At 38.8% G+C, this 72,089-nt stretch overlaps 1 protein-coding gene, 3 non-coding genes and 1 pseudogene across 4 annotated transcripts; 4 read left to right on the top strand and 1 right to left on the bottom strand.

The window, feature by feature from the left end:
* The first annotated feature begins 22,333 nt into the window (after positions 1–22,333).
* LOC148565488 (small nucleolar RNA R71) lies at positions 22,334–22,441 on the top strand. Its single transcript, XR_015884675.1, has one exon. It is a non-coding gene; the product is annotated as a small nucleolar RNA R71 (small nucleolar RNA).
* An 8,470-nt stretch (positions 22,442–30,911) lies between these two features.
* On the top strand, positions 30,912–57,174 carry LOC148565485 (uncharacterized; annotated as a pseudogene).
* On the top strand, positions 39,674–39,781 carry LOC148565487 (small nucleolar RNA R71). The gene has a single exon (XR_015884538.1). It is a non-coding gene; the product is annotated as a small nucleolar RNA R71 (small nucleolar RNA).
* LOC148565486 (small nucleolar RNA R71) lies at positions 47,592–47,699 on the bottom strand. The gene has a single exon (XR_015884324.1). It is a non-coding gene; the product is annotated as a small nucleolar RNA R71 (small nucleolar RNA).
* Positions 57,175–69,002: 11,828 nt separating the features above from the next.
* On the top strand, positions 69,003–69,329 carry LOC148565484 (uncharacterized). The gene has a single exon (XM_088487170.1). It carries the CDS (start codon positions 69,003–69,005, stop codon positions 69,327–69,329), a length of 327 nt encoding a protein of 108 aa, XP_088343296.1.
* The last annotated feature ends 2,760 nt before the right edge of the window (positions 69,330–72,089 follow it).

Genomic DNA, 72,089 nt, shown 5'->3' with positions numbered 1-72,089 from the left:
CCCAAAGTTTGGGTGGTTCCTCCAACCAAGATTGTAAGTCTTGGAGTATGGATCATGTGCTTGCCTGGGTGAGTTTCCAATGTAGTTGGCTTGTTCCTAATTACCCTCTGCCTCTGCATTTACTCCTTCTTGAGTTGCTAATGAGGTGGTGATTGCTGCTACTTGGTTCCTCTCCATCTTCTTGGTAAGGTCAGCCAGCTGCTTGGTAATCAGCTTGTTCTAGGCCAGCAGTGCATCCACGTTGTTCACCTCCATCACTCCTCTAGTGTTGCCTCTTTCAGAAGCATAGAAATAGTCATTCTCAGCTACAGTCTCAATGACATCTATGGATTCTTCAATGGTCTTCTTCTTGTTCAAAGATCCCCCGGATGAGTGGTCTACTGCCTTCTTTGATTCATAAGAAAGACCTTCATAGAAAATGTGTAACTGCACCCATTCATTGAACATATCTGACGGGCACCTTCTTGTCAAGTCTTTAAATCTCTCCCATGCTTCGTAGAGAGTCTCACCATCCTGTTGCCTGAAAGTTTGAACTTCAGCTCTCAACCTGTTGATTCTTTGAGGAGGATAGAATCTCGCCAAGAACTTGTTCACCACATCTTCCCAGATTGTTAAGCTCTCCTTCGGGAAAGATTCCAGCCATTTAGATGCCTTGTCCTTGAGTGAGAAGGGGAATAGAAGCAGTCTGTAGGTGTCAGGATGAACACCATTAGACTTCACAGTATCACATATCCTCAGAAAGGTGGTTAGATGTTGATTGGGATCTTCTTAAACACTTCCTCCGAATGAACAGTTGTTCTGAACAAGGGTGATGAGTTGTGGCTTTAGTTCAAAGTTGTTGGCATGTATGGTTGGCTTTTGGATGCTACTTCTACAGTTTCCTGGGTTTGGATTGATGTAGGATCCCAGAACTCTTCTCTCTTGCCCAGCATGATGCACTGGGCCTTCTCTGCCATGGTTGTGAGCCTCTTCTTCATGATGGTTTTCCATATTCTTATCCATGTCTGGTTCAAAATACTCCTCCTCTTCCTCAGCACTAACGACTCTCTTTCCTCTTGCTTCCCTCCTCAATCTAAGGAAGGTCCTCTCAGGTTCAAAATCAAAGGAAGTTGAAGCCCTGCTTCTTCTACCTGTCATACAACCCACAAGTCACAAGCAAGAAAGATAGATGCAGACAGTACTCTCTACAGAAATACTGTTTGTATGAGTGATGCAATATATCAAATAGTTAGTGGGTCAGTGAACTAGATAGTAAAAAAAATGTGCAGATAACACCACAAACGGGTAAAGGGTAAAGGGAAGGAAATAACTAAAACTGAAAGTAAATTACTCAAATGAAATTAACTCAAACAAAATAAAAAAAATGCTCAATCTAGTTATCCACCAATTTAATCATTGTTGATGCAAAATCAATCCCCGGCAACGGTGCCATAAACTTGATGCACGGAAACTTGTCTCTCAACAATTTCCCTCGGTAAGTATACCGAATTGTCGTCAAGTAAAAACTCACAATAGAGTGAGGTCGAATCCCATAGGGATTGATTGGTCAATCAACTTTAATTAGAGGAACGTTCTAGTTGAGCTAAGCAGAATTTGATGTGAGAGTTGCAGGAAATTAAATGGCGGAAAGTAATTAGCAGAAATTGTAAATGCTGGGAATAAAGAGCTGAATATAAATGACGGAAAGTAAATTACAGAATCTTAAATGGGGAATGGGGAATTTAGCATGAAAGTAAATTGCAGAAATTAAAGAGAATGGGTAAGATCAGAAATGGGGGCTTCATTGGGCTTCGAAGATGTTGCATTCTCCGGATCAAGTTCATTTTCAACTCTTCCTCAATCAATGCATTCATTGATCTCCTTGGCAATCTTAAGTGATTGAACTCCAATTCCTTGGTAATTCAATCTCTCAAATCTTGATCAATAGCCAATTCCTTGGTGCAATTGCTCATGAGAAGAGATGAAGTATGGTCACTGATTATACCACATGTATTTCCAAATTAAAGTGTTGGTAGGATTATATGTCACTATATTTATCCAAACCCCAATTTGGTCCAACATGAGAAAGTATTTCTAGCATGATCTCTTCATTCCTCTTCCAAGGTTCTGAAGAGATCCAAGTATGAATAGCTTCTTTTCCAAGACAACTACCCAATTGGATGAAGATTGAAAGCTTTCTAGTAAAATCAAGAGAAAAGAAAGAAGAAGAATGATGAAAACTATTATTGATCCATCAAATTACAACAGAGCTCCCTAACCCAATGAAAGGGGTTTAGTTGTTCATGGCTCTGGGAATGGAAAACAAAGATGGAGAATGCATTCTGAAAGTAAAACTAAAAGTTGCAGAGAAAGTAAAATTATACAGAGAGTAGTTCTCTCAATCCAAAAGCTTTTTTTTTCTCTAGTTTTAAATTACTCCTATATATACTACTCTTCTGTTCTTCTAGTTGGCTCTTCAAGTCTTGGATATGGGCCTTTGGATCTTGAGTTGAAGCAGTTTGGAGTCTTCAGTGGGCTCAGCTTTACTTGCAGAGAAAGTGTGAAGTAGGCATGAATTTTAGCTAGGACGTTAGTGGTGTTAACGTTTAAGTGAAAATGTGGGTTCGAGAACATTAGTGACGATCACCTTTTTCACTAACGTTTCTAGCCCAAGATGGTTCACGTTAACTTCAACGTTAGTGGCACTAACGTGACCACTAACGTTGCCTTTTGATCCTTCGTGAATGTTATTGGGGTTTACCTTTTTCACTAACGTTGCTCTTAACCCCCTTTTCTCACGTTAGAGTCCACGTTAGTATAACTATCATGGCTCTTAACGTGGGCATGCCTTAGCCTTGAGAGCATTAGTGACACTTACCTTTGTCACTAACACTCCAAACACCCTTCTTCCTACGTTAGAGTTCACGTTACTTAGGTTAACGTGACTTCTAACGTGGTAGTGATAGCCATCTCCAACGTTAGTGACAAAGGTGAGTGTCACTAATGTTGGCTCATCATTCCTTTTCTCCACGTTAGCTTCCACGTTAATGCAATTAACGTGGCAACTAACGTGGCTAATAGTGGCTTAGTCCAACGTTAGTGACAAATGTAAGTGTCACTAACGTTGGCACTTCTTTCCTTCCACGTTAGAGCTCACGTTAATGTACTTAACGTGACTCTTAACGTGGCTAGGTGTGCCCCCTTTTTCCAACGTTAGTGGCATTCACTTTTACCACTAACGTTGGAGCTTTACTTCTCTTCCACATTAGCTTCCATGTTAATGTAGTTAACGTGGCAACTAACGTGGGCTATGATGGCTCACGAAGGCGTTATTGGCGATCACTTTTCTCATTAACGTTGCAAGCTATCCTCCATTCCACGTTAATGGTCACGTTAGTTAGACTAACGTGGCATCTTCCTTGCTTCCTTTGTCCTGAAATCAAGCAAATAGAGTGTATCAAAGCTAGGTTCTAACCCATGAGATCATGCATCATTCATTTTATCATTCAATTCATGCATAATTCTCATAAAATCATATAAAATTCACAATGTTTGCTTGAATCAAGATGTAAATGATTATTTACCCAAAACTTGCTTATTTTCTAAGAAAGTCATGAAACTACCCTAAAACAATAAAGAAAAGGTCAGTGAAACTGGCCAAAATGCCCTGGCATCATTTTCTTCCCAATGCACATATGACGCGTACGCGTCGGCGACGTTGTCGCGTCACGTGCCATTTTTTTATTTTTTTATTTTTTTTTTGCAAAATGCAGAATACAGTATGCAGATGCTGATGTAAATGTTATAAATAATTCCAGGTTCCATAAAATAAAATAAAACTCAAAAACAAACAAAACTAAATAAGATTGAAAATGGAACGATCATACCACGGTGGGTTGTCTCCCACCTAGCACTTTTAGTTAAAGTCCTTAAGTTGGACATTTGGTGAGCTCCCTGTTATGGTGGCTTGTGCTTGTATTCATCCAAAAATCTCCACCGATGTTTGGAATTCCAATGGCCTCCGGATCCCAAACTAGGCGCAGAAAGCCTTCAAGCAGGTTAAAGCAAGTGACAAGGCCCCAAGAGTATTGATTTCTAGACTGAATTCTGGGGTCCCAAACCTTGCTTTTGCACCCGTCTTCTTGTTGATCAGTAGTGTTCCAACCGGGTGGTTCAGCCTTAGAATTCTCACTGAAGCATCCAAACAACTTTCCAGACCAATTCAATTGAGCTCTACACCAACCTTTGCGTTTAAACTTAAAGCTTCCAACCATAATGAACCTTGCAGGACAATTCTTACCACTGACCATCTTCCTCTTCCTCTTAATGCCACAAAGAGCTCTAAGTTGACCATCCGTCTCCAGTAGCCCATATTCAAGTGGGAAGGTAAAGGTCAAGGATAAGAATTTTACCTACTTGAACATTGTGTTGGACGGTAATGGCCTTGGGAGAGGTGTTTCTAATGAACTTGCAAGCTTCACTCCCTTGTGCTCTTCTCTGACAACTTCCACCTCCTTGTAAGCTTCTTCAATTTCAACCTCTTCCTCTTGGTAGCTTTCTTCCAATTCAATCTCCTCTTCACTGCTTTCCAAGGGCATGAAAGGTTGTGCTTCTTCTTCTTGAATCTCCATCTCTTGATCGACCTCTTCCAAGTCCTTAACCATGACATGCCTTGGAGGTTGTACACCCTCCTCAACATCAAATGCAACCATCTTGGAAGGAGGCTCTATGTCTTGACTTTCCCATGGAGGTTCAGCATCTCCCAAATCTTCAACTATTTCTTCCTCTGCAACTATTATGGCTTCCTCCACTTGTTCCAATACAAAGCCATGTTCCTCATTGTCCACCGAAGTTTCTAGTGTCTCCTTCATGCTACGCTCTTCTTTTGATTCTCCACATGTAGCCATGGGAGTACTTTGAGTACTCATATGTTGGGAAGCTATTATATTTACTACCTCGGTTAAGGTAGTAGTGAGTTCCAGTACGTCCCTTTGCATCTTCACTTGTCCTTGAAGAAGAACACGAAGTTTGTCATCCATTGGAGGTTGGGGTGGATATGAGGGTTTATTATTTTGGAGAAAGGGTTCATAATAGGAAGGTGGTTCTTCTTGATAAGGATATGGAGATGGTGAATATTGAGGTGGTGGTTCTGGGTGTGGTTCATATGGTGGTTGGTGTGGTGGATACAGGTTAGGGTCATATGGTGGTGTTTGGTGGTAAGGGGTTTGTGAGTATGGTGGTCCAGAGTTGTGTTGAGGAGATGGTTCATAAGCATATGGCGGGACTTGTTGGTAACTACAAAGGGGTCCACCATAGTCATCATTTTGGTATGCATCACAGAATGGTTGTTGGTTATAGTGCATTGGAGGGGGTTGTTGCCAAGAGGGTTGATCAAATCCTTGTGGCTCCTCCCATCTTTGATTCCTCCAACCTTGATGCCTATTTTCATTATAGTTTCCATTCCTTACAACAACATTGGAACCAAACTTAAAGCGATGGGGGTGAGAACTCATAATAGCAAATAAAAATTAAAAACGAAAATAAAAACAAATTTAAATTAAAAGGTTATTTAAATTTTTAAATTTGAAAATTAAACTTTGAATTTTGAATTTTAAATTTTGAAATTTGAAATTTGAAATTTGAAATTTGAAATTTGAAATTTGAAATTTGAATTTTAAATTTTGAATTTTGATTTTTGAATTTTAAATTTTGAATTTTGAATTTTGAAAAAGTCAACAATATAAGATAAAGATTTGAAAAATATTTAAAATTTGAAAAGGTTTGATTTTTAAAATTTTAAATTTAAATTTTAAAATTTGAATTTTGAATTTTGGAATTTAATTGAAATTTGAAATTTGAATTTGAAATAAGATAAGATAAGATTTTGAAAAAGATATGATTTTTGAAAAAAGATTTGAATTTTGAAATTTAAAACTAAGATAAGATAAGATAAAAAAATTTTAAAATAAAAATCTGAAATTTTTTTTATAACTAAATAAAAATCAATAACCTCTTAATTTACAAAAAAGAAAAAATAAAAATAAAAATAAAAACAAATAAATAAGCAAAAAGCAAATATTCACAATAACCAATGATAAGGCACACGTTTGCAATTCCCCGGCAACGGCACCATTTTGACGATCCGGATTTCCTATCGGTAAAGAAATTCACAAATGTATAATCGCGTTGTAAGTATAGCTTCTAAACCAACAGAAAATCCTTTTCGTACAAACGTTTTGTTTGTCACTTAAGCAAACCCAATAAAATTGATAACCGAGTATTTAAACTTCGGGTCGTCTTCTCAAGGAATTGCAGGGAGGTATGACTTATTATTAGCTATGGAAAAGGTAGAATTTTGGGTTTTGAAAGGTTTGAACAAGAAAAATAAATTGCAGGAATTAATAAATTAATATCTAAATAAACTCTTGGCAAGGTATGAAAATTGGAAGTCCTATCCTAGTTATCCTTATCAATGGTGATGAGAATTGAGTTTTAATCCCACTTAGTTAACCTTTATTAAAGCAAAGGAAAGTCAAGTGAACTAATTAGTTAGATCCTCAAGTCCTAGCCAACTCCTAAGAAAGGACTAGAGTTAGTGGAATTCAATTCAATTAGCTAAAATAACAATTATCAATCATGATGAGTTTGATAACTCAAGAGTTACCAATTGATGCCAGGGCATCATGGCTAGTTTTACTAGCCATTTTTTGTATGCTTTAGGTTGGTTTCATGCATTTTCTTAGGAAATAAGCAAGTATTTGGTTGAAAATGCATTCACACCATGATTCAAGCAAACATTGTGAATTTTGAATGATTTCATGAGAATTATGCATGAATTGAATGATAAAATGGATGATGCATGATCCCATGATTAAGAGCAAGACTTTGATGCACTTTGTTTGATTGATTTCAGGTAACAAGAAGCAGAGAAGAGCCACGTTAGTGGCTACGTTAGTGCCACTAACGTGGCCATTAACGTGGAAGAAAAGAGAAGCCCCAACGTTAGTGAGAAAGTTAGTGGCATTAACTTTGAAGAAGGAGAGCATGGAACGTTAGTGGTAAAAGTAAACACCACTAACGTTAGCGACGGGCAAGAAGACCCACGTTAGTTACATTAACGTGGGAACTAACGTGGAAGGAAAAGGAAATGCCAACGTTAGTGGAAAAAGTGAATGCCACTAACGTTTGCGAAGGCTAGAACACCCACGTTAGCTTCCACGTTAGTTACATTAACGTGGGAACTAACGTGGAAGGAAAGGGAAACGCCAATGTTAGTGGAAAAGGTGAACGCCACTAACGTTTGCGAAGCAAAGAAGGACCCACGTTAATGGCCACGTTAGTTACACTAACGTGGACATTAACGTAGGCAAAAATCTCACCCGGCAGCCTGACCATGCCTTCTTCAAACAAGAATAACTTGAGCCACAATGCTCCAAATGAGGTGATTCTAGTGGCATTGGAAAGTGGAATTCCAGATTTTTCCAAGCATATATGGCACTACATGGTGGACACTAAATTTGAGGGAGAAAACCTGCCTCGAAAGTGAGAAGATGAACATGGTATCAACCTGTAGTAAGGCCAGCTGACCTCTTCACCTTTCAAGAAATGTAACTCGAGCTGTAGAGCTCCAAATGATGCGCTTCCAAAGGCGTTGGAAAGTAGACATCCAGAGCTTTCCAACAATATATAATATTATGGAGTGGACAGTAAGTTTGAACTTCAGAACCTGGCAATATTCATCCCCTGGTCGCTAACGTTATTGTGACTCACGTTTTCCAGTAACGCTAGCGACTATGCCAGCGACCTTGTCCACTTCAAAGGAGCATAACTTGAGTTACAGAGGTCCAATTGAGGTGATTCTAGTTGCGTTAGAAAGCTGACGTTCAGAGCTTTTCAATGAAATATAATACTCTATAGTGGGCATGAAATTGGAGCACAAACCAGAGGCATCTTTTAAGCCCCAAAACACCAACTGGGTAGCAAGTGTGACGTTAGCGACACTAACTTTAGCACTAACGCCACACTTGTAGCGTTAGTATGGCTAACGGCAGCAATAATGCCAAGTCACCCTGGACCTCAATTTGATTCACCTCTCTCTCAAGTCCACTTCAAAGCTCAAGCAAGCAAGCCCACAAGTGTCAACCAATCAAGGCCACAAGAAGCATCTAGAATAAAATTTTTCATTTCATTGTAATTTGCTTTTAATTTTATTTTGTAATTTAGGAGAGCCTATATAAAGGCCTTAGTTTTTACATTCAAGGGGAACTGACATTCTGGAATTGGGGGGATTGAAGAGGGGTCTTCGGACTCCCTCCCCTCACACACTTTTCCTTCTCTTTCTTTTCTGTGTACTTTTCATTTATGAATTTTGAAGTTTCAATTTTAGTTTTAATCTTCATCTTTACTTTTCTGAACTTTCTTTCTTTTCTATTTTGGTAGAGCAATGATCAACTAACTCTTTGCATTAGGTTAGAGAGCTCTATTGTGATTCAATGGATCAATTGTAGTTCTTATTCTTATTCTTCTTCTTCTTTCTTTTCTCTTGATTTTACTAGAGAGGTTTCGATCTTCATCCAATTGGATAATTGTCTCGGAAGAGAAATTGCTCATACTCAGATTTCCTCTGAACCTTGGAAGAGGAATGAGGAAATCATGCTAGAAATGCTCTCTCACATTGGATTAGGTTGGGGGTTGGATGGATATTGTGACATTTAATCCTACCAATACTTTGATCTATGAATGTGTGTGGTATAATCAGTGACCAAACTTCATCTCTTCTCATGAGCAATTAAATCAAGGAATTGGGAAATTGTTCAAGCTTAGAGAGATTGGGTTGCCAAGGAATTGGGATCCAATCACTTAAGATTGCCAAGGAGATCAATGAATGCATTGATTGAGGAAGAGATGAGAATGAACTTGATCCAGAGGATTGCAATATCTCTTAATCCCAATGTTCATTTTATTTTTAGTTCTATCATTTACTTTTCTTGCCATTTTACTTGTCTGCACTTTATTGCTTTTCTTTACTTTTATGCCATTTACATTTCCTTAATTACTTATCACTCTAATATGATTCGTCTAACTAGGATAATTAATTAACCATTGATTGCTTAATCCGTTAATCTCTGTGGGATTCAACCTCACTCTTTTGTGAGTTATTAATTGACGACAATTCGGTATACTTGCCGAAGGGAGATTTGTTGAGAGACAAGTTTCCGTGCATCACCAATTAATCAACCAAAGCCAAAAGGGGAAAATCTAAATTAAATTAAAAGCATTCATATAAATAAAGCAAAGCAAAGTCAAATCTGAAATACCTCAAATTATATTAAATAAAACGTTCACATCTAAATACGAAGAATTCATAAGCCAAATTGGTAACATGAATCAGATACGAATAAAAGCATTAGAGTAAATAGAAATATAAAAGGAATATTGAACCTGAGAAAAAGTTGAAATAATTAGTTGAAATAATAAGAAATCCTAATTCCTTTAAGAGGAATCCTAATCCTAAATCCTAAGAGAGAGGAGAGAACCTCTCTCTCTAAAAACTACATCTAGAATTATGAAAAGTGAATAATGGAAGACACGTTAATGAATGGATGCATTCCCCCACTTTATAGCCTCTAATCTGTATTTTCTGGGCCTAAAACTGGGTCAAAATAGCCCAAAAATTACCCCCAGCAATTTCTGTTACATTCAGGTCGCAGCAAAGTAACGCGGAGGCGTCGTCCACGCGTTTGCGTGGATTGCATTTTTGCCAGGTCACGCATCCGCGTGATCCACGCGTTCGCATCGCCTGGCGTCGAGGCAGCTAAGGCAAATTATATATCGTTGCGAAGCCCCAGATGTTAGCTTTCCAACGTAACTAAAACCATCTCATTTGGATTTTTGTAGCTCAATTTATGACCATTTGAGTGCGAAGAGGTCAGGCTGGACAGCTTTGCAGTTCCTTCAGTTTCTTGTATTCCATCCATTTTTGCATGCTTCCTTTCCATCCTCTAAGCCATTCCTGCCCTATAATCTCTGAAAACACTTAACACACATATCAAGGCATCGAATAGTAATAGAAGAGGATTAATAATAAGTAAATATAAGGTCAAAGAAGCATGTTTTCAGTCACAACACAAAATCAGGAAGGAAAACGTAAAACATGCGATTCCTATGAATAAGTGGGTGAAGAATTGATAAAAACCACTCAATTGAGCACAAGATAAACCATAAAATAGTGGTTTATCAACACCAAACTTAGAATTTTTAGATTAAAACAAAGAAAACAAACAGGAAAACTTTGAATATCAAGATGAACACTGAGAGCAACTTTTGAAAAATTTTTAAGAAAACAGAAACACAAAGGACACCAAACTTAAAAATTTTTACACTCTGAGCACTAATAATTCAAAAAAAATGAAAGAAAAATAAACTTATACAATTTACACCAAACTTAAAATATGAAACTAAACTCAAACAGAAGACTAAATTACGAAGTTATTGGTTTTGAAAATTTTCAAAAATAACTTATAAAAATAAAATAAGGATTTTAAAATTTTAATCAAAAACAATAATAGAAGACTCTAAACCAAAAAGAAAAATTTTTCCTAATCTAAGCAACAAAATAAACAGTCAGTTGTCCAAACTCGAACAATCCCCGGCAACGGCGCCAAAAACTTGGTGCACGAAATTACAATCACACTTTTGCAATTCCGCACAACTAACCAGCAAGTGCACTGGGTCGTCCAAGTAATACCTTACGTGAGTAAGGGTCGATCCCACGGAGATTGTCGGCTTGAAGCAAGCTATGGTTATTGGTATGCAAAATCGTGATCGTTCATTCCTTGGTAACGGCGTCAAAAACTTTATACGCACATTCATAATCTTAATTCTTTGTCACAACTTCGCACAACTAACCAGCAAGTGCACTGGGTCGTCCAAGTAATAAACCTTACGTGAGTAAGGGTCGATCCCACGGAGATTGTCGGCTTGAAGCAAGCTATGGTCACCTTGTAAATATCAATCAGGCAGATTCAGTTGGTTATGGAGATTTGATAATTAAAATATAATTAAAATATAATTAAAATATAAAATAGGATAGAAATACTTATGTAATTCATTGGTGAGAATTTCAGATAAGCGTATGGAGATGCTTTTGTTCCTTCTGAACCTCTGCTTTCCTACTGTCTTCATCCAATCATTCCTACTCCTTTCCATGGCAAGATTTATGTAGGGCATCACCATTGTCAATGGCTACATCCTGTCCTCTCAGTGAAAATGGTCCAAAATGAGCTGTCACCGCACGGCTAATCATTTGTCGGTTCTCGATCATACTGGAATAGGATTCAGTAATCCTTTTGCATCTGTCACTACGCCCAGCACTCGCGAGTTTGAAGCTCGTCATAGCCATCCCTTCCCAAATCCTACTCGGAATACCACAGACAAGGTTTAGACTTTCCGGATCTCAAGAATGGCCGCCAATAATTCTAGCCTATACCACGAAGACTCTGATCATAGATCAAGAGGCTAAGAGATATGCATTCAAGCTTGTTTGCATGTAGAACGGAAGTGTTTGTCAGGCACGCGTTCATAAGTGAGAATGATGATGAGCGTCACATAATCATGACATTCATCATGTTCTTGTGTGCGAATGAATATCTTAGAGAAGAAATAGGCTTAAATTGAATAGAAAAATAATAGTACTTTCCGTTAATTCATGAGGAACAGCAGAGCTCCACACCTTAATCTATGGTGTGTAGAAACTCTACCATTGAAAATACATAAGAACAAGGTCTAGGCATGGCCAAATGGCCAGCCCCAAAGGTCTAGGGACTAAACGTCCAAAGATGATAAAAACAATAGTAAAAAGTTCTATTTATACTGAACTAGTTACTAGGGTTTACAGAGATAAGTAAATGATGTAGAAATCCACTTCCGGGCCCACTTGGTGTGTGCTTGGGCTGAGCATTGAAGCTTTCCCATGTAGAGGTCTTCCTTGGAGTTAAACGCCAATTTGTAACCTATTTCTGGCGTTTAACTCTGCTTTGCAACCTGTTTCTGGCGTTTAACTCCAGAATAGGGCAGAAAGCTGGCGTTGAACGCCAGCTTTTATTATCTAAACTCAAACAAAGTATGGACTATTATATATTTCTGAAAAGCCCTGGATGTCTACTTTCCAACGCAATTGAGAGCGCGCCATTTGGACTCCAGTAGCTCCAGAAAATCCACTTTGAGTGCAGGGAGGTCAGAATCCAATAGCATCTGCAGTTCTTCTTCAGCCTCTGAATCTGATTTTTTGCTCAAGTCCCTCAATTTCAGCCAGAAAGTATCTGAAATCACAGAAAAACACACAAACTCATAGTAAAGTCCAGAAATGTGATTTTTATTTAAAAACTAATAAAAATATATTAAAAACTAACTAAATCATACTTAAAACTATGTAAAAACAATGCCAAAAAGCGTATAAATTATCCACTCATCACAACACCAAACTTAAATTGTTGATTGTCCCCAAGCAACTGAAAATCAAATAGGATAAAAAGAAGAGAATATACTATAAATTCCAAAATATCAATGAAACTTAGCTCCAATTAGATGAGCGGGACTAGTAGCTTTTTGCCTCTGAATAGTTTTGGCATCTCACTTTATCCATTGAAGTTCAGAATGATTGGCATCTATAGGAACTTAGAATTCAGATAGTGTTATTGATTCTCCTAGTTCAGTATGTTGATTCTTGAACACAGCTACTTTATGAGTCTTGGCCGTGGCCCTAAGCACTTTGTTTTCCAGTATTACCACCGGATACATAAATGCCACAGACACATAACTGGGTGAACCTTTTCAGATTGTGACTCAGCTTTGTTAGAGTCCCCAATTAGAGGTGTCCAGGGTTCTTAAACACACTCTTCTTTTTGCTTTGGACCTCGACTTTAACTGCTGACGTTAGGATTTTTACCAATAAAGAGATTCATAGAAATAGTCGCATTGTAGATATAGTCTCTAAACCGACAAAAAATCCCTTCGTACAAACGTTTTGGGTGTCACAAGTAACAAACTCCTTTAAAAATTGTTAACCGAGTATTCAAACCTCGGGTCCTCTTCTCAACGAACTGCGAGAAAGTGTGTTCTTATTATTGGCTATAAATAAATAAATACTGTAAAGCAAACTTTTGACAAGGTAAGAGAAGTCGGAGGTCCAACGTAGTTATCTCTCTCAACTATGATGAAAGTTGAATCTAAACTCCACTTGGTCAACCTTTACTAGGGCAAAGGAAAGTCAGGGGACTAATTAAATTGACCTTTGAATCCTATTTATTTCCTAAGAAAAGGTTGGGATTGCTTAAGTTCAGCTCAATTAGCAAGATAATGATTATCAATTATGTTGAGTTTAATAACTGTTGAGTTACTGAATTCTTAACTAGAACCAAAAGGGAAAAAAAGTAAAATTGATAGAATAATAAAAATATCCTTAGATAGGAAGCAATGGCAACTTAAATCAAGAGAACAATCATAAACTGAAAATACCTCAAATATCATTAATTCAAATAACTGTCTGTAACATGGAAGAATTCTTAGATCAAATTATAATAATCAATTCAAATGTTGGAATAAATAAATAAAAGTAAAACTAAAATAAAAGAACATTAAACCTGGGATCCAGAGTTACTCTTAAAACAAGAAGAAATCCTAAATCCTAAAAGAGAGAGAGAAGATCTCCCTCTCAACTAAATCTAAATCATTGAAAGGTAAAATATGCGAGCTCCCTTTGAATGGATGTATTCCCACATTTTATAACTTCTGGTCTATGCTGTCTGTACTTGGATCTGGGCCAAAAAGGGCTTCAGAATTCGCTGGGGGCGTATTCTGTAATTTCTGGTACGTGGCCTCTGTCACGCGTCCGCGTGGGTCACGCGGTCGCGTCATCTGGAGCTTTTCCTTTCCACGCGGTCGCGTCAGTCATGCGACCGCGTCATGTGCATTTTGCTTAAGGCGCGCAGTCGCGTCAGTCATGCGGCCGCGTCGCTGCTAATTCGTGCTTGGCACGCGATTGCGTCATCCATGCGATCGCGTGAATACCAGTTTCCTTCAAAGCTCCGTTTGCTTTCTCCTTCCATTTTTGTATGTTTCCTTTTCCATCCTTTAAGTCATTATGCCTTAGAAAATCTGAAACTACTCAACACACTAATCACGGCATCGAATGGAAATAAAGGTAATTAAAATAATTAATTTTTAAAGCTTAGGAAACATGTTTTTCACAATATGACATAATAAGGAAGGGAAGGTAAAACCATGTAATTAATGTGAATAAGTAGGTGAAGAGTTGAATAAATCACTCTAATTAAGCACAAAAGAACTCATGAAATATGGGTTTATCAACCGCTCAGTCTCAAGTTTTCACTTGACACCTTCACGCCACAAGCACATGGTTAGGGACAACTTGGTTTAGCTGCTTAGGCCAGGATGTTATTCTTTTAGGCCCTCCTATCCACTGATGCTCAAAGCCTTGGATCCTTTTTACCCTTGTCTTTTGGTTTTAAGGGCTATTGGCTTTTTGCTCTTGCCTTTTGGTTTAAAGAGCTCTTGGCTTTTTCTGCTTGCTTTTTCTTTTTCTTTCTTTTATTATTTTTTTTTTCGCATTTATTTTTTTCTGCAAGCTTTGTTCTTCACTGCTTTTTCTTGCTTCAAGAATCATTTTTATGACTTTTCAGATTATCAAATAACATTTCTCCTTTTTATCATTCTTTCAAGAGCCAATATATTTAACATTCATAAACAACAATATCAAAAGACATATGCACTGTTCAAGCATTCATTTAGAAAACAAAAAGTATTGTCACCACATCAAAATAATTAAACTAATTTCAAGGATGAATTCGAAATTCATGTACTTCTTGTTCTTTTGTGATTAAAAACACTTTTCATTTAAGATAGGTGATGGATTCATAGGACATTCATAGCTTTAAGACATAGACACTTAAACACCAATGATCATATAGTGAAGACACAAACATAAATAAAACATAAAGCATAGTAAACGAAACACAGAAAAATAAGAACAAGGAGATTAAGGAACAAGTCCACCTTAGTGAGGGTGGCGTCTTCCTTTTCTTGAAGAACCAATGGTGCTCTTGAGCTCCTTTATGTCTCTTCCTTGCCTTTGTTGCTCCTCCCTCATAGCTCTTTGATCTTCTCTAATCTCATGGAGAATGATGGAGTGCTCTTGGTGCTCCATCCTTAGTTGTCCCATGTTGGAGCTTAATTCTCCTAGGGAGGTGTTGATTTGCTTCCAATAATTTTGTGGAGGAAAGTACATCCCCTGAGGAAAGTACATCACCTTGTAGAGTTTTTGAGGTATAATTTCATGAACTTCCACTTCCTCCCCATTCATGATACTATGGATCATGATGGGCCGGTCTATAGTAACTTCAGACCGGTTGCAAGTAAGAATAATTGAGCGTTGAACAAAACTCCAACCATCATCTAGCTACAGGGTTAAGGTCCGGTCTTCTTAATTGAACTGGCTTGCCTCTTGAGTCAACTTTCTATTGAGCTCCTTCTACACATATGTCCATGAGGACTTGGTCCAACCTTTGATCAAAGTTGACCCTTCTAGTATAGGGGCGTGCGTTTTCTTGCATCATTGGTAAGTTGAACGCCAACCTTACATTTTCCGGACTGAAATCTAAGTATTTCCGCCAAACCATGGTAAGCCAATTCTTTGGATTCAGGTTCACACTTTGATCATGGTTCCTAGTGATCCATGCGTTTTCATAGAACCCTTGAACCATTAAGATCCCGATTTGTTGAATAGGGTTGGTGAGAACTTCCCAACCTCTTCTTCGGATCTCATGTCGGATCTCCGGATACTCATTCTTTTTGAGCTTAAAAGGAACCTCAGGGATCACTTTCTTCTTGGCCATAACTTCATAGAAGTGGTCTTGATGGACTTTTGAGATGAATCTCTCCATCTCCCATGACTCAGAGGTGGAAGCAATTGCCTTCCCTTTCCTCTTTCTTGAGGTTTCTCTGGCCTTAGGTGCCATTAATAGTTATGGAAAAACAAAAAGCAATGCTTTTACCGGACCAAACTTAAAATGTTTGCTCGTCCCCGAGCAAAAAAAGAAAGAAAAAAGGAGAAGAAGAAGAAAAATGGAAGAGAGGGAGAGAGGTGATGTGTGGAAAACGATCCAACACAAAACTCACCGGCAAGTGTACCGGGTCGCATCAAGTAATAATAACTCACATGAGTGAGTTCGATCCCACAGGGATTGAGGGATTGAGCAATTTTAGTTTAGTGGTTGATTTAGTCAAGCGAATCAAGTATTGGTTGAGTTGTTTGTATTTGATAGAAACTAAATTGCTTGAAATGTAAAGGGAGAGGGGGAAATTGCAGTAAATGAAAGAACAGGAAAGTAAAAGTGCTGAATCTTAAAGAACAAGTAGAGTAAATTGCAGAAACTTAGATTGTAAGAAATGTAAATAACTGAAGCTTAAAGTGCAAGAAATGTAAATTGCTTGAATCATAAAAGGAATTGGGAATTGGGATTGCAGAATGGTGGACGAAATTGTGATTACACTTTGATTATGTAAAATTCATTGCTCTTTCTTTTCCTGGCAGTGGCGCCAAAAACATGATGCCAATACCATGGTTCACAACTTCGCACAACTAAACAGCAAGTGCACTAGGTCGTCCAAGTAATACCTTACGTGAGTAAGGGTCGAATCCCACGGAGATTGTTGGTATGAAGCAAGCTATAGTCACCTTGTAAATCTCAGTCAGGAAGATATAAAATAGTAATGGGGTTTTCGAAAATAATACTAAAATAAGGATAGAAATACTTATGTAATTCATTGGTTAGAATTTCAGATAAGCGTGTAGAGATGCTTTCGTTCCTCTGAACCTCTGCTTTCCTGCTATCTTCATCCAATCAATCTTACTCCTTTCTATGGCTAGCTTTATGTAAGGATGTCACCGGTGCCAATGGCTACTTTCAATCTCTCTCGGGAAAATGATCCAAATGCTCTGTCACAGCACGGCTAATCGTCTGGAGGCATCACCTTTGTCGTTGGTTGCATCCTATTCCTCCCTGTGAAAATGGTCCGATGCGCTGTCACTGCATGGCTAATCATCTGGAGGTTCTCGATCATACTGGAATAGGATTTACTATCCTTTTGCGTCTGTCACTACGCCCAGCACTCACGAGTTTGAAGCTCGTCACAGTCATTCAATCCCAGAATCCTACTCGAAATACCATGAACAAGGTTTAGACTTTCCGAATTCTCATGAATGCCGCCATCAATCTAGCTTATACCACGAAGATCCCAATATCTCGGACTCGGTCCCCTGTATTAGTAATCTAAGAGATACTCGTTCAATCGAAGGTAGAACGGGAGTGGTTGTCAGGTACGCGTTCATAGGGAATGATGATGATTGTCACATTCATCACATTCAGGTTGAAGTGCGAATGAATATCTTAGAAGTGGAATAAGTTGAATTGAATAGAAAACAGTAGTACTTTGCATTAATCTTTGAGGAACAGCAGAGCTCCACACCTTAATCTATGGAGTGTAGAAGCTCTACCGTTGAAAATACATAAGTGAAGGTCCAGGCATGGCCGAATGGCCAGCCCCCAAAACGAGATCACAGGATCAAAATACAATCCAGGATGATCAAAAGATATCTAATACAATAGTAAAAGGTCCTATTTATAATAAACTAGCTACTAGGGTTTACAGAAGTAAGTAATTGATGCATAAATCCACTTCCGGGGCCCACTTGGTGTGTGCTTGGGCTGAGCTTGAGTGTTGCCCATGTAGAGGTCCTTCTTGGAGTTGAACGCCACCTTTTGTGCCATTTTGGGCGTTGAACTCCACTTTGCAACTTGTTTCTGGCGCTGGACGCCAGAATTGGACAGAGAGCTGGCGTTGAACGCCAGTTTGTGTCGTCTAAACGTGGGCAAAGTATGGACTATTATACATTGCTGGAAAGCCCTGGATGTCTACTTTCCAACGAAATTGGAAGCGCGCCTTTTCGAGCTCTGTAGCTCCAGAAAATCCACTTTGAGTGCAGGGAGGTCAGAATCCAACAGCATCAGCAGTCCTTCTTCAACCTCTGAATCTGATTTTTGCTCAAGTCCCTCAATTTCAGCCAGAAAATACCTGAAATCACAGAAAAACACACAAACTCATAGTAAAGTCCAGAAATGTGAATTTATCGTAAAAACTAATGAAAACATCCCTAAAAGTAACTAGATCCTACTAAAAACATACTAAAAACAATGCCAAAAAGCGTATAAATTATCCGCTCATCACAACACTAAACTTAAATTGTTGCTTGTCCCCAAGCAACTGAAAATCAAGTAGTATAAAAAGAAGAGAATATACTATAAATTCCAAACTATCAATGAAACATAGCTCCAATCAAATGAGCGGGACTTATAGCTTTTTGCCTCTTGAATAGTTTTGGCATCTCACTTTATCCATTGAGGTTCAGAATGATTGGCATCTATAGGAACTCAGAGTTCAGATAGTGTTATTGATTCTCCTAGTTCAGTATGATGATTCTTGAACACAGCTATTTCATGAGTCTTGGCCGTGGCCCTAAGCACTTTGTTTTCCAGTATTACCACCGGATACATAAATGCCACAGACACATAATTGGGTGAACCTTTTCAGATTGTGACTCAGCTTTGCTAAAGTCCCCAATTAGAGGTGTCCAGGGTTCTTAAGCACACTCTTTTTTTGCTTTGGACCTTGACTTTAACCGCTCAGTCTCAAGTTTTCACTTGACACCTTCACGCCACAAGCACATGGTTAGGGACAGCTTGGTTTAGCCGCTTAGGCCAGGATTTTATTCCTTTAGACCCTCCTATCCACTGATGCTCAAAGCCTTGGGATCCTTTTTATTTGCCCTTGCCTTTTGGTTTTAAGGGTTATTGGCTTTTTGCTCTTGCCTCTTGGTTTTAAGAGCTTTTGGCTTTTTCTGCTTGCTTTTTCTTTTTCTTTCTATTTTTTTTTCGCCTATATTTTTTTTTTCTGCAAGCTTTGTTCTTTGCTGCTTTTTCTTGCTTCAAGAATCATTTTTATGATTTTTCAGATTATCAAATAACATGTCTCCTTGTCATCATTCTTTCAAGAGCCAACATATTTAACATTCTTAAACAACAACTTCAAAAGACATATGCACTGTTCAAGCATTCATTCAGAAAACAAGAAGCATTGTCACCACATCAATATAATTAAACTAAGTTCAAGGATAAATTCGAAACTCATGTACTTCTTATTCTTTTGAATTAAAACATTTTTCATTTAAGAGAGGTGATGGATTCATAGGACATTCATAACTTTAAGACATAGTTACTAACTACTAATGATCATGTAATGAAGACACAAACATGGATAAGCACTTAACATAGAGAACGAAAAACAGAGAAAGTAAGAACAAGGAATGAGTCCACCTTAGTGATGGGTGCATTTCTTTCTTGAGGAACCAATGATGTCCTTGAGCTCTTCTATGTCTCTTCCTTGTCTTTGTTGCTCCTCCCTCATTGCTTTTTGATCTTCTTTAATTTCATGAAGGATGATGGAGTGTTCTTGATGTTCCACCCTTAATTGTCCCATGTTGGAACTTAATTCTCCTAGGGAGGTGTTGATTTGCTCCCAAAAATTCTGTGGAGGCAAGTGCATCCCTTGATGTATCTCAGGGATTTCTTGATGATGAGCTTCTTCATGTGCCTGTTGAGATTCATGAATGTGCTCTCTTGTTTGCTCCATCCTTTTCTTAGTGATGGGCTTGTGAGATGAATCTTTCCATCTCCCATGGCTCAGAGGTGGAAGCATTTGTCTTCCCTTTCCTCTTTCTTGAGGTTTCTCTGGCCTTAGGTGCCATTAATGGTAATGGAAAAACAAAAAGCTTATGCTTTTACCACACCAAACTTAGAAAATTGCTCGCCCTCGAGCAAGAGAAGAAAGAATAGATGAAGAAGAAGAAGATATGGAGGAGATAGAGGGATGTGTGTATGGATGTGAGTGGTGAATGGGAAACAGAAGGGATGACCATGAATGGAGAGAGAGAGGGTGAGGTGGGTGGGGATCCTGTGAGATTCACAGATCCTGAGATAATCCTGTGGGGTCCACAGATCCTGAGATGATCCTGTGGGGTCCATAGATCCTGAGGTGTTCAAGGAATTACAACCTTTCACCAAATTAGGCATGTAAAATGCCCTTGCACATAACTCTGGGCGTTCAGCGCCAGGTTGGTGCCCATTTTGGGCGTTTAACGCCCATTTGTTGCCCATTTCTGGCGTTGAACGCCAGAACCATGCTTGTTCTGGGCGTTCAGCGCCAGCTCTTCTCCAGGGTGCAATTCTGGCGTTCAGCGCCCAGATGCTGCCCATTTTGGGTGTTCAGCGCCCAGATACTGCCCATTTTGGGCGTTCAGCGCCAGAACCATGCTCTGTTCTGGCGTTGAACGCCAGACAGGTGCTTCCTCCAGGGTGTGATTTTTCTTCCGCTGTTTTTTATTCTGTTTCTAAATTTTATATTTATTTTGTGACTCCACATGATCATGAACCTAATAAAACATGAAAAACAATAAAAATAGAAATTAAATAAAAATTGGGTTGCCTCCCAACAAGCGCTTCTTTAATGTCAATAGCTTGACAGTGGGCTCTCATGGAGCCTCACAGATGTGCAGAGCTTTGTTGAGACTCTCCAATACCAAACTTAGAGTTTGGATATGGGAGTTCAACACCAAACTTAGAGTTTGGTTGTGGCCTCCCAACACCAAACTTAGAGTTTGACTGTGGCGGCTTTGGTTGACTCTGCTTTGAGAGAAGCTTTTTCTGCTTCCTCTCCATGGATGCAGAGAGAGATCCTTGAGTTGTAAACACAAGTTTGTCCTTATTTAATTGAAGGATCAATTCTCCTCTATCCACATCAATCACAGCTCTTGCTGTGGCTAGGAAAGGTCTTCCTAGGATGATGGATTCATCCTCTTCCTTTCCAGTATCCAGGACTATAAAATCAGCAGGGATGTAAAGGCCTTCAACCTTTACTAACACGTCCTCTACTTGTCCATAAGCTTGTTTTCTTGAATTGTCTGCCATCTCTAATGAGATTTTAGCAGCTTGCACCCCATAGATTCCCAGTTTCTCTATTACAGAGAGGGGCATGAGGTTTATTCCTGAACCAAGGTCACACAGAGCCTTAAAGATCATGGTGCCTATGGTACAAGGTATTATGAACTTTCCAGGATCCTGTCTCTTCTGAGGCAATGTCAGTTGATCCAGATCACTTAGTTCATTGGTGAACAAGGGAGGTTCATCTTCTCAAGTGTCAATACCAAATAATTTGGCATTTAGCTTTATTATTGCACCAAGGAACTTGGCAGCTTGCTCTTCAGTGACATCCTCATTCTCTTCAGAAGAGGAATACTCATCAGAGCTCATGAATGGCATAAGGAGGTTCAATGGAATCTCTATGGTCTCTAGATGAGCCTCAGAGTCCTTTGGTTCCTCAGAGGAAAACTCCTTATTGATCACTGGACGTCCCAAGAGGTCTTCCCCCTTGGGATTCATGTCCTCCTCTCCCTCTTTGGGTCGGCCATTTTGGTTATGTCAATGGCCTTGCACTCTCCTTTTGGATTCTCTTCTGTATTGCTTGGGAGAGTACTAGGAGGGATTTCTGTGATCCTTTTACTCAGCTGGCCCACTTGTGCTTCTAAATTTCTAATGGAAGACCTTGTTTCATTCATGAAACTCACAGTGGCCTTAGATAGATCAGAGACTAAGTTTGCTAAGCTAGATGGATTCTGCTCAGAATTCTCTGTCTGTTGCTGAGTGGATGATGGAAAAGGCTTGCTATTGCTAAACCTGTTTCTTCCACCATTATTGACTTGTTGAGGCTTTTGATCCTTCCATGAGAAATTTGGATGATTTCTCCATGATGAGTTATAGGTGTTTCCATAAGGTTCACCTAAGTAATTCACCTCTGCTATTGCAGGGTTCTCAGGATCATAAGCTTCTTCTTCAGAAGATGCCTCTTGAGTACTGTTGGATGTAGCTTGCATTCCATTCAGACTTTGGGAAATCATATTGACTTGCTGAGTCAATATTTTATTCTGAGCCAATATGGCATTCAGAGTATCAATTTCAAGAACTCCCTTCTTCATAGGCGTCCCATTACTCACAGGATTCCTCTCAGAAGTGTACATGAACTGGGTATTAGCAACCATGTCAATGAGTTCTTGAGCTTCTGCAGGCGTTTTCTTTAGGTGAATGGATCCACCTGCAGAAGTATCCAATGACATCTTAGCTAATTCAGAGAGACCATCATAGAATATATCCAGGATGGTCCAATCTGAAAGCATGTCAAAAGGACACTTTTTGGTCAGCTGCTTGTATCTTTCCCAAGCTTCATAGAGGGATTCACCTTCTTTCTGTCTGAAGGTTTGAACATCCACTCTAAGCTTGCTCAGCTTTTGAGGAGGAAAGAACTTGGCCAAGAAAGCCGTGACCAGCTTATCCCAAGAGTTCAGGTTATCTTTGGGTTGAGAGTCCAACCAAACTCTAGCTCTGTCTCTTACAGCAAAAGGGAAAAGCATGAGCCTGTAGACTTCAGGATTTACTCCATTAGTCTTAACAGTATCACAAATCTGCAAGAATTCAGTTAAGAACTGAAAAGGATCTTCAGATGGAAGTCCATGAAATTTGCAGTTCTGCTGCATCAGAGAAACTAGCTGAGGTTTCAGCTCAAAATTGTTTGCTCCAATGGTAGGAATGGAGATGCTTCTTCTATGTAAATTGGAATTAGGTGCAGTAAAGTCACCAAGCATTCTCCTTGCATTGTTGTTGTTGGGTTCGGCTGCCATCTCCTTTACTTGTTCGAAATTTTCAATAAGGTTGTCTCTAGATTGTTGTAATTTAGCTTCTCTTAGTTTCCTCTTCAGAGTCCTTTCAGGTTCTGGATCAGCTTCAACAAGAATACCTTTTTCCTTGTTCCTGCTCATAAGAAAGAGAAGAGAACAAGAAAAGAAGAGGAATCCTCTATGTCACAGTAAAGAGGTTCCTTATTGTTAGTAGATAAATAAATGAATAGAGTAAGATGGGAGAGGGAGAATTTTCGAAAATAATTTTTGAAAAAGAGTTAGTGATTTTTGAAAATAGTTTTTTTTTTGAAAAAGGTTAGTAATTTTTCGAAAATTAAAATTAAAAATTAAAATTAAAAATTAAAATAGTTAGTTAATTAAAAAGAAATTTTGAAAAAGGGGGAAGATATTTTCGAAAATTAGAGAGAGAGAGTTAGTTAGGTAGTTTTGAAAAAGATAAGAAACAAACAAAAAGTTAGTTGGTTAGTTGAAACAAATTTTTGAAAAGATAAGAAGTTAGGAAGTTAGAAAAGATATTTTGAAATCAAATTTTTGAAAATGATAAGATAAGAAGATATTTTTGAAAAGATATGATTGAAATTAGTTTTTGAAAAAGATTTGATTTTTGAAAAAGATTTTGAAAGAGATAAGGTTTTTAAATTGAAAATTTGATTTGACTCATAAAAACAACTGGATTTTAAAAATTTTTTAAAAAGTCAAATCTTATTTTCGAAATTTTAAGAGAGAAAAAGGTAAAGATATTTTTTTTATTTTTGAATTTTTATGATGAGAGAGAAAAACAAGAAAAATGATGCAATGTATGAAAGTTATGGATCAAAACAATGAATGCATGCAAGAATGCTATGAATGTCAAGATGAACACCAAGAACACTATGAAGATCATGATGAACATCAAGAACACATTTTTGAGAAAATTTTTAATGCAAAGAAAACATGCAAGACACCAAACTTAGAAATCTTTGATGCTTAGGCACTAAGAATTCAAGAATGCATATGAAAAACAAGAAAAGACACAAAACATGCAAATGCAAAGATCAAACAAGAAGACTTACCAAGAACAACTTGAAGATCATGAAGAACACTATGAATGCATGAATTTTTTCGAAAAATGCAAGATGAACATGCAATTGACACCAAACTTATAACATGACTCAAGACTCAAACAAGAAACAAAAATATTTTTGATTTTTTTATGATTTTCTAATTTTTTTTTGTATTTTTTCGAAAATTATTTGAAAAATAAAAATAAGGATTCCAAAAATTTTAATATGAATTCCAGGAATCTTATGCTCTTTAAACTAAAGCTCCAATCAAAGGGTCAGGCATGGCTTAATAGCCAGCCAAGTTCTAGCATGTAACTCAGACATGACACGCCTGACATTTCCTACATTCAACAGCCAATTGGCTAAGAAAGATAAAGAAGCTCTTCTCTTGAGTATAAGTGAAATCTGAGTCCAAAAGAATTGAGACATGGCTTTACAGCCAGCCAGGCTTCAACATGCTTCATGAAACACTAGAATTCATTCTTAAAAATTCTGAAGAAAAATATATTTTTGAAAACATTTTTATTTAAAAATTTTTTTTTTCGAAAACAAAAGGAAAATTTTTGAAAGATTTTTGAAAATTTTTTTGAAAATAAAACAAAAAGAAAATTACCTAATCTGAGCAACAAGATGAACCGTCAGTTGTCCAAACTCGAACAATCCCCGGTAACGGCGCCAAAAACTTGGTGGACAAAATTGTGATTACACTTTGATTATTTAAAATTCATTGCTCTTTCTTTTCCTGGCAGTGGCCCCAAAAACATGATGCCAATACCATGGTTCATAACTTCGCACAACTAACCAGCAAGTGCACTGGGTCATCCAAGTAATACCTTACGTGAGTAAGGGTCGAATCCCACGGAGATTGTTGGTATGAAGCAAGCTATAGTCACCTTGTAAATCTCAGTCAGGAAGATATAAAATAGTAATGGGGTTTTCGAAAATAATACTAAAATAAGGATAGAAATACTTATGTAATTCATTGGTTAGAATTTCAGATAAGCGTGTAGAGATGCTTTCGTTCCTCTGAACCTCTGCTTTCCTGCTATCTTCATCCAATCAATCTTACTCCTTTCTATGGCTAGCTTTATGTAAGGATGTCACCGGTGCCAATGGCTACTTTTGATCTCTCTCGGGAAAATGATCCAAATGCTCTGTCACAGCACGGCTAATCGTCTGGAGGCATCACCTTTGTCGTTGGTTGCATCCTATTCCTCCCTGTGAAAATAGTCCGATGCGCTGTCACTGCATGGCTAATCATCTGGAGGTTCTCGATCATACTGGAATAGGATTTACTATCCTTTTGCGTCTGTCACTACGCCCAGCACTCGCGAGTTTGAAGCTCATCACAGTCATTCAATCCCAGAATCCTACTCGGAATACCACGGACAAGGTTTAGACTTTCTGGATTCTCATGAATGCCGCCATCAATCTAGCTTATACCACGAAGATCCCAATATCTCGGACTCGGTCCCCTGTATTAGTAATCTAAGAGAACTCGTTCAATCGAAGGTAGAACGGGAGTGGTTGTCAGGCACGCGTTCATAGGGAATGATGATGATTGTCACTTTCATCACATTCAGGTTGAAGTGCGAATGAATATCTTAGAAGTGGAATAAGTTGAATTGAATAGAAAACAGTAGTACTTTGCATTAATCTTTGAGGAACAGCAGAGCTCCACACCTTAATCTATGGAATGTAGAAGCTCTACCGTTGAAAATACATAAGTGAAGGTCCAGGCATGGCCGAATGGCCAGCCCCCAAAACAAGATCACAGGATCAAAATACAATCCAGGATGATCAAATGATATCTAATACAATAGTAAAAGGTCCTATTTATAATAAACTAGCTACTAGGTTTTACAGAAGTAAGTAATTGATGCATAAATCCACTTCCGGGGCCCACTTGGTGTGTTCTTGGGCTGAGCTTGAGTGTTGCACGTGTAGAGGTCCTTCTTGGAGTTGAACGCCACCTTTTGTGCCATTTTGGGCGTTGAACTCCACTTTGCAACTTGTTTCTGGCGCTGGACGCCAGAATTGGGCAGAGAGCTGGCGTTGAACGCCAGTTTGCGTCGTCTAAACTTGGGCAAAGTATGGACTATTATACATTTCTGGAAAGCCCTGGATGTCTACTTTCCAACGCAATTAAAAGCGAGCCATTTCGAGTTCTGTAGCTCCAGAAAATCCACTTTGAGAGCAGGGAGGTCAGAATCCAACAGCATCAGCAGTCCTTCTTCAACCTCTGAATCTGATTTTTGCTCAAGTCCTTTAATTTCAGCCAGAAAATATCTGAAATCATAGAAAAACACACAAACTCATAGTAAAGTCCAGAAATGTGAATTTATCATAAAAACTAATGAAAACATCCCTAAAAGTAACTAGATCCTACTAAAAACATACTAAAAACAATGCCAAAAAAGCGTATAAATTATCCGCTCATCACAGAATTTAAACAAGAAAAGATAAATTGCAATAAACAGATGAGTAGAGGAGTAATTGAATTGAAATAGATCTAAACAAAAAAGTAGAAATGCTTGACAAAATTTAAAAACAGAAAGTGAGCAATGCTTAATTTGCAACAATTTAAAAGTGGTTGAAGATCTCAGGAGTGGAAGAGACTAGATAACAAGTCTAGATCTCAAATCCTTCCTTGATCCAACAAGAAAAATTGCAAAAGAAATAAAGGAAATTAAATTGCAGAAGTAAATTGCATAAGAGTAGAAGAATGAAGCAGTAAATAGAAACTGAAATTCAATTATGCAGAAGATTAAAACAGGATCTCAAGGTGAGATTGAAACAGAAGTTCTTCAATTCTTCACCCAAGATCCAAAGCAAGAAAAGTAAAGAGTGCTCAAGCAAGAACAAGGAAGAAGAGAGATCAATTCTCCTTCCCAATTCTCTAAGATCTAAACTCAAAAATAAAAGCTCAAAATGAGAATGAAAGTAAAAGGAAAATTCAAAGTAGAGTCTAGAGGTCCTAATTACATCAAACTAGATCCTATTTATACACTTTCTATTCTTGGATTTTGGAATTTGGATGAGCTTTTGATTTGGTGAAGAAATGAAATAAGTTGGAGTTTTAATTCAATTTTTAGCCCAATATTTCACCTCCCAGGGGCAAGCTCAGTTGGAAAAACTAACTGAGCACTCAAGTGTGCTGCCCGTGTCAAGTATGGTGCGTGTCCCAGCCTTGGTTGAATGCTTGACACTAGAGCTCAGTTGGAATTTTGAACTGAGCTCTAGGTGTGTCAAAGTTGTGCACTCCATGGCATCTTGGCCGTGTCAAGTGCGCGCTCATGCTTGCTCCTTGTTGCGCCAATTTGTTGCTTGGTCGTGTCAAAGTGTGGGGAGCTTGGGGAGGTAGTGCTCAGTTGGAAAAACCAACTGAGCTTTCCATGGTGTAGCGCTTAGCTTTGCACTCCAAGGTCCCAGGTTCAAATCCTGGTGGAGGAAGTTTGGAGCAATTTCCTTTGGAAGAGTGGGTGCTCCTTCCTTATGTCTCCAAGAATTCCCAAGTTCGAATCCTAGAGGGAGCAAGTGGAGGCTATTTTTCTTGGAAGGGTTGGACGCTCCTCCCTTGCTTCTCAAAGAGTTCCCAAGTTCGAAACTTGGCCCAAGCATGTTAGTTCATTTTCCTTGCAAGCTGAGTGGCGCTCCTCCCTTATGTTTCAAAGGATTCCCAAGTTCGAATGCTAGAGGAGGCATTTTGGTTAATTCTTCATGATTTTCTTTTGTGAGGAACGTTCCTTGCCTCCCCTTGGTCCTTGGTTCAAATCTTGGTGGCTTCATCCCTTGGAATTTCATCTTGAATTAATTTTGAGAGGTCCCCGATAAAGTTCACTTAGTGAACTGAGCTTCATGCCATTTCCTTGCTTTCTTTAGTGCTCAGTTAACTCTTTGAACTTAGCTATGTACCTTGCCTTCTCCTTTCATTCCTTGTGAAGCTTAGTTCATTTCCCAAACTTAGCTTTCCTTCTCCCTTAACGTTGCCACGCTTTTTCTTCCTTTGGGGCATGCTTTTTGCTTCCTTTGGAACGTTCCTTATGCCACGCTTTTCTTATTTTCTTCTTTCTTCACCTACAAGTAATCAAATCAACCAATCAAAGTATCACCAAATTTACAAGGTTTATAAATCATTAAAATTCAATTAAATTTAGCTTAAACCTCATGATTTAACATCAATTACATGGTGGTTGATTGATTCAAAGAAGTCATACATTTTTATTCCAAATTACTTACTTAGAATGCAAGAAAGTGCATAAAACCTAATAAAAACAAAGAAAAAGGCTAGTGAAACTAGGCTAAGATGACTTGTCATCACAACACCAAACTTAAAACTTGCTTGTCCCCAAGCAAGCACTTAAACATAAGAGAAGATAGAATAAAATAGATAAGTACGCATGTCCTTATTAGGCAAATAGTTGAATTTGGTTTATGGGGTTTTATGCAGATCAAAAATAGCTCATTTATTACTTGCTGTCAAAACAAACAATGTTTCCTTAAGGGTTTACCAAGGTTGCTGCTATGATTCCTTGTCTTTTTGCTTATTTCCCTTGTAAGCTTTTTCTTCTTTCTTTTGCATTTCAGAGCTTATTACTTATTAAAGGCTTGGTGGCAAATGTTGCAGTGGCCTTTGGCTTATTTTCACTCAAAATTTTTTTTTTCACCACAGACACATGGCTCACCTTTTTCTTCCTAGGATCATTGATGCCCAGCATCTTTTTGGATCACTAAATGTTTTGTAGCTAGGTTGCTCTTTATTGTGGACTTTCAGTTGGCAATCCCAAATCAGTTGATCTAAGTTGCCAAGTTTTAAAATACTCCTTAGAACCTACTTGTCCAAGCATATCCTAGTACATAAACACCACAGGCATATGTCCTAGGGTCCAAGCTATTGGTGTCTAGCCTTATTGTTTGTTCCTTTGCCAACTTTTGGTTTTTCTTCTTTCTTTTTCTTTCTGTTTTGGTTTATTTTCAAGGGGCTTTCATTAATTGAAGGATCATAGCAGCAAACTAGCTTAAGCTTCAAGAAATAAGTCATTCTGCAACATTTATTCCATGAGCTAATAGTTGAATCAAACACACACCACCACTAACTTTCATTCTAACTTTTGCAACATTGAACAATTACTTTTCTAAATCAAACATCTTTCTTTTATTCAAACAGCAAGGGAGACAAGACAAAGTGTTCAAGCTTATGAGTGATGACATTTATTATGCAGATATTTTATTCTTAACTAACTACTAATGTAAACAAAAGAAATAGTAAAACATGAAGCAATTGGAGGCATGTCATGTTTCAGACATGCATCTTCCTTATTTAAGTAAAAGTAAGAAAAGGAGCTTCACCACTTCTATTTGTCAGGCATTTCCATTCTTTTGGATTTGCTGGATTCTCCCTTCCTCTTCTTCCTCGTCTGTGTATAATCTTGAGCTTCTTCACGAGGACATCTTCTTTCCCAAACAGGATCTGTGAGACCTGAGAGCCCAACTGCCTCTAATCTTTGGAATGCTACCTGGGTATTAAGCTGAGACTTTGCTGCCTGGCGGTCTCTAAGTTCTTGGCATTGATCAAATGATTTGATTTGTGGATTTAGTACTGGCATGCAGCGGGTTAAATACTCCAACCTTGCTTGTACATCCTCATTACAATCTGATTGTTACACATGTCTAACCTCTCCAATGGTGTGATGAATATTCTTCCACTGGTACAGGTTGTGAGTATATTCCCCATACTTGGCATGAGTTAGGAACATTTTGTCATATGATTCCTTAAGATTTGCTGTTTGTTCCTTCTGCCCTTCAAGAATATTGGCTTGGAATTCTTGTTGTTGGGCCATTGATTGTTGCTACCAGCTCTCCAATCTTTCCTCCATTCTGTGTTGCCAAGCTTCATTTTGCTCCCCGTCCTTCGAATATTATTCCCGGTGCTCTAGATATTGCTCTTATTGTTGCAGATAGAGTTCCTGTTGCCTTGAATACTGCTCTTGTACTCTCACATTCTGTTGTGATATTTCATCAAAAACTTCCTGCAATTGACTCATATCTATGATACTCTGAGCTTGTTCGTCCCTCCTGTGTGACCTTCTTCTTCTGTGAGTTCTTTCTTCTTCTTGATCTTCCTCTTCCTCTTCATTAAGGCCTTCCATTTTTCTCTTTATAATTCCTCTGGTTCCTTTCACATTCTTTGTATCTTCATCCTCGAAGAGCACTCCAGCTTTGTTACACAATCTCAGGATCGTGCTTGGGTGCCCAAGCCTACCCGATTTGTTTGTGTCTTCAGCCATCTCCTGGATACTATCTGCTATGAGTTGGGCAAGGTCGATTTCCCCACCATGTAGGATGCAGTATGTCAGGAGAGCTCTCTTGATTATGACTGATGAGGTATTCGCAGTGGGGAGTATTGATCCCCTTACTACCTCATACCACCCCTTTGCCTCAGGTCTGAGATCAAGTCTCTTCAGACAACTCGGGGTTCCCTGTGAGTCTCTTTCCCAGTCTCTTCCTTTAATACATAACCCCTCCAATATTTCATCAGGATCATTATCACCACGCAGTCTGTCTTCATAGCTAAGCTCATCATAAGTTATGGTTCTCAACTTTAGAGCTCTTGTGATTGATGGTGGACTAAAGTCCACTTCAACACCTCTGACATAACTTTTGTATGATGGGCTGTCTTCGTTCTTCTTAACCGCATTGGCGTAAAACTCCCTTATCATCACAGCACTAATATCAGTGAGAGGACGGCACAGAAGATCCCATCTTCTTTCCTTGGTGATTTGTCGCATAATGGGGTATTCTCCCTCCCTTAGTTCGAACCCCATTTCAGGAATGAAAATCTTTGTTTTCATGAGTCTATTGTATCTTGCTTCATGAAATTGGGATTTGAACCTCTTTGTGTCATAGGATGGAGGCTCTGTCACCATTGGTTCTTTTCCTGATCTTCTTCTTGAACTTGAAGGAGCCATTGAATATGTAGATAAGAGATAAGTAGGGTTGTGTTTGGAGTGATGTTCGGTCTTGTTGTGAAGAAAATGAAGAAATCGTGTGCTTTGAGTGAGAGTGGCTTGTATGAAAGTGTTCTTTATGATGTGTTGGAGGCTATTTATGGACAAGGTTTCCAAGTTTCCCAACAAGATCACAAGAGAGGAGTGGATTCGGTTATGATAATGAAGGGTGAGGATTGAGTTGAATAGTATAGAAACTCATGAAATGAATGGCCTGCATGTATTGTTGAAGCTTGACGAGGATTCTCTTCCTATTGGCTGCATGCTTTTTCAGTGTCCAATGGTGCATGCATGCAGATTTTACTTTCCAAGATTGGCACACCTCTCTAGGCACATGTGATCCTTCTCTTGACTTGTCATAACCGTTCCTTCCTCTTGTCTTTTCCTCAAACCTTCTTTTCTAATTAAATCAAAATGAAATGCTTCAGAACTTATTTAAAGTATGGTGGTCAAATGGTGAATGCTTTCATGTTATATTATGGTCCTTAGTTGTGAAAGATCAATTATGTCCCTGAACCAAGATTTTGGTGAACATCAAACTTGTTTCTTGCTCAGTGATTATAATAAACACTTGTCACAATTGATACTTTCACCATAAGTGCCAATTTTTCTCTTAGCATAAATTTCTAAAACAAAACAATGCACGATCCATCTTTGCATGATTTTGATTTTCTGAACAAAAGTTGATTTTTTTTTCAGAATTCGTACACATGCAGACACCAAACTTAATGTTTGGTCATATACTTCACCAAAGTGACTAAGCATATGATCTAAGAATGCTTGAAATGTTAACTTTTGTGTGCTGTCAAGCACACCAAACTTAGAAGTCTGGCATGTATTTCAAAGCAGTGTATGCATCTATCAAGGATGTCTAGAAAAATTCAAAATCATGCAAAAGTGATCACACTTTATTGAATTCAAAAGCAAGCAGGAATCATAAATCATGGGTTGCCTCCCATGAAGCGCTCTTTTATTGTCATTAGCTTGACATTGACCCCCTCTTTTATGGTGGTTGATGACTGTAGTGCCTCAACTTGTCCCCTCTGATAGTGAGCTTCTTCTTTGTTCCTTGGTGCTCTATTTCAGCATGTTCTAGTGAGAGTATTTTGCTCACAGTATAGTAATCAATAGTCTATTGGCTTGCTCCCAGTTGTTGATAGACTAATTGCACTTTGTCACCTTTGGAGAGCCCATCTGTTGGAATTTTTTTGTTCTTCCAACCCTTTTTGATTCTATTTTTGTTTTTCTTCCCTCCTTTTGTTGACCATTCTTCTTTGACAACAGGCTTCCTCCTGAGATTTCTTTTCTTAGTTGCCAATACTACAATGTCCTCTTGAGCTTCTTCATTATTTTGCACAGTCTCTTTCTTTTTTTGACCTGCTGTATCATCTATCTCTTGCTTGGGAGGGCAGTTGTTGTTTGTCTTGTTGATTCCCTCCTTCCACTGCAGGTTCTCTTTGTCTATTTCCGTACCATCCTTCTTTCCATTACTAATCTGTGTTTCTGGCAGCACACTCAGAGTGACACTTTCATCATGCATCCTGAGGGTTAATTCTCCTTGCTCTATGTCTATGATGGCCCTAGCAGTGGCCAAGAACGGTCTTCCCAGTATAATGGAGTCACCCTCATCCTGATCTGAATCTAAGATCACAAAATCTGCAGGGAAGATGAATCTGTCTACCTTGACTAGAAGGTTCTCAATCATACTCCTAGGGCATATCACTGACTTATCCACCAATTCTAGAGACATTTATACTGGTTTCACCTCTTTTATGCTTAGCTTTTTCACTAGAGAGGCAGGCATTAGATTGATACTAGCTCCTAAGTCACACATCGCCTTGTTGATGGTCATACTGCCAATGGCGCAGGGTAGAAAGAAACTCCCAGGGTCCTCGAGTTTGGGCGGAAGTCCCTTCTGGATTAGTGCTCTGCATTCCTCAGTAAGCAGTACAGTTTCATTAACTTGCCAACTCCTCTTCTTGTTGATAAGTTCCTTCAAGAACTTTGCATACAGGGGCATTTGCTCAAGTGCTTCAGCTAAGGGAATATTGATCTCCAACTTCTTAAAGACTTCAAGAAATTTTGGGAAGTGTTGGTCCTTAGTCTCTTTGTTGAACCTTTGAGGATATGGCAAAGGTGGTGTGAAGTTCACTCCCTGCCTTTGGTCCTTGGTTGGCTCTTCAATTACTTCCTTTCCCTTTCTTGAAGTTCTTGGCTGTTCCTCCTTTTCTTGAGCCTGCTCTGAAGTTTGCTTGTTTGCTGTCTCCTCCTTGTCATTGGTTGCCTCTTCTTCAGCTTGTTTCTTATCACTTTCCTTTGGCTTCTTGGTTGCCTCTTCATTTTTCACAAGGATCTTTCCACTCCTTAGTTGTATTGCCTTGCACTCCTCTTTTGGATTAGGAATGGTGTCACTTGGTAGTGAGCTTGATGGCCTTTCAATGGTAATTTTCTTGGAGAGTTGTCCAATTTGCCTTTCCATATTTTTCATGGAGGCTTCCTGGTTCCTTAATGTCATCTCTTGGTGCTTCATCATCTTTTCCATTAAGAGCTCCAAGTTGTTAATCCTTTGAGAGTCTTGTGAGATTGGTTGATTGTGGGGTATTGAGGGTTGAGGGTAAGTGTTTTGACTTGAGGCTTGGTTATTGGATGGATGATGGTTAGAATTCGAGTAGGTGTTTTGTGATTTTCTGTATGTGACTTGGCTATTATTCTGTTGGTTGTTTTGGTTTGTGTTTTTTCAATTATTTTGGTTTGAGTTTCTCTGCCATGGCTGTTGAGTTTGATTGTGGTTGTCTCCCCATCTGAGGTTGGGATGGTTCTTCCATGAAGGGTTGTAAGTATCACCATAGACTTCATTTGGCCCAGAATTTTGGTTGTGCATGTACTGGACTTGTTCTTGTTGTTGCTCCTCTTGAGTTTCTTCATTTTGTCCCCATGTAGATGATGGTTGGCTTGTGTTGACTGCTGCAACTTGGAGGCTATCAATCCTCTTGGCCATTTGCTCAAATTGTTGTTGAATTTGCTGCTGCAACATTTTGTTTTGAGCTAGGATTGAGTCCACTCCTTCCAACTCCATCACTCCTTTCCTTTGTGATGGTTGGTATTGCCTTTGGTGAGCAAAGAAATATTGATTGTTGGCCACCATATCAATGAGATTTTGGGCTTCCTCTGCCGTTTTCATTAGTTGTAAAGAGCCTCCTGCTGAATAATCCAAAGCCTCTTGAGATTTCAGTGTCAAGCCTTCATAGAAATTCTGCAATCTGTCCCACTCACTGAACATTCCTGGTGGACGCTTCCTAATTAGAGCTTTGTATCGTTCCCGTGCTTCGTACAAGGGTTCAGCATCCATTTGTGTGAATGTTTGCACTTCAGTCTTCAATCTAATAACTCTTTAAGGTGGGTAAAACTTGGCAAGGAACTTGGTTACTAGATCACCCCAATTGTTGATGCTGTCTCTTGGGAAGGATTCCAACCATTGAGTGGCTTTGTCTCTGAGAGAAAATAGAAATAGCAGTAGCTTGTAACTGTCAGGGTGTACACCATTGGTTTTGACAGTGTCACAAATCCTCAGGAAGGTGGATAAGTGTTGGTTAGGATCTTCAAGTGGTCCTCCTCCATAAGAACAATTGTTTTGAACCAAGGTGATGAGTTGTGGCTTTAGTTCAAAGTTATTTGCATTAACATTTGGGGTAAGAATGCTACTCCCACAATGTCTAGGATCTGCACATGTGTAGGAAGCTAAAACTCTTCTCTGTAGTGGATTATTGTTGTTATTGGCTGTCCCTTCTGTTCCATTTGGTGGATTTGTTAAGTGTTCCTCCATATCTTGGAACTCTTCTTCTAATTCCTCTTCTCCAACAATGTTTTTCCCTCTTTCAGCTCTTCTTAATCTTCTGAGGGTTCTTTCGTCTTGTTCACAAAAAGTGGGTATAATTTTCCTTGTACCTGACATACAACCAAAGCATAAGAATCACACAACACCAGAAAGGTAATAACACTTCAATTCATTGCTGAAATGAAATGTTAGTTGGATTAAGCAAAAATTCAAACAGTTAGTGTGTTAGTCAAAAATTAAAGAAAACCGAAAATAAAAAGTGCTTGATCTAGATCTCCACTTCACTTAATCATTGTCAATCTAATTCAATCCCCGGCAACGGCGCCAAAAACTTGATGTGTGGAAAACGATCCAACACAAAACTCACCGGCAAGTGTGCCGGGTCGCATCAAGTAATAATAACTCACATGAGTGAGGTCGATCCCACAGGGATTGAGGGATTGAGCAATTTTAGTTTAGTGGTTGATTTAGTCAAGCGAATCAAGTATTGGTTGAGTTGTTTGTATTTGACAGAAACTAAATTGCTTGAAATATAAAGGGAGAGGGGGAAATTGCAGTAAATGAAAGAACAGGAAAGTAAAAGTGCTGAATCTTAAAGAACAAGTAAAGTAAATTGCAGAAACTTAGATTGCAAGAAATGTAAATAACTGAAGCTTAAAGTGCAAGAAATGTAAATTGCTTGAATCATAAAAGGAATTGGGAATTAGGATTGTAGAATTTAAACAAGAAAAGATAAATTGCAATAAACAGAAGAGTAGAGGAGTAATTGAATTGAAATAGATCTAAACAGAAAAGTAGAAATGCTTGAGAAAATTTAAAAACAGAAATTGAGCAATGCTTAATTTGCAGCAATTTAAAAGTGGTTGAAGATCTCAGGAGCGGAAGAAACTAGACAACAAGTCTAGATCTCAAATCCTTCCTTGATCCAACAAGAACAATTGCAAAAGAAATAAAGGAAATTAAATTGCAGAAGTAAATTGCAGAAGAGTAGAAGAATGAAGCAGTAAATAGAAACTGAAATTCATTTATGCAGAAGATTAAAACAGGATCTCAAGGTGAGATTGAAACAAAAGTTCTTCAATTCTTCACCCAAGATCCAAAGCAAGAAAAGTAAAGAGTGCTCAAGCAAGAACAAGGAAGAAGAGAGATCAATTCTCCTTCCCAATTCTCTAAGATCTAAATTCAAAAATAAAAGCTCAAAATGAGAATGAAAGTAAAAGGAAAATTCAAAGTAGAGTCTAGAGGTCCTAATTACATCAAACTAGATCCTATTTATACACTTTCTATTCTTGGATTTTGGAATTTGGATGGGCTTTTGATTTGGTGAAGAAATGAAATAAGTTGGAGTTTTAATTCAATTTTTAGCCGAATATTTCACCTCCCAGGGGCAAGCTCAGTTGGAGAAACCAACTGAGCACTCAAGTGTGCTGCCCGTGTCAAGTATGGTGCGTGTCCCAGCCTTGGTTGAATGCTTGACACTAGAGCTCAGTTGGAATTTTGAACTGAGCTCTAGGTGTGTCAAAGTTGTGCGCTCCATGGCATCTTGGCCGTGTCAAAGTGTGGGGAGCTTGGGGAGGTAGTGCTCAGTTGGAAAAACCAACTGAGCTTTCCATGGTGTAGCGCTTAGCTTTGCACTCCAAGGTCCCAGGTTCAAATCCTGGTGGAGGAAGTTTGGAGCAATTTCCTTTGAAAGAGTGGGTGCTCCTTCCTTATGTCTCCAATAATTCCCAAGTTCGAATCCTAGAGGGAGCAAGTGGAGGCTATTTTTCTTGGAAGGGTTGGACGCTCCTCCCTTGCTTCTCAAAGAGTTCTCAAGTTCGAAACTTGGCCCAAGCATGTTAGTTCATTTTCCTTGCAAGCTGAGTGGCGCTCCTCCCTTATGTTTCAAAGGATTCCCAAGTTCGAATCCTAGAGGAGACATTTTGGTTAATTCTTCATAATTTTCTTTTGTGGGGAATGTTCCTTGCCTCCCCTTGGTCCTTGGTTCGAATCTTGGTGGCTTCATCCCTTGGAATTTCATCTTGAATTAATTTTGAGAGGTCCCCGATAAAGTTCACTTAGTGAACTGAGCTTCATGCCATTTCCTTGCTTTCTTTAGTGCTCAGTTAACTATTTGAACTTAGCTTTGTACCTTGCCTTCTCCTTTCATTCCTTGTGAAGCTCAGTTCATTTCCCAAACTTAGCTTTCCTTCTCCCTTAACGTTGCCACGCTTTTTCTTCCTTTGGGGCATGCTTTTTGCTTCCTTTGGAACGTCCCTTATGCCATGCTTTTCTTATTTTCTTCTTTCTTCACCTACAAGTAATCAAATCAACCAATCAAAGTATCACCAAATTCACAAGGTTTATAAATCATTAAAATTCAATTAAATTTAGCTTAAACCTCATGATTTAACATCAATTACATGGTGGTTGATTGATTCAAAGAAGTCATGCATTTTCATTCCAAATTACTTACTTAGAATGCAAGAAAGTGCATAAAACCTAATAAAAACAAAGAAAAAGGCTAGTGAAACTAGGCTAAGATGACTTATCATCAAGAGGTGTGTATTCGGCCAAGGGGAAGAAGAGAGGGTTGTGTTGTGTGAAAATGAAGAAGGAATGAGGGGTTTATATAGGAGTGAGGAGAGGTTTAGGGCTCGGCCATTAGGGTTGGGTTTGGGAGGGAAAAGAATTTGAATTTTGGAGGTAGGTGGGGTCTATGGGGAATAGTGATTGAGGTGATTGGTGAAGGGTATTTGGGGAAGAGGGTTATGAAAAGGTGTGAAGAGGAGAGAAGAAGAGGTGGGGTAGGTGGGGATCCTGTGGGGATCCAGTGGGGTCCACAGATCCAGTGGGGTCAAAGACTTAACATCCCTGCTCCAATTAGGCGTGTAAAACTCCCTTAGTATGCAATACTGGCATTTAACGCCAGACTGCTGCCTGGCGTTTAACGCCAAGTTGATGCTTGTTTCTAGCGTTAAACGCCAGCTTGGTGCTTGTTTTTGGCGTTAAACGCTAGACAGATGCTTGTTTCTGGCGTTTAAACGCCAGAGTGCTCTTCCTCCAGGGTGCGCTGTTTCTTTTGTTGTTTTTTATTCTATTTTTAATTTTTCAGTTGTTCTTGTGACTTCACATGATCATCAACCTAATAAAACACAAAATAACAATAAAAATAAAATAGATATAATTAAATAACATTGGGTTGCCTCCCAACAAGCGCTTCTTTAATGTCAATAGCTTGACAGTGAGCTCTCATGGAGCCTCACAGATGTTCAGAGCATTGTTGGAACCTCCCAACACCAAACTTAGAGTTTGAATATGGGGGTTCAACACTAAACTTAGAGTTTGGTTGTGCCCTCCCAATACCAAAGTTAGAGTTTGACTGTGGGGACTTTAGTTGACTCTGCAATGAGAGAAGCTTTTCATGCTTCCTCTTCATGGTTACAGAAGGAGATCCTTGAGTCTTAAATACAAGGTAGTCCTCATTCAGTTGAAGGACCAACTCTCTTCTGTCCATATCAATCACAGCTCTTGCTGTGGCTAGGAATGGTCTTCCAAGGATGATGGATTCATCCTCATCCTTCCCAATGTCTAGGATTATGAAATCAGCAGGGATGTAAAGGCCTTCAACCTTTACTAACACATCCTCTACTAGTCCATAAGCCTGTTTTCTTGAGTTGTCTGCCATCTCTAATGAGATTCTGGTAGCTTGCACCTCAAAGATCCCAAGTTTCTCCATTACAGAGAGTGGCATAAGATTAATGCCTGACCCCAGGTCACACAGAGCCTTCTCAAAGGTCATGGTGCCTATGTTACAGGGAATTAGGAATTTACCAGGATCCTATTTCTTTTGAGATAATTTCTGCCTATCCAATGCATTTAGTTCATTGGTGAGCAAGGGAGGTTCATCTTCCCAAGTCTCATTACCAAATAATTTGGCATTCAGCTTCATGATTGCACCAAGGTACTTAGCAACTTGCTCTTCAGTAATGTCTTCATCCTCTTTAGAGGAAGAATACTCATCAGAGCTCATGAAGGGCAGAAGCAAGTTGAATGGAATCTCTATGGTCTCTGTATGAGCCTCAGATTTCTTCAGGTCCTCATTGAGGAATCCTTAGTGTTTAGAGGACCTCCCATGAGGTCTTCCTCATTGGGATTTACGTCCTCCTCCTCTTCTCTGGGTTCGGCCACATCAAGTAAGGTTATGGCCTTGCACTCTTTTTGGATTCTCTTCTGTATTGCTTGGGAAAGTACTAGAAGGAGTTTCAATGAATCTTTTACTCAGCTGGCCCACTTGTGCCTCCAAATTTCTAATGGAAGACCTTGTTTTATTCATAAAACTTAGAGTGGCCTTAGATAGATCAGAGACTATATTTGCTAAGCTAGATGGATTCTGCTCAGAATTCTCTGTCTGTTGCTGAGTGGATGATGGAAAAGGCTTGCTATTGCTAAACCTGTTTCTTCCACCATTATTAAAGCCTTGTTGAGGCTTTTGTTGATCCTTCCATGAGAAATTTGGATGATTTCTCCACGAGGGATTATAGGTGTTTCCATAGGGTTCACCCATATAATTCACCTCTGCTATTGCAGGGTTCTCAGGATCATAAGCTTCTTCTTCAGAAGATGCCTTTTTAGTACTGTTGGATGTAGCTTGCAATCCATTCAGACTCTGAGAAATCATATTGACTTGCTGAGTCAATATTTTGTTCTGAGCCAATATGGCATTCAGAGCATCAATTTTAAGAAATCCCTTCCTCTAAGGCGTCCCATTACTCACAGGATTCCTTTCAAAAGTGTACATGAACTGGTTATTTACAACCATGTCAATGAGTTCCTGAGCTTCTCCAGGCGTTTTCTTTAGGTGAATGGATCCACCTGCAGAATGGTCCAATGACATCTTTGATAATTCAGACAGACCATCATAGAATATATCCAGGATGGTCCATTCTGAAAGCATGTCAGAAGGACACTTTTTGGTCAGTTGCTTGTATCTCTCCCAAGCTTCATAGAGGGATTCACCTTCTTTTTGTCTGAAGGTTTGAACATCCACTCTAAGCTTGATAAGCTTTTGAGGAGGAAAGAACTTGGCTAAGAAAGCCGTGACCAGCTTATCCCAAGAGTTCAGGCTATCTTTAGGTTGAGAGTCTAACCATATTCTAGCTCTGTCTCTTACAGCAAACGGGAAAAGCATAAGCCTGTAGACCTCGGGATCAACCCCATTGGTCTTAACAGTATCACAGATCTGCAAGAATTCAGTTAAGAACTGAAAAGGATATTCTGTTGGAAGTCCATGAAACTTGCAATTCTGTTGCATCAGAGAAACTAATTGAGGCTTTAGCTCAAAATTGTTTGCTCCAATTGCAGGGATTGAGATGCTTCTTCCATGTAAGTTGGAATTTGGTGCAGTAAAGTCACCAAGCATCTTCCTTGCATCTCCACCATTGTTATTGGTTTCGGCCATCTCAACTTTTTCGAAAATTTCAGTAAAGTCCTTTTCAGAGTGTTGTGTTTTAGCTTCTCTTAGCTTCCTCTTCAAGTCCTTTCAGGTTCCAGATCAGCTTCAACAAGAATGTTCTTATCCTTGCTCCTGCTCATGTGAAAAAGAAGAGAACAGAAAAGAAGAGGAATCCTCTATGTCACAGTATAGAGATTCTTTTATGTGAGTAGAAGAAGAAAAGAATAGAAGAAGAGAAATTCGAACACCAAGAGGAAAAGAGGGTTCGAATTTTGAGATGAAGAGAAGTGATAGTAAATAAATAAATAATTAGAAGGAGATGAGAGAGGGAAGAATTCAAAAATTAAATAAAATAAAATAAAATTATTTTTGTTTTTTTTAATTTAAAATCATTTATAATTCGAAAATTTTAAAAAGAAAAATAAAATTAAATTAAATTAAAATTTAAAACAATTAGTTAATTAAAAAGGAATTTTGAAAAAGAGGAAGGTGATTTTCGAAAATTAGAGAGAGATAATTAGTTAGGTGGTTTTGAAAAAGATAAGAATTTTAAAACAAACAAAAAGTCAATTAGTTAATTGAAAAAGATTTGAAGAGATAGGAAGTTAGAAAAGGTTTTGAAATTGATTTTGAAAAAGATGTGATTGAAATTTATTTTGAAAAAGACTTGAAAAAGAAATTTAAAAAGATTTGATTTTGAAAAATTAAAGTTGATTACTTGACTAACAAGAAACAAAAGGATATGATTTTAAATTTTAAAGATTGAACCTTTCTTACTAGGCAAGTAACAAACTTAAAATTTTTGAATCAATCACATTAATTGTTAGTAAAGATTTTGAAATTATGAAACAAAATAAGAAAAATATTTTTGAAAATCAATTTGAAATTTTCGAAAATTATGAAAGAAAAATGAAAAAGATTTGATTTTTGAAAAAGATTTGAAAAAGATAAGGTTTTTAAATTGAAAATTTGACTTGACTCATAAGAAATAATTAAATTTTAAAAAGTTTTGAAAAAGTCAACTCAAATTTTCGAAAATTTATGAATGAATAAGGAAAAGATATTTTTTTTTATTTTTGAATTTTAATGATGAGAGAGAAAAATATCAAAAATACTCAATGCATGAAAATTTTGGATCAAAACAAATGATGCATGCAAGAACACTATGAATATCAAGATGAACACCAAGAACACTTTGAATTTCAAGATGAACATCAAGAACATGTTTTTGAAAATTTTTAAGAAAAGAAATACATGCAAGACACCAAACTTAGAAATTTTCAATGTTTAGACACTAACAAATTGAAAATGCATACGAAAAATGAGAAAAGATGTACAATAAAAAAATGCAAAGATCAAACAAAGAAGATCATCAAGAACAACTTGAAGATCATGAAGAACATATGATAAATTTTTGAAAATTAAGAAAAAATTACAAACATACAATGGACACCAAACTTAAAAATTGACACAAGACTCAAACAAGAAACATCAAATTTTTTTTGGTTTTTATGATTTTATTAAAATTTTTTTGTAATTTTTCGAAAATTAATTGGAAAAAGAAAAATAAGGATTTCAAAATTTCTAATGAGAATTCCAGGAATCATGCAATGTTAGTCTAAAGCTCCAGTCCAGGAATTAGACATGGCTTACTAGCCAGCCAAGCTTTCAGCGAAAGCTCCGGTCCAAAACACTAGATATGGCCAATGGCCAGCCAAGCTTCAGCATACATAGTTCAAGCATGTGAAGAGGAAGCCTCAGTCCAAAAGAATTTAGACATGGCTTTACAGCCAGCCAGGCATCAACATGTTATCTTGAAACTCTAGAATTAATTCTTAAAAATTCTAAAGCCATAGAATAATTTATTTTTAAAAATTTTTTGAAAATTTTTCGAAAATAAAAAGAATAAAAAAAACTTAAAATTAAAATAAAATTACGTAATCTGAGCAACAAGATGAACCGTCAGTTGTCCAAACTCGAACAATCCCCGGCAACGACGCCAAAAACTTGGTATGCAAAATCGTGATCGTTCATTCCTTGGTAACGGTATCAAAAACTTTATATGCACGTTCATAATCTTAATTCTTTGTCACAACTTCGCACAACTAACGAGCAAGTGCACTGGGTCGTCCAAGTAATAAACCTTACGTGAGTAAGGGTCGATTCCACGGAGATTGTCGGCTTGAAGCAAGCTATGGTCACCTTGTAAATCTCAGTCAGGCAGATTCAGTTGGTTATGGAGATTTGATAATTAAAATATAATTAAAATATAAAATAGGATAGAAATACTTATGTAATTCATTGGTGAGAATTTCAGATAAGCGTATGGAGATGCTTTTGTTCCTTCTGAACCTCTGCTTTCCTACTATCTTCATCCAATCATTCCTACTCCTTTCCATTGCAAGCATTATGTAGGGCATCACCGTTGTCAATGGGTACATCCCGTCCCCTCAGTGAAAATGGTCCAAAATGCGCTGTCACTGCATGGCTAATCATCTGTCGGTTCTCGATCATACTGGAATAGGATTCATTAATCCTTTTGCGTCTGTCACTACGCCCAACACTCGCGAGTTTGAAGCTCGTCACAGCCATCCCTTCCCAGATCCTACTCGGAATATCACAAACAAGGTTTAGACTTTCCAGATCTCAAGAATGGCCGCCAATAATTCTAGCCTATACCACGAAGACTCTGATCATAGATCAGGAGGCTAAGAGATATGCATTCAAGCTTGTTTGCATGTAGAACGGAAGTGTTTGTCAGGCACGCGTTCATAAGTGAGAATGATGATGAGCGTCACATAATCATCACATTCATCATATTCTTGTGTGCGAATGAATATCTTAGAGAAGAAATAGGCTTGAATTGAATAGAAAAACAATAGTACTTTGCGTTAATTCATGAGGAACAGCAGAGCTCCACACCTTAATCTATGGTGTGTAGAAACTCTACCATTGAAAATACATAAGAACAAGGTCTAGGCATGGCCGAATGGCCAGCCCCAAAGGTCTAGGGACTAAATGTCCAAAGATGATCAAAAGATGTCCAAAGATGATAAAAACAATAGTAAAATGTTCTATTTATACTAAACTAGTTACTAGGGTTTATAGAGATAAGTAAATGATGTCGAAATCCACTTCCGGGCCCACTTGGTGTGTGCTTGGGCTGAGCATTGAAGCTTTTACGTGTAGAGGTCTTCCTTGGAGTTAAACGCCAGTTTGTAACTGATGAGCGGATAATTTATACGCTTTTTGACATTGTTTTTAGTATGTTTTTAGTAGGATCTAGTTACTTTTAGGGATGTTTTCATTAGTTTTTATGTTAAATTCACATTTCTGGACTTTACTATGAGTTTTTGTGTTTTTCTGTGATTTTAGATATTTTCTGGCTGAAATTGAGGGACTTGAGCAGAAATCAGATTCAGAGGTTGAAGAAGGACTGCTGATGCTGTTGGATTCTGACCTCCCTGCACTCAAAGTGGATTTTCTGGAGCTACAGAACTCGAAATGGCGCGATTCCAATTGCGTTGGAAAGTAGACATCCAGGGCTTTCCAGCAATATATAATAGTCCATACTTTGGCCAAGAATAGATGACGTAAACTGGCGTTCAACGCCAGCTTTCTGCCCAAATCTGGCATCCAGCGCCAGAAAAGGAGCCAAAACCAGAGTTGAACGCCCAAACTGGCACAAAAACTGGCATTCAACTCCAAGAAGGACCTCTACACGTGCAACACTCAAGCTCAGCCCAAGAACACACCAAGTGGGCCCCGGAAGTGGATTTATGCATCAATTACTTACTCATGTAAACCCTAGTAGCTAGTTTATTATAAATAGGACCTTTCACTATTGTATTAGACGTCTTTTTGACCATCTTTGGTCTCAGTTTTAATCCATTGTTCATCTTAGGAGACTATTGATCACGTTTTAGGGGGCTGGCCATTCGGCCATGCCTGGACCTTCACTTATGTATTTTTAATGGTAGAGTTTCTACACTCCATAGATTAAGGTGTGGAGCTCTGCTGTTCCTCAAAGATTAATGCAAAGTACTACTGTTTTCTATTCAATTCATCTTGTTTTGCTTCCAAGATATTCATTCGTACTTCAAACTGAATGTGATGAACGTGACAATCATCATCATTCCCTATTAACGCGTGCCTGACAACCACTTCCGTTCTACCTTCGACTGAATGAGTATCTCTTAGATCTCCTAACCAGAATCTTCGTGGTGTAAGCTAGAATGATGGCGGCATTCAAGAGAATCCGGAAAGTCTAAACCTTGTCTGTGGTATTCCGAGTAGGATTCAATGAATGAATGACTGTGACGAGCTCCTAACTCGCGATTGCAGGGCGTTAGTGACAGACGCAAAAGGATAGTAAATCCTATTCCAGCATGATCGAGAACCGACAGATGAATAGCCGTGCCGTGACAGGGTGCGTTGACCATTTTCACTGAGAGGATAAGATGAAGCCATTGACAAGGGTGATGCCTCCAGACGATTAGCCGTGCCGTGACAGGGCATTGGATCATTTTCCCGAGAGATGACCGAAAGTAGCCATTGACAGTGGTGATGTATCACATAAAGCCAGCCATGGAAAGGAGTAAGACTGATTGGATGAAGATAGCAGGAAAGCAGAGGTTCAGAGGAACGAAAGCATCTCTATTCGCTTATCTGAAATTCTCACCAATGAATTACATAAGTATTTCTATCCCTCTTTTATTATTTAATTTCGAAAACTCCATCACTATTTTATATCCGCCTGACTGAGATTTACAAGGTGACCATAGCTTGCTTCATACCAACAATCTCCGTGGGATTCGACCCTTACTCACGTAAGGTATTACTTGGACGACCCAGTGCACTTGCTGGTTAGTTGTGCGAAGTTGTGAACCATGGTATTGGCATCATGTTTTTGGCGCCATTACTAGAGAAAGAAAGAGCGATGAATTTTACATAATCAAAGTGTAATCACAATTTCTGCGCACCAAGTTTTTGGCGCCGTTGCCGGGGATTGTTCGAGTTTGGACAACTGACGGTTCATCTTGTTGCTCAGATTAGGTAACTTTCTTTTTATTTTCTTTTCAAAAAGTTTTCAAAAATATTTCAAAACTTTCTCCTTTGTTTTCGAAAAAAAAATGTTTTCAAAAATATATTCTCCTTCAGAATTTTTAAAAATGAATTCTATTGTTTCATGAAGCATGCTAAAGCCTGGCTGGCTGTAAAGCCATGTCTAAATTCTTTTGGACTGAGGTTTTGGATTAAAATTGAATGAATTACACTCATATGTTTGCTGAAGCTTGGCTGGCCATTGGCCATGTCTAGTGTTTTGGACCGGAGCTTTCATTGAAAGCTTGGCTGCCTAGTGAGCCATGTCTAATTCCTGGACTGAAGCTTTAGACTAAGAATGCAAGATTCCTGGAATTCATATTAAAAATTTTGGAATCCTTATTTTCCTTTTCAATTAATTTTCGAAAAATCCAAAAAAAATTAGAAAATCATAAAAATCAAAAATATTTTTCTGTTTCTTGTTTGAGTCTTGAGTCATGTTATAAGTTTGGTGTCAATTGCATGTGCATTTTGCATTTTTCGAAAATTCTCATGCATTCATAGTGTTCTTCATGATCTTCAAGTTGTTCTTGGTAAGTCTTCTTGTTTGATCTTTGCATTTGCATGTTTTGTGTCTTTTCTTGTTTTTCATATGCATTCTTGAATTCTTAGTGTCTAAGCATTAAAGAATTCTAAGTTTGGTGTCTTGCATGTTTTCCTTGCATTAAAAATTTTTCAAAATTATGTTCTTGATGTTCATCTTGACATTCATAGTGTTCTTGGTGTTCATCTTGACATTCATAGCATTCTTGCATGCATTCCTTGTTTTGATTCAAAAATAAAAGAGAAAAACAAGAAAATGATGTTTTAATTTTTCTCTTGCATCATAAAAATTCAAAAATAAAAAAAAATATATTTCCCTTTTTCTCTCATCAAATTTGAAAATTTGAGTTGACTTTTTCAAAAAATTTTTAAAATCAAGTTGTTTCTTATGAGTCAAATCAAATTTTCAATTTGAAAATCTTATCTTTTTCAAAATCTTTTTCAAAAATCAAATCTTTTTCAAATTTCTCAGTTATTTTCGAAAATTCCAAAAAAATATTTTTCAAAAATCTTTTTCTTAATTTTACATCATATTTTTGAAAATAACATCAACAATTAATGTTTTGATTCAAAAATTTCAAGTTTGTTACTTGCTTGTTAAGAAAGATTCAAACTTTAAGTTCTAGAATCATATCTTGTGATTTCTTGTGAATCAAGTCATTAATTGTGATTTTAAAAATCAAATCTTTTTCAAAAACTAATTTCTATCATATCTTTTCAAAAATATCTTCTTATCTTATCTTTTTCAAAAAAATATGATTTCAAAATATCTTTTCTAACTTCCTAACCTCTCATCCTTTCAAAATTTGTTTCAACTAACTAACTAACTTTTTGTTTGTTTCTTATCTTTTTCAAAACCACCTAACTAACTCTCTCTCTCTAATTTTCGAAAATATCTTTCCTCTTTTTCAAAAATCTCTTTTTAATTAACTAATTATTTTAATTTTTAAAATTTTCAAAAATTACTAACATTTTTCAAAAAAAAAAAACTATTTTCAAAAATCACTAACTCTTTTTCAAAAATTATTTTCGAAAATTCCTTCTCTCTCATCCCATTCTATTTATTTATTCATCTACTAACATCTCTTCCTCACACCACCAAAAATCCGAACCCTCTCTTTCTCTGAGTTCAGATTTTTTCTTCTTTTCTTCTACTAACACAAGGACCTCTATACTATGGTATAAAGGATCCATATTATTATTATTATTATTTCTGTGCCCTCTTCTTTGTCATATGAGCAGGAGCAAGGACAAGAATATTCTTGTTGATGCAGATCCAGAACCTGAAAGGACTCTGAAGAGAAAACTAAGAGAAGCTAAAATACAACAATCCAGAGATAACCTTTCAGAAATTTTCGAACAGGAAGAGGAGATGGTAGCCGAAAATAATAATAATGCAAGGAGAATGCTTGGTGACTTTACTGCACCTAATTCCAATTTACATGGAAGAAGCATCTCCATTCCTGCCATTGGAGCAAACAACTTTGAGCTGAAACCTCAATTAGTTTCTCTGATGCAGCAGAACTGCAAGTTTCAGGGACTTCCATCTGAAGATCCTTTTCAGTTCTTAACTGAATTCTTGCAGATATGTGATACTGTTAAGACTAATGGAGTAGATCCTGAAGTCTACAGGCTCATGCTTTTCCCTTTTGCTGTAAGAGACAGAGCTAGAGTGTGGTTGGACTCTCAACCCAGAGATAGCCTGAACTCTTGGGATAAGCTGGTCACGGCTTTCTTAGCCAAGTTCTTTCCTCCTCAAAAGCTGAGCAAGCTTAGAGTGGATGTTCAGACCTTCAGACAAAAAGATGGTGAATCCCTCTATGAAGCTTGGGAAAGATACAAACGGTTGACCAAAAAGTGTCCTTCTGACATGCTTTCAGAATGGACCATCTTGGATATATTCTATGATGGTTTATCTGAGCTATCAAAGATGTCATTGGATACTTCTGCAGGTGGATCCATTCACCTAAAGAAAACGCCTGCAGAAGCTCAAGAACTCATTGACATGGTTGCTAATAACCAGTTCATGTATACTTCTGAGAGGAATCCTGTGAGTAATGGGACGCCTATGAAGAAGGGAGTTCTTGAAGTTGATACTCTGAATGCCATATTGGCTCAGAACAAAATATTGACTCAACAAGTCAATATGATTTTTCAGAGTCTGAATGGAATGCAATCTGCATCCAACAGTACTCAAGAGGCTTCTTATGCAGAAGAAGCTTATGATCCTGAAAACCCTGCAATGGCAGAGGTGAATTACTTAGGTGAACCTTATGGAAACACCTATAACCCATCATGGAGAAATCATCCAAATTTCTCATGGAAGGATCAAAAGCCTCAACAAGGCTTTAATAATGGTAGAAGAAACAGGTTTAACAATAATAAACCTTTTCCATCATCCACTCAGCAACAGACAGAGAACTCTGAACAAAATACTTCTAATTTAGCAAACTTAGTCTCTGATCTATCTAAGGCCACTGTAAGTTTCATGAATGAAACAAGGTCTTCCATTAGAAATTTGGAAGCACAAGTGGGCCAGCTGAGTAAAAGGATCATTGAAATCCCTCCCAGTACTCTCCCAAGCAATACAGAAGAGAATCCAAAAGGAGAGTGCAAGGCCATTGACATAAGCAAAATGGCCGAACCCAATGAGGGAGAGGAGGACGTGAATCCCAAGGAGGAAGACCTCCTGGGACGTCCAGTGATCAATAAGGAGCTTCCCTCTGAGGAACCAAAGGACTCTGAGGCTCATCTAGAGACCATAGAGATTCCATTGAACCTCCTTATGCCCTTCATGAGCTCTGATGAGTATTCCTCTTCTGAAGAGAATGAGGATGTTACTGAAGAGCAAACTACCAAGTTTCTTGGTGCAATCATGAAGCTAAATGCCAAATTATTTGGCATTGATACTTGGGAAGTTGAACCTCCCTTGTTCATCAATGAACTTAGTGACCTGGATCAACTGACATTGCCTCAGAAGAGACAGGATCTTGGGAAGTTCATAATACCTTGTACCATAGGCACCATGATCTTCAAGGCTCTGTGTGACCTTGGTTCTGGAATAAACCTCATGCCCCTCTCTGTAATAGAGAAACTGGGAATCTATGGGGTGCAAGCTGCTAAAATCTCATTAGAGATGGCAGACAATTCAAGAAAACAGGCATATGGACAAGTAGGGGACGTGTTAGTAAAGGTTGAAGGCCTTTACATCCCTGCTGATTTCATAGTCCTGGATACTGGAAAGGAAGAGGATGAATCCATCATCCTAGGAAGACCTTTCCTGGCCATAGCAAGAGCTGTGATTGATGTTGACAGAGGTGAACTAGTCCTTCAATGGAATGAGGACTCCCTTGTGTTTAAAACTCAAGGATCTCCCTCTGCAACCATGGAGAGGAAGCATGAAAAGCTTCTCTCAAAGCAGAGTCAAACAAAGCTCCTACAGTCAAACTCTAAGTTTGGTGTTGGGAGGCCACAACCAAACTCTAAGTTTGGTGTTGAACTCCCATATCCAAACTCTAAGTTTGGTGTTGGAGAGTCTCAACAAAGCTCTGCACATCTGTGAGGCTCCATGAGAGCCCACTGTCAAGCTATTGACATTAAAGAAGCGCTTGTTGGGAGGCAACCCAATGTTTATTTATCTAATTTTGTTTTTGTTTTTCATGTTTTATTAGGTTCATGATCATGTGGAGTCACAAAATAAATATAAAAATTGAAAACAGAATCAAAAACAGCAAAAGAAAAATCACACCCTGGAGGAGCATCTGCCTGGTGTTCAACGCCAGAACAGAGCATGGTTCTGGCGCTGAGCGCCCAAAATGGGCAGCATTCTGACGCTGAACGCCCAGAACAAGCATGGTTCTGGCGTTCAACGCCAAAAATGGCAACAAATGGGCGTTGAACGCCCAAAATGGGCACCAACCTGGCGCTGAATGCCCAGAGTTGTGTGCAAAGGCATTTTACATGCCTAATTGGTGCAGGGATGCAAATCCTTGACACCCCAGGATCTGTAGACCCCACAGGATCATCTCAGGATCTGTGGACCCCACAGGATCACCTCAGGATCTGTGGACCCCACAGGATCCCCACATACCTCCACTCACTTCTTCTCACCACTCTCTTTCACACAACCCCATAAACACTCTTCCCCAAAAACCCTTCACCAATCACCTCAATCTCTCTTCCCCATCACCTCTTCACCACTCACATCCATCCACTCTTCCCCATAAACCTACCTCATAAACCCCACCTACCTTCAAAATTCAAAACCAATTTCCCACCCAAACCCACCCATATGGCCAAAACCTTTCCCCCCCTCCCTTCCCTATATAAAGCCCTCCATTCTTCATCAAATTCACACAACACACCCCTCTACACCCTTCTTGGCCGAAACACCTTCCCTTCTCCCTCTCCTCCATTTCTTCTTCTTCCTCATTTATTCTTTCTTTTATTGCTCGAGGGCGAGCAAAATTCTAAGTTTGGTGTGGTAAAAGCATAAGCTTTTTGTTTTTCCATTACCATTGATAGCACCTAAGACCGGAGAATCCTCTAGAAAGGGGAAAGGAAAGACAAAAGCTTCCACATCCGAGTCATGGGAGATGGAAAGGTTCATCTCCAAAGCCCATCAAGACCACTTCTATGATGTTGTGGCCAAGAAGAAGGTGATCCCTGAGATCCCTTTCAAACTCAAAAGAAATGAGTATCCGGAGATCCGACATGAAATTCAAAGAAGAGGTTGGGAAGTTCTAACAAATCCCATCCAACAAGTCGGCATCCTAATGGTTCAAGAGTTCTATGCCAATGCATGGATCACCAAGAACCATGATCAAAGTAAGAACCCGGATCCAAAGAACTATGTTACAATGGTTCGGGGGAAATACTTAGATTTTAGTCCGGAGAATGTGAGGTTGGCGTTTAACTTGCCCATGATGCAAGGAGATGAACGCCCCTACACTAGAAGGGTCAACTTTAATCAAAGGTTGGACCAAGTCCTTATGGACATATGCGTGGAAGGAGCTCAATGGAAGATTGACTCCAAAGGCAAGCCAGTTTAACTAAGAAGATTGGACCTCAAGCCTATAGCTAGAGGATGGTTGGAGTTCATTCAATGCTCAATCATTCCCACTAGCAACCGGTCTGAAGTTACTATAGACCGGGCCATCATGATCCATAGCATCATGATTGGAGAAGAGGTAGAAGTTCATGAGATTATACCTCAAGAACTCTACAAGGTGGCTGACAAGTCCTCCACTATGGCAAGGTTAGCCTTCCCTCACCTCATTTTCCATCTACGCAATTCGGCTGGGATTGACATAGAGGGAGATATCCTCATTAAAGAGGACAAGCCCATCACTAAGAAAAAAATGGAGCAAGCAAGAGAGCCCATTCATGGAGCTCAAGAGGCGTATGAAGCTCATCACCATGAGATCCCGGAGATGCCTCAAATGCACTTTCCTCCACAAAACTATTGGGAGCAAATCAATACCTCCCTAGGAGAATTGAGTTCCAATATGGGACAACTAAGGGTGGAACATCAAGAGCACTCCATCATGCTTCATGAAATAAGAGAAGATCAAAAAGTAATGAGGGAGGAGCAACAAAGACAAGGAAGAGACATAGAAGAGCTCAAGGACATCATTGGTTCCTCAAGAAGGAAACGCCACCATCACTAAGGTGGATTCATTCCTTGTTCTTATTTCTTCTGTTTTTCGTTTTCTATGTTATGTGCTTATCTATGTTTGTGTCTTCATTACATGATCATTAGTAGTAGTAACTATGTCTTAAAGTTATGAATGTCCTATGAATCTATCACCTCTCTTAAATGAAAAAAATGTTTTAATTCAAAAAGAACAAGAAGTACATGAGTTTCAAATTTATCCTTGAACTTAGCTTAATTATATTGATGTGGTGACAATGCTTCTTATTTTCTGAATGTATGCTTGAACAGTGCATATGTCTTTTGAAGTTGTTGTTTAAGAATGTTAAATATGTTGGCTCTTGAAAGAATGATGACTAGGAGACATGTTATTTGATAATCTAAAAAATCATAAAAATGATTCTTGAAGCAAGAAAAAGCAGCAAAGAGCAAAGCTTGCAGAAAAAAAAAATAGGGGAAAAAAAATAGAAAGAAAAAGAAAAAGCAAGCAGAAAAAGCCAAAAGCTCTTAAAACCAAGAGGCAAGAGCAAAAAGCCAATAACCCTTAAAACCAAAAGGCAAGGGCAAATAAAAAGGATCCCAAGGCTTTGAGCATCAGTGGATAGGAGGGCCTAAAGGAATAAAATCCTGGTCTAAGCGGCTAAACCAAGCTGTCCCTAACCATGTGCTTGTGGCGTGTAGGTGTCAAGTGAAAACTTGAGACTGAGCGGTTAAAGTCAAGGTCTAAAGCAAAAAAAAAAAGTGTGCTTAAGAACCCTGGACACCTCTAATTGGGGACTTTAGCAAAGCTAAGTCACAATCTGAAAGGGTTCACCCAATTATGTGTCTGTGGCATTTATGTATCCGGTGGTAATACTGGAAAACAAAGTGCTTAGGGCCACGGCCAAGACTCATAAAGAAGTTGTGTTCAAGAATCATCATATTGAACTAGGAGAATCAATAACACTATCTGAACCCTGAGTTCCTATAGATGCCAATCATTCTGAACCTCAATGGATAGAGTGAGATGCCAAAACTATTCAAGAGGCAAAAAGCTATAAGTCCCGCTCATATGATTGAAGCTACGTTTCATTGATAGTTTGGAATTTATAGTATATTCTCTTCTTTTTATCCTAATTGATTTTCAGTTGCTTGGGGACAAGCAACAATTTAAGTTTGGTGTTGTGATGAGCGGATAATTTATACGCTTTTTGACATTGTTTTTAGTAGGATCTAGTTACTTTTAGGGATGTTTTCATTAGTTTTTATGTTAAATTCACATTTCTGGACTTTACTATGAGTTTTTGTGTTTTTCTGTGATTTCAGGTATTTTCTGGCTGAAATTGAGGGACTTGAGCAGAAATCAGATTCAGAGGTTGAAGAAGGACTGCTGATGCTGTTGGATTCTGACCTCCCTGCACTCAAAGTGGATTTTCTGGAGCTACAGAACTTGAAATGGTGCGCTTCCAATTGCGTTGGAAAGTAGACATCCAGGGATCTCCAGCAATATATAATAGTCCATACTTTGGCCAAGAATAGACGACGTAAACTGGCGTTCAACGCCAGCTTTCTGCCCAAATCTGGTGTCCAGCGCCAGAAAAGGAGCCAAAACCAGAGTTGAACGCCCAAACTGGCACAAAAACTGGCGTTCAACTCCAAGAAGGACCTCTACACGTGCAACACTCAAGCTCAGCCCAAGCACACACCAAGTGGGCCCCGGAAGTGGATTTATGCATCAATTACTTACTCATGTAAACCCTAGTAGCTAGTTTATTATAAATAGGACCTTTCACTATTGTATTAGACGTCTTTTTGACCATCTTTGGTCTCAGTTTTAATCCATTGTTCATCTTAGGAGACTATTGATCACGTTTTAGGGGGTTGGCCATTCGGCCATGCCTGGACCTTCACTTATGTATTTTTAACGGTAGAGTTTCTACACTCCATAGATTAAGGTGTGGAGCTCTGCTGTTCCTCAAAGATTAATGCAAAGTACTACTGTTTTCTATTCAATTCATCTTGTTTCGCTTCCAAGATATTCATTCGAACTTCAAACTGAATGTGATGAACGTGACAATCATCATCATTCCCTATGAACGCGTGCCTGACAACCACTACCGTTCTACCTTCGACTGAATGAGTATCTCTTAGATCTCCTAACCAGAATCTTCGTGGTGTAAGCTAGAATGATGGCGGCATTCAAGAGAATCCGGAAAGTCTAAACCTTGTCTGTGGTATTCCGAGTAGGATTCAATGAATGAATGACTGTGACGAGCTCCTAACTCGCGATTGCAGGGCGTTAGTGACAGACGCAAAAGGATAGTAAATCCTATTCCAGCATGATCGAGAACCGACAGATGAATAGCCGTGCCGTGACAGGGTGCGTTGACCATTTTCACTGAGAGGATAAGATGAAGCCATTGACAAGGGTGATGCCTCCAGACGATTAGCCGTGCCGTGACAGGGCATTGGATCATTTTCCCGAGAGATGACCGAAAGTAGCCATTGACAGTGGTGATGTATCACATAAAGCCAGCCATGGAAAGGAGTAAGACTGATTGGATGAAGATAGCAGGAAAGCAGAGGTTCAGAGGAACGAAAGCATCTCTATTCGCTTATCTGAAATTCTCACCAATGAATTACATAAGTATTTCTATCCCTCTTTTATTATTTAATTTCGAAAACTCCATCACTATTTTATATCCGCCTAACTGAGATTTACAAGGTGACCATAGCTTGCTTCATACCAACAATCTCCGTGGGATTCGACCCTTACTCACGTAAGGTATTACTTGGACGACCCAGTGCACTTGCTGGTTAGTTGTGTGAAGTTGTGAACCATGGTATTGGCATCATGTTTTTGGCGCCATTACCAGAGAAAGAAAGAGCGATGAATTTTACATAATCAAAGTGTAATCACAATTTTTGCGCACCAGTAACCTGTTTCTGGCGTTTAACTCTGCTTTGCAACCTGTTTCTGGTGTTTAACTCCAGAATAGGGTAGAAAGCTGGCGTTAAATGCCAGTTTGCATCATCTAAACTCGGGAAACGTATGGACTTTATATATTTCTGGAAAGCCCTGGATGTCTACTTTCTAACGCAATTGAGAGTGCGCCATTTGGACTTCTGTAGCTCTAGAAAATTCACTTTGAGTGCAGGGAGGTCAGAATCCAACAGCATCTGCAGTTCTTCTTCAGCCTCTGAATCTGATTTTTTGCTCAAGTCCCTCAATTTCAGCCAGAAAGTACCTGAAATCACAAAAAAACACACAAACTCATAGTAAAGTCCAGAAATATGATTTTTATTTAAAAACTAATAAAAATATATTAAAAACTAACTAAATCATACTGAAAACTATGTAAAAACAATGGCAAAAAGCGTATAAATTATCCGCTCATCAGTTATCTTGTAACTCTTAGTCAGGATATCAACAATAATTCTTAGTTTTAATTGGAATGAGTAACAGAACATAAATTAAATGATACTTGTTATGCAGTAATGGAGAACAGGGTGAGGTTTTGGAGATGCTCTGTCTTCTGATTCCCTGCTTTCCTACTGTCTTCTTCTTCATGCACGCAAGGCTCCTTCCATGGCAAGCTGTATGTTGGTGGATCACCGTTGTCAATGGCTACCATCCGTCCTCTCAGTGAAAATGGTCCAGCTACGGGTTTCGTAGGGCTAATCATCTGTCAGTTCTCACTAGTGTTGGAATATGATCCATTGATCCTTTTGAACACTGTCACTATGCCCAACATTCATGAGTTTGAAGCTCGTCACAGTCATCCTTTCCCAGATCCTACTCGGAATAACACAGACAAGGTTTAGACTTTTCGGATCTCAAGAATGCTGCCAATTGATTTTAGCTTATACCACGAAGACTCAATCTCACAGATTTGAATGCTCTGTTGTCAGGAGAGGCAATCAAACTCGTGAACCAGGAACCAAAGAGATACACACTCAATCTAAGGTAGAACGGAAGTGATTGTCAGGCACGCGTTCAGAGGTTGAGAATGGTGATGAGTGTCATGGATCATCACATTCATCATGTTGAAGTGCAAGTGAATATCTTAGAATAGAAACAAGCGTGATTGAATGGAAAACAGTAGTAATTGCATTAATCCATCGAGACACAACAGAGCTCCTCACCCCTAACCATGGAGTTTAGAGACTCATGCCGTAGAAAATACAAATTCTGATGTGAAATGTCATGAGGTACAAAATAAATCTCTAAAAGTCATTTTTATACTCAACTAGTAACCTAGGTTTACAGAAAATGAGTAAGCTAAGATAGATATTACAAAAATCCACTTCCGGGGCCCACTTGGTGTGTATTGGGCTAAGCACTGAAGCTTTCACGTGCATAGGCTATTCCTGGCATTGAACTCTAGCTTTTGTGCCAGTTTGGGCGTGTAACTCTAACTTTTATGCCAGTTCTGGCGTTTAACGCCAGAAAAGGGTAAGGAGCTGGCGTTTAAATGCCAATTTGCGCTACCAAATCTCGAGCCAAGTATGGACTATTATATATTGCTGGAAAGCCCAAGATGTCTACTTTCCAACGCAATTAAAAGTGCATCAATTGAACTTCTGTAGCTCCAGAAAATCCATTTCGAGTGCAGGGAGGTCAGAATCCAACAACATCTGCAGTCCTTTCTCAGCCTCTGAATCGGATTTTTGCTCAGGTCCCTCAATTTCAGCCAGAATTTACCTGAAATTACAGAAAAACACAAACTTATAGTCCAGAAATGTGATTTTTGAATAAAAATTAATAAAAATATAATAAAAAGTGACTAAAACATACTAAAAACTATGTAAAAATAATGTCAAAAAGGGTATAAATTATCCGCTCATCAGGAGACAATTCAGTCCCATTGAGCATTGCGTGCACTGATCTAAATCCTGAGGCAAGGATCTGGCAGCAGATCATTGCCGACTACATTCTACCGAGCACGCATGTCACGCAATTAGGGTCCATGTGGCGGTCTTGCTTTGGGCTATTCTGGAGGAGAAGAGGACCTTTGTTCTTTCCCTTATCAGAGATTCGATGTGGAAGTTGAACCAACAGCAGAAATACAACATTCCCTTCCCATTGATGATCACCAGATTAGCCGCTTTATCTGGAGTAGAGAGACGCCCAACAGACCGGACCTATGTCTTCATCAGCAAGCAACCATTCCTGCCATACGGCGACTATGAGGGACCACCACAGAAGAAGAGAAAGACCTCTGAGCCACCATTAGCAGCAGAGCCCACAGCACCTCCTACGGCTCCCGCACCCACACCCCGACTTCAGACACCTTATGAGCTGGGTCGGGAGATCATTCAGCTCCTCTACCATTTCGAGCGCCGCAACGCTCGCCGCTTCCAGTGGATAGTGGCAAAATTTGAGGGTAAAGACCCTGGGCCACCTCCTTCAGACACACCAGAGCCTGAGACAGAGACCGAGAAGCCAGCACCAGAGGAGCCAGTAGCTGAAGCTGGCCAAGCAGTTCATCCCTCTGGGCAGAGAGTGGCGGAGACCACAGTTGAGGAGTCTACAATTCAGAGAGTTGAGGAGCCGGCAGCTGGATCCGAGCAGATAGTAGAGATAGCGGCAGAGACAGCTGACCAGGCAGTTGAGGAGTTGGCAGCTGAGACCACCATAGAGACATCCTGAGCCATCATTGTTTATCGGCGTCATCACCACCTACCACCATCTGACGGTGGAGCTACTCAAAGTTGACCCCCTCCGTTTGATTCTTTTAAGCATGGAGGACCGTGCATGATTTAAGTGTGGGGGAGGATCTACAATATTTTGGGTGTAAACATTCTCTCCTCAACACTTGTCATTTAGTTTATTTTAAGTTTTATTATGCTTTTTGTGGATATTTGTAGTACTTTGACTTATGCACTACTGTTTAGTACTTTTGGTATATATATTAGCTGCTTCTAGTTATCTTTAGTATTGCATTTTAATTACGGTATATATATATATATATATGTTTTGAGCTTGTTTCGCTTGGTATATAGTATAGATATGGATTGTGATTGGATGATGTGAATAGCATATGCCTAGTTTACTTTTGATCCTAATTGTTCATGTTACATTTTTCTTGTTTAAAATTCAGAAAAGAACTAGGAAATTTTGAAAATCACAACATACATGCATATAGGAAATAATTTTGGTGAAAACGATAAGGATTTCCAAGAATTTTGTTATAGGGCATTCTATTGAATTGATTGAGAAAATTGTTTTTAAACTTGCTTGAATAATTTTATTTTGGAACATAGAAGAGTAAAGAACAAATACCTTGTGAGTTTTTTGAGCTATAATGAGTGGTTACACATCTTAACCACTAATTTTGTTCATTGAGTGTTATATCTCTTCTATAATTGTAATCTCGGTTTTGCTTGATTCTTTATTTCCAATGGTTGATGTTTTGAATTGCATTGAGCATGATTGAGGCCATCCTTGATTAAAAGCTTACTTTACCCATATTGCCTACCCTTTGCATCTATCCTTATTAACACCCTTTGAGCTTTATCTACCCCATTGTTCTTGATATTAGCATATCACAACCTTAGGCGAAAAACCAGGATTTACCTTAGATTGTATCCTTGATTAGCTTAGGTTGAAGGAGTGTGTTTCATTTAAGTGTGGGAGAATTTTGGGAAACATTGGCAGTGAATGAAAATGTTTAATTTGGGTATTTCATTGAAAATTTTAGAAAATAGGAACAATCATGTATGAACTAGGATTGCATTCTGTGTTAATTTGGTTGAAATAGGTTAAGTTAGATAAGAAATGAATAAGAAATTCATATGTGATATGAATGATAAATCATACATGAGTGTTTGTGAGAAAGAAATTATGGAAGGTTAGGATTGCATTCTGTGTTAATTTGGTTGACATGGGTTAAGTTGGATACTTAAACTAATCAAGGATTCAATCATTTTAGTCCACTTAGCCATATCTATCCCACCTTAACCCTAACCCCGTTATAACCATATGAAGTCCTCATGATAATTGTATTCATGAATCACTTGTTGTTGATTGTTAGATGAAAAGAAATGCCTTGAAAACATGATTAGAAGATAATTGAGTGATTAAACCCTTAGACACCGAGCGATTAGAGTGCATACACTCCTAGTGAAGGTTTAATTACTCAACTCTATGTTTCCAAACCTCTTATCATGTATTCTTGAAAGTTGCTTCATTTTGATGAGTTGAATCAATTCTTTAGATTTTGCTTGCATTGAATTATCTCTTTGCCTTACCCTATTTGTCTATACTCTTGCTTGGAAATTTGATTGTTTGTTTTCAGCAATTTTATAGGAAACTATAGCATATATATAGATATAGATAGTATATAGTATACTTGCATGCATATAGATATTTGCATCTAATAAGTTGATTACCCCTTTTTTGATCATCCTCCTTGTTGGTTTAGCATGAGGACATGCTATTGTTTAAGTGTGAGAGAATTGATGAGTGCATATTTGACGATATATTTTGACTCAATTTGGATGGATTATAGCACATGAACTCACATTTAAGCACCAAAATAGCATACTTTTGTGTTTTATCCCCAATTTTATCCTAAATATGAAAACATGTGTTTTTGTGCTTGAAATGAGCAATTTAATTCCACTTTTATTCCATTTGATGCCGTGACATATTTGCTGAGTGATTTCAGGCCTTAGAGGTAAGAATGGATAGATAAAAGTGGAAGAAAGCATGTACAAGGGAGAAAACATGAAGAAAACAAGGAAAAGCACACACAGCGAAGTGTGCGTGCGCATAACCACTCGTGCGTGCGCATACGCACAGGTCCCTGCACGTGGTTGCATTAATGAAACACGTGCTTTACGATTTCTGAGGCTTCTTGGCCTATTTTGGAAGGCTTGAATGCTGATTTTGGATGCTATATGAAGGGGAATTCAACACATATGAAGGCATTAGGCTTTAGCACATTTTAGTTTTTAGTTTTTACAAGTTTTTCATAGTATTAGGAGTAGGAGTAGTGTAGAGTAGATTGCTCTCTTAGGGTTTCATTTCTATTTCCATTGTAGCATTTTATAGCATGCTTTGATTTTGGATTTTGCTTCTTTAATTGTAAGTACTCTCAATTTCCTCTTTAATTATATTGCCTTTATTTTCATTTCCTTTGGTTTAAGTTACTTTGTTCATATTTTCAATTTTTAGTTTCTTGAAGTTTTGATTAATAATTTCATATCTTATGCTTTCTCTATGCTTGATTGCTTGTCTCTTGTTGATATTGTTGATAGTTGGTTATAGTTTTTCATTTTACTTTGCAATTTTCCATGTTTTACTTTTATGCACACAAGATGTTTGTGAAAATGCCAACTTTGAGTTTTGAGTAGATTTTCACACCTTGGCTTGGGATTTGAGTTCCTAGGATACTAGAGTCGTAATGTCTGACATTTAGTGGTAATTCTTGGGAAGTTAGTTGACTCTTGTTTCCATTGATGCTAGCCTTTTATCAACTAGTTTGGTAAGTTAGTTAGGACTTATGGATTAAGGTCAATTATACTTGCTTGACTTACTCCTCGATGGTTGGGGTTAACCAAGCGAGATTGACTCATGATAATTACCATAGTTGTGGTTATGACAATGATAGGATTCCTTAGATTCTCATTCCCATGTCAAGGCTCTTTTTGCATTTATAGCATTTTCACTAGTTTTGATCTCATCTTCTCTTTAATTGCATTAATTACAATTTTGATCATCTCTTAGTTCTTTTATTACTTAGTTCTTTTAATATTTCGTTCTTTGATTCAAAACCCCTTTTTGCCTCCACAACCAAAAGCATAACACTTTGATTGTATCCTAGGGAGAACGACTCGAGGTTGAATTACTCTCGATCTCGGTTATTTGGTATTGGATTCAATATTTGATCTTGAGAATTCATTGTCGGTTTGGACTATGCTACCAACGAATTAATGCCTATTTTGATTGATTCCAAACCATGCAAGAATTCTCTTTGTCAGTACGCGTCGATAATGCGTAAGCATGAAAATGGAAAAGCAGCAAGTCTCGTGTACACATGGGTGACGCGCATGCGCAAAATGGCAAAAAAACCAGTTTGACACATATGCATGACTAGGCCAACATTGCCTCAAACGTTCCTTAATGACTTAAGGGGAACATTGGCCAACGGTAGTTACTAATGTCCATGCTAAGCTCAATTCTAGTGGCACCCATGCAAGGTTATGAACATTGGTTAGCTCAAGCCCACGTCAGCATCACTAAGAGCCACTTTCAACTAGCTTCAACAAGGGCCAAAGCCCACATCCAAGACTTCAAGATTGAATGAAGAAAGTGTATAAATAGCATAGAATTTAGGTTAGAAAGGAATTGGCACCTGGGGATCCAGGACTACAAACACTTTGTATTTACTGTAATTCAGCTTTATTTCAGAATGAAATTTACAATTCAATTCTCCATTCCCATAGCTATGAACAGTTAAACCCCATTTCATTGGGTTAGGGAGCTCTGTTGTAATTCAATGGATCAATTATAGTTCTTATTCTTCTTCTTCTTTCCATTCTCTTTGATTTACTTGAAAGCTTTCAATCTTCATCCAATTGGGTAACTGTCTCGGAAGAGAAGTTGTTCATACTTGGATTTCCTTTGAACCTTGGAAGAGGAATGAGGAAATCATGCTAGAAATGCTTTCTCATGTTGGACTAGATTGGGGGTTAGATGGATATAGTGACATATAATCCTACTAATACTTTGATCTAGGAAAATATATGGTATAATCAGTGACCATACTTCAGCTATTTCCATGAGTAATTAGATCAAGGAATTGGGCAATTGTTCAAGCTTAGAGAGATTGAATTGCCAAGAAATTGGGATTCAATCACCTAAGATTGCCAAGAGATCAATGAGTTACATGGATTGAGGAAGAGATGAGAATGAACTTGATCTGGAGAATACAATATCTCCTAAGCCCAATGAACTCCCCATTTCTGATGTTCCCATTCTTTATATTCTGCTATTTACATTTATGCTCATCATTCCCAGTCCCATTTAAATCTCTGCAAGTTTAATTTCCTGCAATTACTTTCTGCAATTTACATTTAGCTCTTTTACCTTCAGTCATTTACATTTCTTGCAATTTACATTTCTCGCCATTTTAATTTCTATAAATCCCAATTCAAATCTGCTCAGTTCAACTAGAACACTCCTCTAATTAAAGTTGCTCAACTAATCAATTCCTATGGGATTTGACCTCACTCTACTGTGAGATTTTACTTGACGACATTCGATATACTTGTCGAAGGAAATTTGTTGAGAGACAGATTTTCGTGCATCACCACCTAGGTCAGTAACTTGTTTTGATAATCTGGCAAGGGAATTTCTCACTAGATTCTCAATTCATAAGGACAAAGTCAAGCATGCTCCAAGTCTCTTAGGGGTTAAACAAAAATTCGGTGTAACTCTTCGAGCTTATACGGAAAGCTTCATCAAAGCTTGCTTGGAGATTCAAAATTTACCCACAGAAGCAGTGATAATGGGTTTGGTTAACAACTTAAGAGAAGGACCATTTTCTCAATCTATATCCAAGTGACATCCGACCTCTCTGTATAAAGTACAAGAATGAAAGGAAAAATACATCAACATGAAGGATAATTTTCGATTTAGAGAGCGAATTTCAAAGCAAAACCTTCCTTATCAAGCTTGGTATAAAGATAAAAAATTAAAGAAAAAGGATGAATACAACTTGGACAAGCCCTGAAGATACCATAATTACACCCCGCTCTGAGTTTCTCTTGTTGACATCTATAGGGAGATTTGCCACATTGAAAAACTCCCACCCCCTTGCCCCATCAAGAACAAGAAAGCTGGAAGTCGAATGGAATACTATGCTTTTCACAAACTACATGGGCATTCTACCAATACTTTCTACGACTTGAAAAATGTGATAGAAAAACTAGTCAGGGAAGGTTGGTTAGAAAGATATCTCACAGAGAGATCAGACAATCCAGGATAATGGAAGAGGGGTGAAGATAAGGGTCGATGAGATCGGCCACTACAAACTCTTGATAGGCACATCTACATGATAGTTGGAGGATTTGCAGGAGGAGGGGTAACCAAGTCTTCTCGTAAAAGGCATCTAAAAGAAGTCTATCAAGTAAGTGAAGAATGTGAAGTTCCCGATTTAACCACAATCTCATTCACCAAAGAAGACACTCAAGGAGTAACCCTAGGGCATGATGATCCTATTGTGATTACAATCATACATGGCAATGAAAATCTCCACAGAACTCTGGTAGATTAGGGGAGCTCGGTTGGCATCTTATTCAAACCCGCTTTTGACAAGCTAGGGCTAGAAGAAAAAGAATTAAGATCCTATCCTGAAAATATTTTTGGGTAAGGAAACATACCCATCTGACCTCTCGACTTCATCTCCTTGCATACCACTTTTGGTAAGGGATTGAAGTCCAGAACTTTGAATATAGACTATGTTGTAGTTAACGTGGAATCAGCCTAAAATGCATTGATAGGTCAGACAACTTTGAACTGACTAGATGTGATCGTTTTCACTCCGTATCTCTATATGAAATTTCCAACTTTAGAGAAAATTGCTACCATAAGAGGAGATCAGAGGTTGGCACAAAAATGCTATAATGAGAGCTTGAATCTACGGGAAAGTATTAAGGGAAAAAAGTCAACACCATTGAACTGGGTGGTGTCTAAACTCGAGAAGAACTATGACCTCAACCTGGTGGAAAGACTGAAAAGGTTCAAATCGAAGATCAAGCAGAGAAAATAACAACCATAAGAGCTAACCTGGACAAAGAATTAAAAACAGTTCTCGTTAAGATCTTACCAGAAAACTCTGACCTCTTTGCTTGGAAAGCCTCTGACATGCCTGGGATACATCCCGACCTCATGAGTCACAAGATCGTTGTCTCTCCCGACTCATGACCTATTCAACAAAGATGACGAAAGCTCGGTCCTGAAAGAGCACAAATTACACAAGAGCAAGTGCAAGCTTTATTGGAAGCCGGATTCATAAGAGAGGTGAAATACCTTTTGTGGCTGGCTAATGTGGTACTCATGAAAAAACATAACAGAAAGTGGAGAATGTGTGTCAATTATACTGACCTCAATAAAGCTTATTCTAAAGACCAATACCAACTTTCCAGCATTGATACCTTGGTGGATTCAGCTTCAGGGTATCGATACTTGTCTTTTATGGATGCATACTTGGGGTACAATCAAATTTCAATGTATAAGTAGGACCAATAAAAGACCTCCTTCATCATCCCAAAGGCCAACTACTGTTATGTAGTAATGCCTTTTGGATTAAAAATGCTGGAGCCACCTATCAATAGCTAATGAATAAGGTGTTTTCATCCCATCTCGATATGTTGATAGAAGTCTACGTTGATGACATGCTTGTCAAAATAAAAGAAGATGCTACCCTCTTGTCTGACTTGTCTGATGTATTCAACACAGTTAGAGAACAAGGGATGAGATTAAATCTCTCAAAATGTATCTTTACATTAGAAGCTAGAAAGTTCTTAGGCTTCATGCTCATCTAAAAAGGCATTGAAGCCAACCTGGATAAATACAAAGCAATTCTCGATATGAAAAGCCTGACATGTCTCAAGGAAGTGCAAAAATTAAATGGAAGGTTAGTAGCCCGATCTAGATTCTTGGCGCGATCAGCCCCGAGGTCTGTATCCCTGTTCTCAATACTTAAGAAAGGATGCCAATTTGAATGGACTCGAGAATGCGAGCAAGCTTTTCAAGACATAAAAAAATTCCTGAGTCAGCCACCAATACTCACCCAACCTGTTTCAGGGAAAGAACTCGTGTTGTATTTAGTAGTTGAAAGTAGGGTCATAGCCTCAGCTTAAGTCCAAGAAGATGAGAATGGGTAGCAACCAAATTATTTTATTAGCAAGGCTCTACAGGGGGCATAATTAAACTATCAGAAAATAGAAAAGTTCACATATGCCCTTGTGCTCACTTCCAAAAGGCTCTGACCTTATTTCCAAACTCATACCATAAAAGTCCTAACTAATCAATACATGAAGCATATCATCCAAAAGATAGACACTACAGGTCGGATGCTACAATGGGCCATAGAACTATCCGAATTCAACTTAAGGTATGAAACTCGGACAACAATAAAATCCCAATACCTTGCCAACTTTGTGGCTAAGTACACCAAAACCCAGGGAAATCCTACAGCCTGGACTTTATATGTGGATGGATCATCCAATAAATCTGGAAGTGGAGCAAGAGTCATCCTAGAGAGTGAAAAAGGAACTCGAATAGAGCTTTCATTAAAATTCAGTTTTTCGGCCAACAATAATCAAGCAAAGTACTAAGCATTACTTACTGGCTTGAAGATAACCAAAGAGGTCGGGACAGTAAGGTTGATCGTGTATAGTGATTCTCAAGTGATGATGACTTGCATCATCTATCTATTTTCTCATGAAAGAATGACCATAGAATGAATAAATTCTCACTAATTTAATGCATTATTGAGAGATATATCATGAATTAGTAGAACACTACTTTGAAATTAGATCTTGCATGTATTTCAGGACAAAAGAGCAACAAAGAGGGTGGAAGAATGCAAGCAAAGCTGGCGTGCCACTGAGCGTGCTGGGCATGGCACACCAAACTAGGAAGATGGGTGCGTCCATGGGTGTGCCCGGGCGTCGCACGCCAGGCCAATCTTCCAGAAAATGAATTTGTGCACCATTAAAGGGCGTGCCACTGGTATTTGCATGGACGTGGCACGCCAAGAATTTTAATATGGGCATGTATGCTGGCGTGCCTGGGCGTGGCATGCCAGGCTTGTTTTCTAGAGAAGTTAGGATGGTGCAGCACTGTGAGCATGCCATGGGTGCTTGAAAGAGCATGGCACGCCATGAACTTGAAACTGGCCTGTCTACAGGCGTGTCTGGGCGTGGCACGTCAGGCCTACAATCCAGAAAGAGATATTGACACAGCATGAGGGGCGTGCCACTGGCATTTTCATAAGCATGGCATCCCAAGGACCTTAAGTGCGCGTGTATGCTGGCATGCCTGGGCATGGCACGCCAGGCTTGTGATCTAGAAAGATGATCCAAGGAATAAGATAATGGGCGTGCCACTGGTGTGCTCGAAGGCTTGACATGCCAAAGACCTCAATATTGGCGTGTCTACTGGCGTGCACTGGCATGGCACGCCAGGATACTTGTCCAGAGGGAAGAATTTGTGCAGCACAATGGGCGTACCACTGACGCTTGCGAAGGCATTGCACGCCAAGATCTTAAAGCTGGCGTGCCTACTGGCCTGTCTGGACGTGGCACGCCAAGCCAACCTTCTAGGAAAGGGAAATGAAGATATCATTGAAGGAGTGCCTGCTGGCGTGCCTGGGCACGGCATGCCAGGCCAAGTATCCAAAGAAGAATCAAGGCTACAACACAATGGGCGTGCCACTGGCGCTTGCAAGGGCATGGCACGCCAAGACCTCAACATGGGTGTGTACGCTGATGTGTCTAGGCACGGCATGCTAGGCTTATTACACAGTAGGCAACCTTGACCCAGCACTATGGGCGTGCCACTGGCGTGCTCGAAGGCGTGGCACGCCCAGCTATCATTATTGGCATGTCCATGGACATCCATGGGTGTGTCACGCCAGGCTTATCTAACAGAAAATGGACAATGAATCACCAAAGAGGGGGTTCCAACCACGTGCTCAGGGTGTGGCACGCCAATGCATCATCATGGGCATGCACTCTCAAGTGGCACGCCACTCAACACGCCTTCACTCAGAGAAAGGAGTCCAATTAGGAGTTAGTTAAGAATTTATAATTTGGCATTTTTTGTAATTTTCATCTTTCAGATAGGAGTAGTATTTAAACCCCTTAGGACATACTGAGTAGAGGACTTTTACTTTTGGATACACGTACACTTTTATGTACTTAACTTCTCTATCTCTTGTACTCTCTCTGAGCTATGAGTAGCTAAACTCCCTCTCATTGGAGGAGGGAGCTCTATTGTACTTGATGGATCAATAGTGATTTAATTTTCTTCTTCTCTTTATCTCTCTTTGATTTACTAGAAAGCATTTTGTTCTTCATTTTAACATTTAATTATCTTGAGAAAGATATTGAATGTAATTGGGTTTTATGAGATCCTTGAAAAAGGAATCATAGAATCATGCTTGAAATCCTTTCTCACAATTGAGTATATCTGAGTTTTGGGATTGGATATGGTAACATTAAATCTACCCAATGTTTGGATCTATGAGATTGTGTGGTATAATTAGGGACCAAGCTTCATATCTTTGCATGAGAAATTAGACCAAAGAATTGGCTATTGATCAAGTGAGAGAGATTGAATCATCAAGGAATTGGGATTTGATCACTCATGATTGCCAAGAGGTTAATGAGTTGCATGATTGAGGAAGAGATGATGAGGTGTTGATCCGGAGAATGCAATACCTCCTAACCCCAATGAATCTTCCCTATTCGAAGGAAATTTTGTAGAGATGCAAAAATTCTATGATCAAGTTTATGGCACCATTACTGGGGATTGATTTTGAATTGACAATGATTAAGTCAATGGGTATCTAGATTAAACAATTTTCTTTATTTTGTTAACCAATTTAATCTCAGTTATTTGTTCTATCTTTACAAGCAATTGATTATTCAAGTGTTCATTGTATATACTGTCATTCTGGTTTGAGCATACTAACTGTTTGATGCTTTGCATCACGCAAGTTTAACCTCACCATCTTTCCATTAAGAGGGTGATCACTTTACTTTGAATCTTGTGTTGCATTGTATATGCCAGGAGGTAGAAGGGGAGAATCAACCTATTTTGATTCTGAGCCAGAAAGGACATTTCTAAGATTAAGAAGAGAGGCAGCAGCAAGAGAAAAAAGGGTAGTTGGAGAAGAAGAGGATTCAGATCAAACCATGGAAGATGTAATGCATAATCACCATGGAGAGGGTGCTGGTAATCATGCTCCACCTGCTAGATGGGTGTTAGGCTCTTTCATCAATCCTAATCCTGGGAATTGCGAGAGCAGTATTCTTACACCTAATGTGCATGCTAACAATTTTGAGCTGAAACCCCAACTGATCACTCTTGTTCAAAACAATTGTCAATTTGGAGTAGGATTTCAAGAAGATCCTAACTAGTATTTGATAACTTTCTTGAGGATATGTGACACAGTTAAAATAAATGGGTCCCTCCAGACACATATAGATTGATTTTATTCCCTTTCTCCCTAAGAGATAAAGTATCTAAATGGTTAGAATCCTTCCCCAAGGAAAGCCTGACTACTTGGGAGGATGTGGTCAATAAGTTTTTGACCAAATTTTGCCCTCCTCAACGGAACATTAAGCTGAGAACAGAGGTGCAGTCCTTTAGGCAAATGGATGGAGAAACACTTTATGAAACTTGGGAGAGGTACAAAGAGCTGACAAGAAGATGCCCCCTGACATGTTCAATGAATGGATCCAGCTTAACATCTTCATTGAAGGCCTCTATCAAGAAGCAAAGAAAACACTAGATCACTCATCAGGGGATTCTCTTAACACAATGAAGACCCCTGAAGAAGCCATAGAGCTCATTGAAATTATGGCAAACAATCAATATTACTATGCTTCAGAGAGGAGCTCCAATCCAAAATGGGAAGTAATGGAACTTGAAGGTGTAGATGCCATACTAGCACAGAACAAGCTGATAACGTAATAACTAGTCACAACCAACTATCCTTAGCTCTACAATCATCCCTTGATAGTGATAGACTTGCTTGGATGGAGACCATACTTGTAAAAATGGCAGAAGAATTAGCAAATTCAAAGATCCAACACGCAAGAGAGATGAAGGACTTTCAAGAAGAAATTAGATCCAACCTGGGAAATCAAGGAGCCTCAATTAAGAAGCTTGAAGAACAAGTTGGATATCTGTTCAAGCAAGCACCCATGCCTACCAACACTTTCCCTAGTGACACCATGACCAATCCAAAAGGAGAATGCAAGGCCATTACATTGAGAAGTGAGAGAAAAGTAAAGGAAGCACCTTTAAGCAATGAATCAAAAGAAAGAGAAGCTGCCAAGGGCCCAAGTAATATAGAGGAGGAAAAGGCACCTGTGCCCACCCCACCAAAGGAGATTTTGAAGCCTTACGTGCCAAAGGCTCCGTACCCATAAAGGCTAAGAAAGGATGGGAAGGACAGTCAATTCTCTAAATTTTTGGAGATATTCAAAAGGCTCAAAATCAATATACCATTTGCTGAAGCATTGGAGCAGATGCCACTTTATGCTAAGTTCCTAAAATAACTCATGACCAAGAAGAGAAACTGGAAAGAAAAAGAAACTGTGGTGCTGACTGAAGAATGTAGCGCCATCATACAAAAGAAACTCCCTCAAAAGATGAAGGACCCTGGGAGCTTCCAAATTCCATGCATCATAGGAGACATCAACATTGAAAAGGCACTGTTTGACTTAGGAGCTAGCATCAACTTAATGTCCTTATCCATGATGAGGAGAATGATGATTGAAGAAGTCAAACCAACAAGAATGGCACTCCAGCTGGCAGACAGAACATTCAAGTTTTCCTATGGAGTAGTAGAAGACTTGTTAGTCAAGATAGGTGACTTCATCTTCCCAGCAGATTTTTTGGTGCTTGACATGAAAGAAGAAGCCAATACATCAATCATACTAGGGAGACCATTCCTAGTAATAGCTGGAGCAATTATTGATGTACAAAAAGGAGAATTAGTTCTCAGACTACATGAGGAGAAGATGGTGTTTAATGTATTCACAGCCATGAGTTACCCAAAGGAACCTCTTGGAGAATGCATGATGGTGGATGCAATTGAGCCATTGGTACAAGGAGTCTTATAAGAAAACAAGCTTGAGGAAGTGATGGAGGAAGATCAACAAGCATGCAGTGGAACTCCAAAAGAGAACATAGACAACCCAATCATGTTAGACAAAAAAAATGAGAAAGAGGAAGCACCCAAGCTGGAATTGAAGACACTACCTCCTGTCCTGAAGTATGCTTACTTGGGGAGCAATGACACTTATCCAGTAATCATCAACTCCGCCTTAAGAAAGGAGCAAGAGAAGGAGATAATTGAGGTGCTAAAACAACATAAAGATTCCATTGGGTGGACTCTCTCTGACTTAAAAGGGATAAACCCTTTAATGTACATGCACAAGATCCTCCTTGAGGAGGATGTCAAGCCCACAATCCAGCCACAAAGAAGGTTGAATCCATCAGTGAAGGAAGTAGTGCAGAAAGAAGTGTTGAAACTATGGCAAGCAAGGGTGATTTACCTCATTTTAGATAGTCCTTGGGTGAGCCCTATTCAAGTGGTACCTAAGAAGGGAGGCATCACAGTGGTGCCAAATGAAAGGAATGAGCTGATTCCTACCAAGACGGTCACTGGATGGCACAGGTGTATAGATTATAGAAAGCTTAATGAGGCCACCAGAAAAGATCACTTCCCTCTACCCTTTATGGACCAAATGTTGGAGAGGCTTGCTGGGCATGAATACTATTGCTTCTTGGATAGCTATTGAGGCTACAATCAGATTGTAGTTGATCCTAAAGACCAAGAGAAGACATCTTTTACTTGCCCATATAGTGTTTTTGCTTATAAGCACATGCCCTTTGGATTGTGCAATGCACCAGCTACATTCCAAAGATACATGCTGTCCATTTTTCTAACATGATTGAAAAGTTCATTGAGGTCTTCATTGACAATTTTTAAGAATTTGGTAACTCTTTCCCTAATTGCTTACACCATATTGCCTTGGTGTTATAGAGATGCCAAGAGACTAACCTGGTTTTAAACAGGAAAAAAGTGCCATTTTATGGTAACTGAAGGGATAATCATTGGTGACAAAATCTCTAACAAAGGCATAGAAGTGGATAGAGCTAAGGTGGAGGTGATTTAAAAAATTACCCCCACCTTGCAATGTGAAAGCAGTTAGGAGCTTTTTGTGACATGCTGGCTTCTATAGGAGGTTCATTAGAGACTTTTCAAAAATTGCTAAACCATTGAGTAACTTGCTTGTCTTTGATGTACCCTTTATATTTGATAAAGAATGCATGCTAGCTTTTGAGGAGCTTAAGAGTAAGCTCTCCTCTGCAGCCATTATAGCACCATCAATTTGGGAAGTACCCTTTGAGTTGATGTGTGTGATGCACAAAATTGTTACTCTCTTACAATTTTGCACACATGACCAGCAAGTGCACTGGGTCGTCCAAGTAATACCTTACGTGAGTAAGGGTCGAATCCCACGGAGATTGTTGGTTTGAAGCAATCTATGGTTATCTTGTAAATCTTAGTCAGGAAGTCAATTATGTTTATCAATTGAATTGTGAGTAACCAGTAGAGCATAAATTAAAAGTTACTTGTTGTGCAGTAATGGAGAATATGTTGGAGTTTTGGAGATGCTTTGTCTTCTGAATCTCTGCTTTCCTCTGTCTTCTTGTTCACGCACGCACGTCCCCCTATGGCAAGCTGTGTGTTGGTGGATCACCGTTGTCAATGGCTCCCTTCCATCCTTCCAGTGAAAACTACGCTCACGTGCTCTGTCACAGCACGGCTAATCACCGGTTGGTTCTCGATCCGGTTGGAATAGGATTTACTATCCTTTTGCATCTGTCACTAACGCCCAGCCTTCAAGAGTTTGAAGCTCGTCACAGTCATTCAATCCTTGAATCCTACTCGGAATACCACAGACAAGGTTTAGACTTTCCGGATTCTCATGAATGCTGCCATCAGTTCTAGCTTATACCACGGAGATTCTGATTGAAGAATCTAAGAGATACTCATTCAATCGGATATAGAACAGAGGTGGTTGTCAGGCACACGTTCATGGTTTGAGAAAGGTGATGAATGTCACAGATCATCACCTTCATCACAGTTAATCGCGAATGAACATCTTAGATAGAAACAAGCGTGTTTGAATGGAAAACAAAAATACTTGCATTAATTCATCGAGACACAGCAGAGCTCCTCACCCCCAACAATGGGGTTTAGAGACTCATGCCGTCAGAGAATACAAAGTTTAGATCTGAAATGTCATGAGATACAGAATAAGTCTCTAAAAGTTGTTTAAATACTAAACTAGTAGCCTAGGGTTACAAAATATGAGTGGACTATGATGGATGATGCAGAGATCCACTTCTGGGGCCCACTTGGTGTGCTGGGGCCCACTTGGTGTGTGCTGGGGCTGAGACTTTAAGCAATTCACGTGCGGAGGCCATTTGTGGAGTTGAACGCCAGTTTTTATGCCAGTTTGGGCGTTCAACTCCAGTTTTTGATCCTTTTCTGGCGCTGGACGCCAGAATTGGGCAGAGAACTGGCGTTGAACGCCAGTTTACGTCGTCTATCCTTGTGCAAAGTATGGACTATTATATATTGCTGGAAAGCCCTGGATGTCTACTTTCCAACGCAATTGGAAGCATGCCATTTCGAGTTCTGTAGCTCCAGAAAATCCACTTTGAGTGCAGTGAGGTCAGAATCCAACAGCATCAGCAGTCCTTTTTCAGCCTGAATCAGAATTTTGCTCAGCTCCTTCAATTTCAGCCAGAAAAATACTTGAAATTACAGAAAAACACACAACTCATAGTAAAGTCCAGAAATATGA

This window comes from Arachis ipaensis, chromosome B5, assembly GCF_059453495.1.
Source record: "Arachis ipaensis isolate K30076 ecotype BB chromosome B5, ASM5945349v1, whole genome shotgun sequence".
NCBI classification, from domain to species: domain Eukaryota; kingdom Viridiplantae; phylum Streptophyta; class Magnoliopsida; order Fabales; family Fabaceae; genus Arachis; species Arachis ipaensis.
The sequence above is the reverse complement of the archived record's forward strand: the minus strand, read 5'-3'. Positions and strand labels throughout refer to the sequence as shown.

Bases quoted from the DNA above. Each gene is read 5' to 3' on its own strand.
- LOC148565484 (XM_088487170.1), top strand. From the start codon at position 69,003: ATGGCACTCCAGCTGGCAGACAGAACATTCAAGTTTTCCTATGGAGTA.